The 72089-nt window shown below is 41.1% G+C and overlaps 3 protein-coding genes and 3 long non-coding RNA genes across 6 annotated transcripts; 4 read left to right on the forward strand and 2 right to left on the reverse strand.

Annotated features, from left to right (window-relative positions):
- Positions 1-2365: 2365 nt before the first annotated feature.
- pelp1 (proline, glutamate and leucine rich protein 1) lies at positions 2366-15339 on the reverse strand. Its single transcript, XM_062517287.1, has 17 exons — positions 15198-15339; positions 14700-14764; positions 14343-14448; positions 12829-12978; positions 12331-12402; positions 12147-12206; positions 11636-11792; positions 11094-11226; positions 10526-10613; positions 10324-10412; positions 9200-9313; positions 8162-8312; positions 7647-7806; positions 7483-7538; positions 6239-6457; positions 3392-5347; positions 2366-2709 (listed from the first exon to the last, which is right to left on the reverse strand). Exons 1-17 carry the CDS (start codon positions 15336-15338, stop codon positions 2617-2619), a joined length of 3810 nt encoding a protein of 1269 aa, XP_062373271.1. The 5' UTR covers position 15339; the 3' UTR covers positions 2366-2616.
- Positions 15340-18497: 3158 nt separating this feature from the next.
- Positions 18498-23102, forward strand: LOC134060557 (Fc receptor-like protein 3). The gene is made up of 11 exons (XM_062517288.1): positions 18498-18545; positions 19443-19478; positions 19770-20024; positions 20338-20589; positions 20685-20951; positions 21152-21418; positions 21632-21904; positions 22116-22229; positions 22350-22374; positions 22467-22519; positions 22797-23102. The coding sequence occupies exons 1-11, from the start codon at positions 18512-18514 to the stop codon at positions 22859-22861; spliced, it is 1641 nt and encodes a 546-aa protein (XP_062373272.1). The 5' UTR covers positions 18498-18511; the 3' UTR covers positions 22862-23102.
- Positions 23103-32602: 9500 nt separating this feature from the next.
- On the forward strand, positions 32603-41153 carry LOC134060525 (basement membrane-specific heparan sulfate proteoglycan core protein-like). Its single transcript, XM_062517255.1, has 12 exons — positions 32603-32657; positions 34953-34988; positions 35266-35514; positions 35619-35891; positions 35996-36262; positions 36474-36740; positions 37451-37717; positions 37855-38121; positions 38326-38436; positions 38564-38588; positions 38677-38729; positions 40867-41153. Exons 1-12 carry the CDS (start codon positions 32624-32626, stop codon positions 40929-40931), a joined length of 1914 nt encoding a protein of 637 aa, XP_062373239.1. The 5' UTR covers positions 32603-32623; the 3' UTR covers positions 40932-41153.
- A 7772-nt stretch (positions 41154-48925) lies between these two features.
- Positions 48926-49977, reverse strand: LOC134060559 (uncharacterized). The gene is made up of 2 exons (XR_009935193.1): positions 49739-49977; positions 48926-49225 (listed from the first exon to the last, which is right to left on the reverse strand). It is a non-coding gene; the product is annotated as an uncharacterized LOC134060559 (long non-coding RNA).
- A 6765-nt stretch (positions 49978-56742) lies between these two features.
- On the forward strand, positions 56743-59243 carry LOC134060561 (uncharacterized). The gene is made up of 3 exons (XR_009935195.1): positions 56743-56805; positions 58858-58893; positions 59159-59243. It is a non-coding gene; the product is annotated as an uncharacterized LOC134060561 (long non-coding RNA).
- Positions 59244-65087: 5844 nt separating this feature from the next.
- Positions 65088-65814, forward strand: LOC134060560 (uncharacterized). The gene is made up of 3 exons (XR_009935194.1): positions 65088-65151; positions 65297-65365; positions 65702-65814. It is a non-coding gene; the product is annotated as an uncharacterized LOC134060560 (long non-coding RNA).
- Positions 65815-72089: the final 6275 nt, after the last annotated feature.

Consider the following 72089-nt stretch of genomic DNA (forward strand, 5'->3'; position numbering starts at 1 on the left):
GAGTTGGCAAGTTATGGTAGGCCAATTTGGTGTGAATACACACAGGGGAAATTCTCCATCGTTGTGGAGTAGCCTTATGGTGCATACAGTGTGTATGGTCGTACACCTGCAGGCGTGCCTAGGCACAGGTGGCAGAGCTTGTAGCTTGGACAGATGCATTGAGCATTGCTCTACAGACCACCCCACACACACTTGGGGTCTATTTCAGTAAAGTTGTAGTCTTAGTACAATAGCAGTGAAATTATCAAGTGATTCTTTGACACTGAATTCCTCACAGGACACCATGTTTACACATGGCAAAGGGAATAATGAGTCGGATCACAAGTAGTCAGAAGACACTGACAATGGCCCCAGCCCCAGTCGACTCTCTCTCTCCCATTCACTTCCTGTCTCTCTCTATACTGTCCTATCTGATTAAAGGCAAAAAAAGCCCAAAAATATACTTATGCCGACTTTACTTGACTTGACTTGAGCAAAAACTACAGAAATTCGGTTCATATATTTTCATTTGCACTCCCACTGCAGTTGTTGTATTTGTGTGTTTTTATCATCATTATAATGACGCTGTGCAGTAGGGGATGGAGTAGGAGATGGAAACAAATTGACAAGTGTGATTTATTTTTGCCGAGATAATGTGCAGGACTGTCTGGCCTGTCATATTTTGTACCGCTTTGCGGTACATCTAGTTATTATACTATTGCCTTTGAGCACATTGTAAAAACCAGCATCGATAAGAAATTATCATGACATAAGAGACCTACTAGACAGTAGCAGTCTAACCATTCACTCCTTAGAAAATAGTCAGGCCACTTTTCTTATCTCAGCTGAACATTTCAAACATTCCAACCCATTTTCCCTGCAGTCGAGGCTGGAATATTTTTGGTCTGCCTGACAGTGTGCTGGGTATGAACCAAGTCAATTCTACACTTCCAACTCCACTCCAAAAAATGTACAGATATATCAATGAACCGCGATCAATATCGATCAAAATAGTGTGCACATCATCATCATGATCTAAAAAATCTCCAGAGTTGTTTGAATGACCTTCATCAAACATGGCACACTTACTCACTGTAAGGGTCAGGTGAACTGATTAGGTACTCAAGGTTGTGGGGTCAAAGTTGAATAGGGTCATGCACAGAAATGAACATACTTCCCTTACATTTTGAGGAATGTTCATTAAACCTAGCATTGTGAATCACCAAAATTGCTCCTTTGCCTCAAGGCCAAAATGTATTAGCGGTCAGCTTCCGATCCTGATGGAAGCATTACTTGGTTCACCCACCGTACAGGACTATGTGTTCTATTATGGTCTTTTCCACTCATGTTAACTAACGACTAGAGGGTGTAAGCTTTTAGAAAATATGTAATTAGGCTGCTAATTTCTCCTGAATGTTACATGCCAAAATATATCAGGCATATACTCGGCTCACCCTATAGGGCTATGTGTTATTCATGGTATGGATATGCGTGTCTGCTGCGGTGTGACAGATCAGGTGTTAATAGTTCACCTAGAGCATTTGAATTTCCTTCCTTGTTGAATTCCCCTCTACATTCCAGTAGGTAGAAATTCTATTTCCTCATTACCAGCATGCAGGTGATGGTGATATTCAGGCACATCAAGTGTGCATTACATGCAAATTGTAGGCCCATCATAGTCTGGCTATTACCATACTAAGGACTATCCAAATGCATACAGTAATTTGAACTATGCCCACTGATCACGCCTCTTGTGCAGTAGAAAATACAGAGCAGACTCCCCAGACTAATGCTCTATCTTAAAAGATGGAGCTTGGTCTGGTGTTACCCAGGCTATCTTGCCCCCGATGTGGTACAGTGAAGACAGACAGACAACAAACCAGTTGTTTCAGTGTTACGGAGTTGAGTATGAAAACAAAACCGTGGATGAACAGACTGAAGAGATTGTTTTTCAAGAACAGAAGCAAGAAAAAAAAAAAAAAAAAAAAAAACTACTGAAGCATGAGTCTACAATGTTTATTTTGCGTAACAAAATAAGAATAAAAACGGACAAAACAGAATATTGAAAGCTGGAGGAAAACATTACACATAGGCTCCATCAGAGCATGCATGACATCGCCTGTTAAAGCAAAAATCTGTTTTGCCTTTCAACTATCCATGTAAGATAAATCAGAGACCCTCTCCATATGCCTTCCTGTCCCACTGTCCAATGATGGCTGTAATATCCCTTTGTTGTTTTTTTTTAATCTTTTACCAGTATCTCAATATCTCTTTAGATGGTCAGGGTTTGTTAGGTGTAACTTTTCACATTGTGCTTTGTCTGATTCAGCCTGATTTTGGGAAAGCATTACGTTATCACTGCAATAGAATCCCCCCCCCCCCCCCCCCCCCCGCCGCCCCCTTCCTCCCCATCATCAATGTACATGATAGTGTCATCATCTCCATAACAGACAGTAGATGTAACAAGCGCTTCTCATAAATATCACTGATTCATCCGGCACTTTCACTTTGGATGGGTGAAGAGGAAGGACGTTTTTTTTATTCCACTGACACTGGAACAGACAAACGACAGTAGACGAGACACCTTTTTTCCGATCCTGATTCTGGCGTCCTGCTGAGATCCTGGTTCGGCCGAGCCTAAGAGTTGGCTGGAGAGGAACGGTGCTCCTCGTCGTCGGGAGGGCAGTCCACAAAATCCGCCAGCATGGACGCCATGGCCTCGTCATCCAGCTGCGGAGAGATCACAGAGACGAGACATTGTAACGACCCTAGAGAGAGAAATGTGCTCAGTCTATGAACTGAACTGCACCAAATTATATTTACATGGTACTTAATACGTGAAAAGTACATACACAGGATATGTGATGTAATGTGCAAAAAACCTATCACATAGTACACTCAAATATCCTTGATTTTTGCTCTTTTTCAACTCTCTCTGGTGAATTTTTTTTTTTGGCCATTTTATGTCTTTATTGACAGTGACAGTGGAGAAAGACAGTAAGTGAATGGGAGAGAGAGCAGTGGTGGGATCCGGAAAGGACCACGGGGCGGGAATCGAACCCGGACGCTGGCGTGCGCTCCAGGTGCCCCAGCCAGTTGCGCCACGGCTGGGGCCTCCCTGGGGAAATTTGACCAACTTGAGATTCTGATACCATCCTAGCAACATTCTTGACACTGTCCCCAAGTAAAATCCTGGATACTATCCTCCCAAAATCTTCAAATGTTGCTAGGATGGTATCGGAATCATAAGTTGGTAAAATTGCACCATGTGATGAGTTTCCCAGATCGCATCACATGCAATGACTAGATGGACCTCATGACCAGTTAGCCTATAGCTTCCTACTAGCTTGTGCGTTGTGTGTGCGTGTGGATTTGAAATGTGCTATGAACGTGATGTGACTTGGCACTCTACCTTTTTCTTCTCTCCGCTCTGCTCCACGACCTCTTCCTCCAGATCGTCCAACTTCCGCTTGGTTCCTCTCGACGACTCCTCCCCCTCCTCCTCCTCTCCCTCCTTTCCCTCGCCCTCTGCACCCTCCTTTTTGGGCGCTTCTTCCAGGTCTTGCAATCTCAGTTCCTGTCCAGGGGCTGCGACATCACTACAACTGGCCAGCTCTTCCTGTTCTGGTCTAGACGACTGCTGCTGCTGTTGCTGCTGCTGCTGCTGCTGCTGTTGTTGCTGCTGTAGCCCTTCCAGGTCTCTGACCTCTGACACGACCCCCGGGATCTGCTCTATGGCGCCTGCTTCCAGGGACGAAACCGCCTCCTGTAGGGCTTCTTTCTGATCCCACACCCCAATCTCCGGAGTGTCCAGCTCCAGTCTGCTGATCCCGTCACCCTGGACCGGCCCCTCCATCTCAGGCCCCATCATCGGGCCCCCATCCCGCTCGCTCTGTGGTGCTCTCTCCGAGGACAGGACGCCTTCCACCCTCTCTGGCGCTCCTCTCTTCTCCTTCTCCTCCAAGCTTCCTCCTTCCTTGACGTTGCCTCCGTCCTCCTCCTCCTCCTCCTCCTCCTCGCAGACGACCGTCTTCTCCTCTCCTACGCGGTCCGCTCCTTCACCTTGGAGTCCGTCTCTGTCCAAGCTAAACAACTCCATCCCCCGCTCTTCCTCGGGTCTGATCACCTCTCCTTCCTCCCTGTCCATCATGCCCTGCTCGCTCTCGCCCTCCAGTGGCGGGATGTCATCCATCCCCTCTTCCTCCTCCTCCTCCTCAATCTCTTCTCCTTCCTCCTCCTCCTCTTCGTCGTACTCTCCATACTCGTCGCCGTCAAAGTACTCGTCCTCCTCCTCCTCCTCCGGGAAATCGCTGCCTTCTAGTCCCTCCTCTTCCTCCTCTCCCAGCTCATCTTCGTCCTCGATCTCCTCGTCCTCGTCCTCCTCGTCTTCCTCGTCTGTGCTGTTAATGTTGATGACCGTCTGCTCTTCCTCGCTGGCCAGGTTCTGCTGTTGCTGCCTGACGGCCAGCGGGTTCATGTGGTTGTGCATGTGAACCCCCAGCGACACGCCCAGCTGGGACGGCGACGGCGACGGCTGCATCAGCATCTGCTGTAGCTGAGCTCCGGGCAGCGACTCGCCCAGACTGACAGGGGGCGCTGGCACGAGGGGGGTGGACGAGCCCAGGGGAGGCACCAGAGGCACCAGCGGGTTGGCCTGGCCACCAGGGAAGGAGCTGCTCGTGCTGGGGGTGGCAGGCAAGACCTGGTGGGGGAGAGATGCAGGGGTGGGGAGCTCACTGGCTAGCGGGGTATCTCCAGAGCTGACAGCCTCCGTCCCGGACACGGTTGGGACTGTGGGGGGACACGGCCCAGCCGTGGGGGCCTGGGCAGGCGGGCCAGAGTTGGTGGGCATGGTCGGGGCGTTCGACGCGGTGCCGTCTTGCCTCATCTGCTCGAGCATGCCCGGGGGCACGATCACGACGCTGTCGTCCGAGTCGCTCTCCAGAGAGATCTCCACGTCCTCGGGCTCCTCCTTGTCGTAGCGGATGAAGATGTGGCGCTGGGCTTCGGGGGCTCCCAGGCCTGCCAGGTCGGCCGGCTGCGAGGGTGACAACAGCAGATCGCCCGGGATGCTGGGGATGGTCGGCGGAGGCAGCACCGGAGCGGCGAGGGACAGGTGGTTCTCCAGGGAGCCCAGCAGGGTAGCCGGGCCCAGGGAGAGAGGGTGGCGCGCCGGGAACGGGGGCCCGGGAGCGGAGCCGGCCAGGAGGTTGGGGAGGGACAAGACGGGGTTCTGGGAGGACGGGAGGACCGGCGCGGCCGAGGTAGGCTTGAGGGCGAGGGGGGGCAGCGGGAGGGAGATGGAGGGGGCGCGTGGGTGGAGCAAGCAGTTGCATATGGTCAAAGCCTCCGCACAGAACGAGGACACCTGCAGAGACAGAGACAGAGACAGAGAGAGAGAGAGAGAGAGAGAGAGAGAGAGAGCGAGAGAGCGAGAGATCGAAATGAGAAAGCGAAACCGAACAACCTCTGCACAGGACAACAACCCACAAGTTACTAGAAGTCAGCTCTGTATATGAAATATCTTTAACCCAAAGTTGCCTTTTCTGAAAAAACGGATGTGTCTCTATCAACATTGACGCCCATCTTCACACAAACAGAACAAACTATTTTGCCACATGAAGGGGACTAGGAATTTGGGAAAGACACAGTATACTATTTCAGTTATTTGTTATGTGCAACATAACCACAACACAACATTATTTGTGTCATTGCCAAAAGACTCCAGGAAACTAGTTCAGTTTTATCAGAACCAACTATTGTTATTGTAAGTAAGTAAATCAATGTTCAAGGCAAATCTATTACAGTCTGTAAGACAACTAGATAGCTACTTTGATACAAAAAGTATAAAATGCCTCTGGTAACATGTATTCACTTCAAACGACCAAGCAAGTCTTGTGGTCATCAGTGTAGGTGCATGCAAACTACGGATGTCTAAAAATAACCAGTCTGATCATTATCAATCTAACTTCCAGATGCAGTGGGTTGATCTTTTGAGTAACAAATTAAGCTACATGCTGCTAAATGTAAGATCTCACCTCTAGTTCACCAGCAAACTATGTAGGCTGTCAAACCCAGCTCTTACACCACCAAAAGTAATTGAACTTCAAAATTCAAATTTTCAAAATTCAAAGTTTCATCATAGAGAGGCAAAACATGATGATCATAAACATCTACAGGTTACACAGGTAGACACAGGTTACAAGAATACAAAGGCCAAAGGCCAACGAACTGGCACGAGACGAATCTCGAATCTGACCTTCAAGCTGCGGTCGCGGCGTCCGTGGCTGAATAAGGACACGGCGCAGGCGAGCGGCGGCGGCCAGCGCGGACACGGCACCAGCAGCAGGGCCAGCAGGAGGCGGTAGAGCTCACGGCGCGGCGCAGGGCTGCCATACTGGCCACTCAACTCCACATCACAGAGCTGCTGCTGCTGCTGCAGCCGCACACACAGGGGGACCACTATGTCCTGCAGCCTCTGCGTCAAGTGACAAAGAAGAGGGGAAAAGATCAACACATATAGCACATATGATAATCAGTTTTTAGGGTGCATATAAACACTCTCGGTGAGATGAAGAGGAAGCTTCAAATGTTAACTGATTAAGTGGTTAATTAATTCGGTTTTTAAGTGATGATGTAATAATGGGATAATAAATAGTTTTCCGGGTCCAACGGCTTTCAAACTCACATGTTATTCTCCATAGACAGTAAAATAAACTATTATTTTCCGCTATTCTGACTAGCCTTTAAGAAAATTGTCATCTTATACGGACTTGTTGCCTCAACCTAATCAAATCTATATTTTTCGCGGAAGCCTCGACGTTACCCATTCATATATCATCTGGCTGCATAGCTACAGTGATTACTTTGTTAAAGTTTAGCGATTTTGTTTTAAAACCGCTAAAACGAAGGTGGTGATGACAAAGTTTACAAGTAGCAAAACCCGTCTGGCTGCGCTAATAAACGTCTTTTCACAAAATAGCTGCTGGGTCCGTGACGTCGGACTTAACAACCGAATAGTCAACTAACTAATTAACCAACTTCCATTGTCCAGAGTGACTATAGGAAAACTACTGCACAGAACAAGGTGCTAGACAAAACTCCTTAGTTACTATGTTTTAAATGAAAGGGCCCATTTTCACTGAAGGAACATAATCAGCTTCAGAAAATATCTTCATTGCCACTGTAGAAACCCTTTCTGTGGTTCCTTGATGGCATAATGAATCTCAAAACATCTATTACAGAAAGAAGAAGTACTGGTTGGGTGTGTAGCAGAGATGTTTATCAGTTACTGGCTGGATGCAATGTGAGCGGAAGCAACCACTTCGCCTCCACTTTAAACAATGGTACGCGATCGGTCAGAAAAATGCATAATGACTCAGGAGTTCGCTGTTCTTTGCAGCATTTCAACAATTCCAGTAGGCAGTGGGTTAGGTCTGCACATATACTTTCAGCAAATTTATTTTAGCCCCACACCCATGGACAAATATTCACATTACAAACCTTATGCAGCTCATCTTTCAAAAGAGTCCCACTGTTGAGAATAATGTGCCTCAGAACTGCAAGGAAGACATTTATAAATATTAGTTATTAAATAATAGTTATATTAGTAATTAGTTAGAATTCTTCTGAGGTAATTTGTCCTCCGATATAGCAAGGTGCCAAACCTCTGAGTGCAGACAGGCAGGTGTCTTGATTGGCCAATGAATCTCCCTTCCGCTGTGTGGTCATTGTCCCAGTGTCTCCCAGGCCTAAACCCTTCGTCCGCCTAGGCCCAGCCTTTGCAGGGGCGACCATGTCAGCTCCTACTGACGGCCCGACCTTGAGCTGGTGTTGGCATCAGGACAAAAACATGAAGCGTCACTGAAGATTGAACTTTTGAAAAAGAGAGTTTCAACATAAATGTTTACGTTTAAACATAAACATTTAAAGACTCATCTGTTTACCTTGCAACAGAGTCTGTACAGAGCAATGTTGTGTATATGTTTGGTTACTGTTATCATGAAGACTTGATATTATTCTGGTCATTATCATCATCATTACATTTACTGCAGTCTTTTGACTTTACTTCCAATTATTCATTCATTAATGCTAACGAAATGATTATTGATATTGCTGCAAATTGTTTTGGACAAGCACGTCTTCCAAGTAACAATCATAAACATAAATTATTTAGGCTCACCTTGATGGCCTCTGCCCCGGGTGTGAGGTCACCCATCAGATGGGTGAAAATGAGCTCTGAGTGGGTGGGACTTCCTTGTAGAACACACGCCGAGGCCCCTCCCACTTGTACCCACAGCTCTAATGTGCGGTAGAGGCGCACACGCACAGCACTGTGTGCAAGAACAAGAACAGCAGTGTTTTGAGCGCAACCACACAATAACCCCTAAGGCTATGTTCAGACTGGGCTTCTGTTGGCCAAGAAAAAATGCTGGCAGCCAAGTTGAGGGAGTTTTTTGCTGCCATAACAATGTGTGCTAATCAAGAGTTAATGGTAGCTTAGATGCTAGTTTTTTATACGAATGCAATAAAAATGCAATCGGCTTACCAGAACATTTGGGACACGTCCAGTTTAACTCCATGAATGAATATAGTGATGCAGTTTAAATCTCATCATATAGCTCACAGTTTAAATCTCATCATATAGCTCACTGTGCTCAAAGTAGATTATAAGAAGTTTCTCCACCGCTAGTCTCCATTTCTGCTCGTTAGGAATGCTTGTCATTGGTCAACTGTAAAAAAAAAACCTGCTTGATGACGTACGCTTTTCTTCCTGAGAAGCTTAACTATTTTCAACTTGAAAAAGATACTCCGAGCTGCAGAGAAACACCGGCAACAGCCTTTAAACAAAATATCTGGGGACTTTTTACTCCATATGATTATAATGTAAAACGGAAGCTGGTAGCTTAAAAAAAAAGAGGTCTAGTCTGAGTGTAGCCTTGCAAAACAAGTACAGTTAAATGACTTGAGTCCAGTTTTTCCTGGATTTATTTTGGACTGAGTGCAGAATCACCGTTCTGTAATATCTCAGTACATATCGAGCACATACTGTATGTCCTAATAAACATACTTTTATTACCAGTTCCTATCAGACACGAGATCCTTGATAGATAGAACACTAATTTAATACATTCAGTGCAAAATGACAAGACAAGAACAATCAAACTTCTGTGAACTGGCCAAATGGTTATTTAAACATGTTCATTTTATGGTCTCTTACCTGTATGCCCTCTGTTGGCCAATACTGGCCTCTGGTGGTGGAGTCCATGACGACAACGACTGAGAGAACAGTCTGGTCAACACGCTGCTGTACTGTGCCAGGCCCCCTCCAACACTGCCATTACCACACACACACACACACACACACACACACACACACACACACACACACACACACACACACACACACACACACACACACACACACACACACACACACACACACACACACACACACACACACACACACACACACACACACACACACACACACACACACACACACACACACACACACACACACACACACACACACACACACACAATTAGTACTACATTCATTGGCAATTATTTAGTAATCTAAATCACAAAATGTCTTCTAAGCAACTCATGCATTCAGCAGACATTTTGGTAATGTGTGCTGCTGGCAGTTATTTCACTCATTAAATATCCCATTCCTGCGTGAGCTGTGGCACAAGTGGCAACAGTGTCCATACCCTCTGCTTGCTACCAATCACTCTTCAGTGTCCTATCTGAATTGAAAGCAAAAGCCCCAAAAACTCCTTAAAACAATCTTTCTTTTCTAAATGAATGGATAGAGTCCAAATAAGATGGTCATACTGACAGTGAAATTGCGGAATATGTAAAAATGGCAGAAGAAATGTTTCCTCCTTTAAAGGGACGGTGGTAGTGTGATGATTAAGGGCGGTGGTAGTCTAGTGGTTAAGGAACTGGGCTAGCGGGGCGGTGGTAGTGTCATGTAGTGGTTAAGGAACTGGGCTGGCGTGCAGTAGCCTGAAAGTTGTCAGTTCAATTCCTGGCTTCCACCGTTGAACACTTAACCCTCCGGGGACAATATAATGACAATGTAATCCCTTGTAAACATAGTTGAAATTTGTAAGTCACTTTAGATGGAAAAAAGTGTCTGCTAAATGTAATGTACTGTAAAGGGGCCAAATATATATATTTTTCTTACTGTTTTGCAACCTGAATGTGTACCAGATTTTAGTCCATGGTAAATAAGGTGTAACAGACCCCATTTTTCATGGACTACTACTAGTTTGTCTATTATAAGAGTCGACTTCTCTAATTTGAAAGGATATTTCAAGTCATTATGTTACTCACACTTTGATAAGCGTAGACAGGACATCCACAGTGTCACTATGTACAGAAGGCAAGACCAGCAGTTTCAGGCAGCCATCGCCTGTGAGGTTCTGGTAAAGAAAACAAACATTAGAAATCCTTTATCCATATTAAACAGCAACCTGTAAGCAAAATTGCCACCATTGAGAGTAGAGAGTGTATATTGAATGAGAAAGACACTCACAATGCTCTTGCTGCTCACGCCCAGTGCCCGACACACAAAGTTAAGGATATGCTGAACAGGTAGTCGGACGGGAGAGCCAGAGTCCACACTAGCAGACACAAACAAACAAACAAACAAACAAACAAACAAACAAGTTAACACCACATTTTACAGTACGTCTTCTTATTCCTTGTATGTCTTCTTCAGTATGACCAGCAGAGTATAACTGTACAATAGTGTATGTTTTGAGAGCCAAACACACTGCTCTGTATTAGTACCGGAGTGTTACTGTAGGTGCCTGGATGTGAATTTAAGAGCCAGACACACATCCCTGTATTAGTACCTGAGAGTAATTGTATGTACCTGGATGTGCGTTTAAAGAGCCAGGAACACTGTCCCATATAAGAACCCAAGTGTGCGATTGCAAGCCAGGCACACAGCCCTGTATCAGTACCTGAGTGTGCGATTGAGAGCCAGACACACAGCCCTGTATCAGTACCTGAGTGTGCGATTGAGAGCCAGACACACAGCCCTGTATCAGTACCTGAGTGTGCGATTGAGAGCCAGACACACAGCCCTGTATCAGTACCTGAGTGTGCGATTGAGAGCCAGGCACACAGCCCTGTATCGGTGGCTGAGCTGGAGCATCAGGAGGGGGTCGATTTCATCGAGTGGAGGAAAGGGCAACTCCAGGCCTGGGCCTTCGTACTGCACTACTCCCTCTATGGGGAAACATTACATGAGCTTCTGTCAGAGACACACTCAGCATCAGGATAGGCAAACAGTTTAGTAAAGGATTAGACTTGATTCAGGTAATTTCAGGAAGCCATTGTATTTAATCGCATAAACAAATAATTATGTTTCTAGTTGTTGTTCCAGAGAGACCGTAAATTCCAGTGATTTAGAACAGCTGGGGGGGGGGGGGGGGGGGGAGTGGAATGCACCTTAGCTGTTGTGAAAATCACTACAATTTACGGCCTTACTATTTAGGACTTACTCAAATATATGCCAGAATAGGACAGTTACAATCTTTCTACATTTCTTAAACCTGTTATAAGGAATCTAAAAAGAAATCCTGAAAAACCGTCTTTGTATCCATATATTCATAAATAAACCATAAAGCATGCTTACCAGTCTCTGCTCCTTGGTAGAGCTGCGCAAGAATGCTATTCGCTGTAGCTAGGAGACAGTGAGTCTGATTGGTCCAGCTCTCGGCTCTGCGCCCGCCTCCCCCTCTCTCCAGGACGCCACCCAGGCAAGGCAAGCGACCATAACATTCACACGCCACCTTCGGATTAAGACAAAGTTTAATATTTCAGAAAAAAACAGATCAGCTGAGTGAATATTCAGACATTTTTTAGGTCAAGTAGGTGCATGCACATCCCACCTCAATGGGGCCAGGTTCAGGACACATGAAATGTAACAGTGATAAAGGAAGTAGATGTCCACACACTGGAGACTCCAAACCGACAAGGTTTATTTGAAAACACACAACGTTTCGACCCACCAGGGTCTTCTTCAGGTGTGTTTTTAAATAAACCTTGTCGGTTTGGAGTCTCCAGTGTGCGGAAATCTACTGTACTTTCTTCATGAATATTCAGACATGTCATACTGCTGAATGAAACTAAGGTGACCAACAAACCTCTTGCGCTTTAGGATTGTCAGAATCCATTTTAGACATGAAATAGGCTCCCAGTTTTTCCTGTTACAGTAAAATACATGCACAGTTACAAATTACATCCATAGACCATCCATAACACCACATGGATATTTTTCTTTTATCAGAAAAGATTATCTGAAGTGACACCAAGTTTCCAATCACTCACCCTCAAAGACCCACAGGCACGAGGGTAGTAGGTCATACACGCCATCATACCCTCCATAGCTACCAGGTGGGACTATCAGACACAGATAGAAAAAGAAAGTAAAATTGGATGACAGAAGCAAACACTTCATACTGTGGCAGTTGAGCCATACAGGTAATCCACAACATTTCTTAGCTTGCTTCACAGTGTAATATTTCGGAAACACAAAATAGCAAATTTTGGATATAATACTAAGATTGAGGTAATTTTGAAGGATTTTCACAGCACTCACAATAACAAACGTGCCTGACAAACAAAAACTGATAATCTTCAAAAATAAACTGTCTGCACACTTATGCCAGGGAGCCTAGCTTTCGGTCAAGATGAAGTGTGCAGACGGTTTATTTTGAGGATATAATACAAAGAGAAACTTTCTCACAATGGATTTGTATTGGGTGTCATTGTTATACCTGGGGAAATTTCAGATCATATTACATCTTCTTTATATTCCAGACATACCTCTGCCTTGAGACTGAGCAAAGAGGTCAGGATTCCCAGGATGCAGTTCAGCCCGATCTCCCTGGACAGCTCTGGGATCTGGGAGGAGTACTGCAGTAGATCCTGCAGCACCATGACGGCCAGCTGAACCGAGGGCAGTGGGGCCTGTGACTAAAGTGAGGACACGGAAGATTATCTGACTACACACTTTCCAATTCATTAGCCTGGGTGTTCCCATCCTGCCTTGCGCGGTGATTTCATTCACGCTGCTAAAGCAGTCTGGAAACTAACACCCAAATTTTCGCCTGATGTTGGCGACCAATAACAGAACAGGGGAGAAAGCAAGACCATGATGAGCTATGCACAGACGCATTTGATAGACATCCGTGGCGCCCAATGAACGGATCTGGGCATTTTTTTCAAATACAAGAAAATGAACGTCTGGTCGCCAGACCGCGTCTTATTTGAGAAGTGGTAGGCGCTAGCCAGGCTACCAATTCATATGAATAACAATCAAACATGTCTTCATTAAATTCTTAAGGTGGATTCACATACGTCGCTACTCGCCCATCGCTCCTCGCCCATCACTCCTCGCTTCTCGCCGAAATTCTACTCGCTGCCAGAAAAAAATATCTGCTGCAGGCTTCGGTACAGTCTATGTCCGTTAACTGTCAATCATCTCTATTCTACATTCTGATTTGGTACTCGCTTAACTCGCATCGCTGAAAGTTAAAATTATTTTATCTCCGTACCCGCCCACATCGCATCGCTAGTCCTCGCATCGCCTGTCCTGGCCAGTGGCCACATTCCGCTAGAACACATTCACATTCCATTGACAGTTCTCGCTCAGAGATGGGCGAGTAGCGACGTATGTGAATGCGGCTTTATGTATCTACCCGTAATTTCCCCAACTTTTAGCCGCGGCTTATTCATGGGTTTCATCAGGTCCCTTCCACAGGTGTATTAAATCAAGCACCATGATTATGAATGCAGACTGCATGGTGCTTGATTAACCCACCTGTGGAAAGGGACCTGATGAAACCCATGAATAGATTGATTTAGCAAATGTTCTTCAGCTAGGTTAACACACAGGGGCAGTTAATATGGTAAACATATGGTTTTGTTCCTTTTAACTTGCATAAAACACTGTCCTGCATCTTATACACAATGTGGCTGATACACAGGAAATGACTGCATAAAGATAACTTTAGGGCTGCCTGCCACACACAATTAGCCCTTTTCACGTGATGTCAGACGAAGCGTTGCTGGGTACAGTATCCTCCGGCATGTCCAGCCGCCAAATACTACAGAAGAAGAAGAAGTCTTCTTCTTCTTCTGTAGTATTTGGCGGCTGGACATGCCGGAGGATACCCAGCAACGCTTCGTCTGACATCACGTGAAAAGGGCTAATTGAATTGTATTGAGGACATAAACATCCCTAACATGTCAACATGAAAAGGAACGTTTGGCAACACTGGATGGCCAGGCACTCCTGTATCTGTGTAACACCTGATCATCACAGTGTGGTTGCTCACCTGAATAACCTGCTGTACAGAGCGTAACCATGACAGGCAATGCTGCTGGAACAGCTCGCTGGAGCCATCCTTCACCAACACCGAGAGGAGGCAGAGACCCTCAAACCTATCATACATGCATTCACACACACACACACACACACACACACACACACACACACACACACACACACACACACACACACACACACACACACACACACACACACACACTTTTAATATGCCGCTATCAAGTAAAAATAAATAGTATGATAATTACAAGCCGCATACTATGTCAGACCACCAGGACATAAGAGTGCAGTGATCGTCTTACTTCCACACCATATACTGCTGAGTTCACCTTTCGGAGGAGCTCACCTGGTTTTGCTTGAGCCAAGGCGTGCGTTGCTGAGCCCCACGAGACCACCAACCGCTGCACTATTCTGAAAGCATACACGCACCGTTTACCACAATAACATTAATCACCGGGAAAGAGACAGCTGACTGACGACTGACTGTATCGACCATCGCAACCTGATGTTGTTCTAATTAACAACATCAGTTGTTTTGCTGACTTGTTTAACTAGCCACGACAATGCACGGCTAACATTAACTGCGTCCATCCTTGTAAGTATGATCATGACAGATTAAACAGCGGTGGACCAAGGACATCAATCAATTATGCAAAACGTCTTCACAAGGCTACTCCAGGCTCATAGTAACTTAACAAAAGATCCAGGCTGGGAACAGTAGGGTCTACCTTCCCGCAAGCAAGGATAGCTAACGTTTTGTATACAGTTTGCTATCATAGCTAACGTTAGCTGACGTTATGGTAACAGTGGGGTCACCAACAGCATACCCGTGAAGCTGTTTTACCTGCGTCGGGATCACGCCATGCTCCCGATAATTTGCCAAAAGTGAGGGTAAATATTCGGGTCGCTCTTCTTTCAAAACTGACACTAACCCCTCGGTCAGCCGCATACTGGCGGAGCCATGCAGCCAACCCGCCGTGGCCATCTTTGCGCTTCTGAACACAACTACGTCATTAACACGCGACGAAACAAAGTCCTCCTCATATGAAACAGACAGTAAAAGATATGAAACCATTCATGATCATGTGGCTTATGGATTTGGTTAGTCTATGGAATTTAGCTGAAGCCTTTGTTCAAAGTGATTTATTGAACACTAGCAGTTAACAGTTTTTTCTTTAAAGTTGTTAAACCTGTAGGCTATTTTAGGAGCCTTATAGTAACAATAATATCAATGCAATATCAAATGAATTATCCTATGTGTAGCCTAGGCCTAACTGAATAGTCTTTAGACCCCTCTTGACAAGATCCTTAAGAACCAGTCTCTGGCTAGGCTCATTCCTCCTTTAGGAATTGTATTTGTTTTGTGAATTCACAAAGGAAACAAGGAAGGGATGTAAAGAGGATGGAGGAATGAAGGAGAGACAAAAATGAGATGCCCTTATTAAGTAGCCTACTGCACATTTTGTCTGAGGCAGTAGCCTAATACAGGCCATTTAATGAGCCAGAGTCACATGCCTTCAAGAGCTTTCCACAACAAAACTTTACAGCATCTTACCATGAGGCTAAAATATAAAGCTAGCCTATAAATTGTCTCCTTGCCTAGGCCCAAAGTGAGGTGTTGCAGATTAAAGAGGAACTATGCAGGATTGGCGATTTCATCTCAGGTTTCGGTTTCGTTGTTCGTTTTCGCTCGTTTTATGCTTGCATTTTCTCTGCAGAGCTTCCCCAACAGCTTTAGCGTGTATTTAAATATATAAATTGCAAGCGTGGTTCTACGTCTCAGACTTCCAGATGTAAACAAAGAGCGATCGTCTTCTGCAGAAAGTTGCATAGGGTCTCTTTAAATGTGGTAATGTGTAACATAGTTAGAAATGTAGTTTAGTGTTTATGTGATTTTTGCCGTAGGCCTAATTAATATGCAGGTTTGGCGATTTCTTTGCTTTTTTCTCGTTTTAGCCTACTCTTAGGCCTATGTTTCTCTGCAGAGCTTCCCCTACAGCTAGCGTGTATATTTTAATCGGTCAATCAGGGTCAGTCAGCCTTTTTCTGAGCATGATTGCAAGGCTGCAAGGCTGCAAAGCCTTGCATGCCACCGACCTTGTGGCACAAACTTGCAAGCATGGGTTTTCCGCTCACAGGCGCTAGGGGGAAGCAATACCGCTATCATCTAAACCAAAATAAGTGAAATAACCATTCCAATTACTCTGAAACTGATCAGTTAAGGTAAATTAAGCTGAAAAACGTGTATAGTTCACCTTTAAGCAGCTTTATTGAGATTGTAATTTTGAAGCCCCCTTTGGAGAAACAGTGTACTGCAGCTCCGCTAAATTTTGTCCTTGTGTTTTTGCCATAGGCCTACCCGATCAGAAGCGTATTCTTTGCATTGGGTATTGACTGGGTAAACCCAGCCTGATCTGCCAGCAGCTCAGACTGTAAACCTTCACATCAATCCCTCCTGCTTCCTGTCCGCTTTTGCTGGGTGCAATCACAAACTGGCTTATCCAACAGGCGTGGGTCTGATTCGTTGAAGGACTATCCAAGCGTAGTCATTTGAACTATGCCCATTGATAACACCTTTTGTAGAAATAAAACGCAGACTCCCCAGATTAATGTTCAATCTTAAAAGATTGAGTTTAGTATGGTGATAGCCAGACTATAGTTGTCATGTTGAAAACGTCAACATCTCATCTGTTACATTACTTGTTAGGATTTGAGTACAATTCCAGTAACGTAGAGAACATTCTTAAATGTTTTCATTATGACCACGAGTTCATACACTGAGTCTTATGTGACAGGCTGTAAACTCAGCAACTGTCCATGCATGTAGTTTAGTTTGATGTGCGTGCAAAGTGCAATTCAGTCTGCAACAAAGGTACACTTAGTATGTACAAAGGCACAACCACACACACTCACCCGCACACACATGCACATACATTCACACAGGTACACACACGCGCGCGCACACACACACACACATACACCCCCCCCCCCCCCCCACACACACACACACACCTACACACATACAGTAGTAGACATGCAGGTATGCACAAACACACACATGCGCAGAGACACATAAAACACACTCACAAATGCAGGCAAGTACACACACGCACACACACACACACACCATCACCCCCCCACACACATTTACAAGCGAAAACTCACACACACAGAGAAGCATACATATACAAGCAAGCGCACACATGCACACGCTAATTTACATACACAAAAGTTGCAAGAGTAGGGAATTCAACAGAAGATGGAAACACATTGACAAGCGTGAATTATTTTTGCGGAAAGAATGTGCAGGAATGTGCAGTCATATTTGGTACCGCTTTGCGACATGTAGTTTGTTTTGCCTTTATCTTACAGTAACATTTTTGAAAGTTAGCCGAGTCACAAAGACAAGACACTTGTGAAGTAGAAGATACCCGTGAAGTAGAAGTTTATACACGTCACCAAGAGCTATTTTAAAAACGTTGTGGTCTTTTGGCTAAATGCGGCATCCATAAGGTCGCTTATTTCTGCTTCCTCATTTACAGAAGCCGACTTACAGCTTATCACACATGACATTACACTGAAAAACTATCAGCACCACACCAGAATACAAATGTTCCTTTTTTCTTTCCTTCTTATTATACCAAAGATCTGAAAATAATCATTAAGATTAAAGATACCTCTTGACGCTTGTGAAATCATCACTAATAACTCTCAGATACTTCTTATTCACATTTGCAGCTGTTTTTTGTTTGTTCTTTTATTGTCAGTATTTTCCTTGTTCTGATTAGCTAATGCAGAAGAAACAGATGGGCCTTTAGACAGTCAGGACAACAAGGTGGTCCAATATGTCTTGCTGGCTGCTCATATACTATCTAACCAATCGATCTGTCAGAAAAGAAAACAATAAAAACTAAATGAATGGATGAACAAATAAATTTATTTAACTCTCTCTCTCTGTTTACCCTCACCCCCAATAGACAACCACACACTCTCTCATGCTTCCTGACACACAAAACCTCTCTCACCCTTTCTTTACCACCTCCCCTCCTATGTTCTCTAGAGGAAGGAGGTGGTTTGTCTTTTGCGTCTCTTTTGAGTCTCTTCCTCTCTCATCACACTCCACCATCTCAGTCGATCAGAAACTGGACGGCACACAGCATGGAGCTCTCTCCTCTGGGCCTGCTGCTGCTTGGTGAGTTTTGCCTGTGTGTGTGTGTGTGTGTGTGTGTGTGTGTGTGTGTGTGTGTGTGTGTGTGTGTGCGTGTGTGTGTTTTTTTTTTGGAATTTCCCCATCTGTGCTTTTCTTTGCATTTGTGTATATTGTGGTATACATAATTTGTGTTTTCAGAAGAGAACTGTTTGGTGCATTCAAGTCGTTAGGCTACTATAACTTGCCTTCCGGTCCACCATCTTGACAACTTGTCATTTTGCTCATTTGATTGCAGGTAGCTATCTGGCTGAACGTGATGTTGCACATTGCAAACATGCATTACATTCAGCCAGATCTGTGACGCAGACCTACTGATTTATGCAATTATAGATGAGTTAGTGATGCACTGAGTTAAAAAATGAATCAAGTCCTTTCAGTATGTACACTTCCAAAGTTTTGATTTTTCTGTATAGGAGCCTCTCTACATGACCACTGAATTGAAAACAACTCTGTCTATACTACAACTATTTATTAACATTTCTATATGAATGTTTAGGCAACGTGATGATACACTTTAGTGAAAATGGCTGTGGTGGTGGTCATATGAGTGGAGATAGGATAAGGATAAGGATAAGGATAACTTTAATAATCCCCTAAAGGGGAAACTCAGTGCCACCATACAGACAACAACATAAAGCAAAGCACAACATGACACACAACAACATAAAGCAAGACACAGCAACATAGGCCTAGTGATGAAGAATGTTTACCCTACTTTCACTTGCCCATGTGTGTAAGTGTACTCTTTGAGTGTGATAGCAGATAAACCATCATTTGTCATAAACAATCTCAAATAACAAATCATTGTTGAGTGTCAGAGTAATGAAAACTCTGTGAGGAACTCTGAGAAACTTGGGGTTTTATGTCTTTGTGTTCCAGTGCTGATCTTGTGTTCCTACTCTGGACATGCTGCAGGTGAGATTCAGATCAGCTTATGTGCCCCGCAATTATTTCGCCTTTGTTTAGACTAATTGGTTGAGAATTACACACAATAAAATGACTGTGCCATCATATAGTAGATTAGGGCAACAGGTGCTGCAAAATCACGATAGATACTTTTATGAGATTTGCGCTTTTGCACTTTCATTTAGGAAAGGACATATTGGTGATAGTTTTGATGACAATGTGCACTCAATTACATGTGTCTCATATGACACTTTTTTTGTCATGTCACAATTTGAAATGTCATTTAATCTGCCTCCACAGATCCCCCTATAGTAACTGTGTCTTCTCATCCTCCTCTCTATCCTGGAGAGAGGGTCACTCTAAGGTGTGATATGTCAGGGTACACAGACTGGGTTCAGTACGTCTGGTACAAAGACAATAATCAGTTTAATCACAACAGACAGACTCTCACTATAACTCTCCCTGGTTATGCTGGCCAGTACACATGCAAAGGGCGGAGAAGTGGTTGGCAACAGTATACTCAGAGGAGTGCTCCGGTCTCTATCAGTGTCACAGGTAAATACAGCCTGATGAAAAGTGCTGATGAACAGAATTCAGGCTTTTATCTTTTGTGTGTATACATGTGTCTGGGCTGTTACCTTTTTGGGCTAATCACATGTGAAGGGCATAGAGCAACTAGGCCAAAGACTTCCCAGCATGGTACTCTTGCCTCTATCAGTGAATATAGCATACATTTTTAGTAATGATGATATAGTTTTTCAGTGAAAGTGTGCAATATATGTTTTTGTTAAGCATTTGTGAGTCACAACACAACTTTTCCTTCATCTGACTCTTTCTGTCATAATGCAATTGTCATTTACCTCCTCAGATCTCCCTGTAGCTACAGTGGCTGTAGAGTCTCCTCAACCTCCCTTCTATCCTGGAGACAAAGTCACTCTGAGGTGTGATATAGCAGAGCACACATACTATTACTGGTATAAAGACAATCTATTTAAGGAGAACAAAAAGACCCTCACCATTCCTCTCCCTGATCATGCTGGCCAGTACACATGTGAAGGATATAGAAGTGATAGGAAACTGTATTCTCAGAGGAGTGCTCCTGTCTCTATCAGTGTCACAGGTAAATACAGGCTGATGAACAGAGTAAAACATAAATCAACATGCCCTTTCATTATGTGATTTTGCCCTTAATCAGTGTTGTGTTCATTCTCAAAGCCCTGCCCACAGCTAAACTTACTGTAGAGCCCCAGAGTCCTGTGTTCACTGGAGAGACGGTCACTCTGGAGTGTGTGATAGAGTCTCTCGGTGGCTGGACATATAAGTGGTATAAGGAGTCCAGCAGAACCCCAGTGTCTGAGGAAAACACCTTCACCATCAGAGGAGCTGCTGAGTCTCATAAGGGCCAGTACTGGTGTCAGGGGGAGAGGAGACACAGACCCACAGCATCACACCCAAGCAGGAGAATTACTCTTGATGTCAAAGGTAACTACTGTGTGCAGGTGTGTCTGTTTATGTGTGTGAGAGTGTGTGTGTTGTGTGTGTGTGTGTGTGTGTGTGCGTGCATGCGCATGCTTGCACAAATGTCTATGATCCATCTGAATGCTGTAGGAGTAAAACATAAATCAACATGCCCTTTCATTGTGTGATTTTGCCCTTAATCAGTGTTGTGTTCATTCCCAAAGCCCTGCCCACAGCTACACTGACTGTAGAGCCCCAGAGTCCTGTGTTCACTGGAGAGACGGTCACTCTGACCTGTGTGATAGAGTCTCTCGGTGGCTGGACATATAAGTGGTATAAGGAGTCCAGCAGAACCCCAGTGTCTGAGGAAAACACCTTCACCATCAGAGGAGCTGCTGAGTCTCATAAGGGCCAGTACTGGTGTCAGGGGGAGAGGAGACACAGACCCACATCATCACAACCAAGCTGGAGAACAACTCTTGATGTCAAAGGTAATTACTGTGTGCATGTGTGTGTGTGTGTGTGTGTGTGTGTGTGTGTGTGTGTGTGTGTGTGTGTGTGTGTGTGTGTGTGTGTGTGTGTGTGTGTGTGTGTGTGTGCTGTGCACCCGCATGCTTGCACAAATGTCTATGATCCATCTGAATGCTGTAGGAGTTCCCACTGTGTTGAGGTGCAGATAACAGTGACAGTCTCTTCCTCTTCAGCATCAAAGCCCAAACTCACATTAAGTCCAGACCGCCAGCTCCTCACAGGAGACTCAGTGACTCTGAGATGTGAGTTGGGTGTTTCCTCTGGTTTGGTGTTCTACTGGTACAGAGACACACAGACCTCTGATCCTGTGAACCAGACTGATGGAGACTCCTACAGCATCAGCTCTGTTAACATCTCTGATGGAGGACAGTACTGGTGCAGAGCTGGGAGAGGAGACCCAGACTTCTATACTCAATATAGTGATGCAGCTGAGATAACAGTTACAGGTTAGTAGTTTCATTAGAATACCTTTTTAAAAAAAAAAAAAAAAAAACTTGCTCTAGTCTGAAATAATTGGATTCACTGTACTTTATGATTTTCAAACAAATGTTGGATGGCCCGTTCAATTCAGTGGAATTTCCCTAAGGACCGGCTCAATGTCAGTAACAGTCATGTCCTTGTGGCTTCACTGAGTGTTCACTGAGTTCAATATTTCAGATGCTGGGTCCTCTAAGTCCATGGTAACAGTAGGTGTGGTGATTAGACTGCTTCTTGCCTTTGCTCTGATGATTTTAATGGTAGTCCTGATGCATTGCTCCCAGAAAGCAAAGGGTAAGAAAACAAGTTTCCATCAGCTTATGGGCACAATTTCCTCATGACTTGTAAATATGCAGATTTCAATTTAATTATGTTACTTAATGTTTATTCTAAAGTTCTCTGTCTTATATTCAGGTTCAGTGTTAGTGACGCCAAACCCGTAAGTAATTATGTCGCACTGAATCGTTGATTAATCACGCGTGTGTATGTGTGTGTCTGTCATTCTTGATGAGAGGATCTCTGTCTCTCTAGTGGTCTGCAGCAGAGCGACAGTCACAGTCCAACCTCACAGAACAGAGTTTTAGGTAGGATATTCCATTCATATAATGTTTTCCTGAGTTTTATTTTTTGTTGATTCATTTTAAGCTATTAATCTCTTCCTGAATCAGGAAACTGAGTCAGATCAAAGTTGAGTATACATGGACAGTTTGTATAATGTTTTCATTGTACACTGAAGATGGTAGTATTTTCTCATGGCTCCCACGGTAACCACTGCCAGTAGCAAATATACTGTATAACTTAATGTATTCCTGAACTAAAATATGGACAGAGCTATATTTTGTGCTCTGTATCTTCCACTAGGTGGTGCTGTGGCTGGAACCAGTGATGTGGTCTATGACGAGATTGAGCTGAAGGATACACTCTAAGAAGTCTGATGTGTGTGCTCAGAGACAACACATTTTGCATCAATTTCAACTCAACACATTAGATATGTCATACAGTATATTGACACATTTGTGTTATTCTGACACACTGTGTGTCAGTAACGTGTAGTTTTAAACATACGTTATGCATATTAGAGGGGTACTTTATTTCAATATTAACCCACTGGTGTCCACAAATAAATTAAGAATAATGAACCTGGCCAATAAAGCTGATTGATTCTGATCATTAGTTTATTATGATCTCCTTCAACACCAACATACATTGTTGCATACAACATACAGCAGTGCAATTATACATACACCAGTACAACATGCAGTACAATTATACAACATACAGTACATCAGTACAACATACAACAGTGCAATTATATATACGTCTATTTAAAAATACAGTTCATTTGAATAAAACATCTTTGAATCATATCTGGAGGCATAAAGAGACAAATCAAGGTTACTCCATCTTGAATCTAAGGTTAATATACAGTTTATTTGAGAAGTCTTTGACAATATTAAAGGTGGGGTAGGAGATGTTTGGAGCATGCTCTTTGGAGCATTTTTTAAGATATTGCTCTGAATACTCTTCACACCCCCATTGCAACCAATAGGGCTCGGGAACAAGCCTTGCATTCTAGGAATAACCGCCATATTGGTAGCGCACCGAGCGTAATATCCATTCATTCAGATGCAGAAGACAAGAAGCAGAAATGTAGTATTAGCGATGCTTTTCCTCTTGCGATCATGGGTGGTGCTGTTACACCCCACTACACAGCAACACACGACCAAGAAGGCAAAAACTAAGTAACAGGAACACATTAATATAGGCGGGAGTAAATCCATAGTAATCCATAGTAAACTTAGGAGTGAAGCTGGCAATATGGCTGCGCCCGCAAAGTTTTTTACGTCATGATCCCGAGCCCTATTAAAAGTTTTGACACAAAATTTTTTAGTGGCCTCGAACGAACAGTCCAGGAAAAACACTATCCAATCATACTGAACGGACTATTAACGATGATTGGATTCTGATGCATCTATCAAACTGCAATCTGCTCCTCCCTCCCGCTCGTGAACAAGCATTGCACCAGAGAATGGCCCTTTCCGAAACCAGCCCCTAAATCCTAACACTAGACACTTCCACTTCGTTTGCGCGTTCACGCGAGGGTCCGCCACATTAAGTATCATCCGAAACGAATTTTGAGTCGAGTGAAGTGCTACCACGCCTCCAGGAGCAAGTCAGCATCGATGCTGACTTGAAACGCAGGTGCAACCGTTTTCAAGTGTTCGTGCAGCTCGTGAATCTCCCTGCCAGTTGTTTTTTGGTCCGTATGACGGCATTTACAGACAAAAGCGTGATTTAAGCTACATTGTAACAACTCATGTTCAGTTCGATACTCAGTAAAATGTGCAAGATCGTACAGAAGTAGGCTGTAATATTTGAACACATGTGCAGGTCGCATTTACAGCACTTTTATAATTTGATGTTAAATAAAGCATAAAATGCAACTCCTCACTCATAGTAATGAAAGGAGAGAAGAGGGATCTATATCCTAATACATAGGGGTGTCCAGAACATCTTAATTGGCGATTTAATATATTGGCTTCATAATTTCTATGAAAACGAATATGACGTCAACTTCCTTCTCCCTTCAAGCGCATCCGAAATGTAGCGCTGTTTTAACCCCCTAACCCTTCAAATGCGAGTGTTCTCCGCACCCACGAGTGGACTTGAAAAGGAAGTTCACTCGCTAACCGAGTCGAAGTGAGTAGGGATCCGTTTCGGAAAGGGCCAATGTCTAATAAGGGGAGAAGGACCACTTGCTAAATACTTCCGCATGGTACTGCAACTAGAGGGCGATCGCGAGCAAGTGATGAATGAATGGGTAGCAATGGAGCTGAACCCCCCAATACCACATTTGTCTTTATATAATTTTTTCTCCTGAAATTGCATTAATGCATGCGATGCAGGATAACTTGACTTGACAATTAGCTGACCAATGCAATTTTCAATATTTGTTGTTATTCCTAAAAACCCTTTCAAAGTTTTCATGTCACGTGACACAAAAGCGAACCACTTAACGGCCATAGACCTAAAAGAAGGTTCAGCTTCACGACGGTCGTAATCGGTCACGATTGTTGCGCGCATCCATGAGCTAAATGCTAGCATGTTGCGCGGAAAGCAACCCATCCTATGAAAAGCAGAAAGGACATGAGTGACTTTTTATTTCATTTCCAGTGGAAAACCTATACTCAGGTAGCTACTACGACAATGTACATTAAGAAATTAAGTTGTCAACTGTGAAAAAAACGAGTTTTAGCCGCTTAGCTCCATAGACCACAATTCATTTATCACTTGCTCGGCAGCGCCCCTAGCGGAATTTCAACAGATTGCAGGAACAATCCGGTACAATGGAGTTACAGTTTTTTCCAATTGCTTACACACAATTTTTCAAACCGAGTTCTTTTTAACAAAATTTAAGCACAGGTATCCAAACGCCACACTCATTTTGCATAATTCCTAGATTCTTTGCAAAATGAAGCACTTCAGTCAAAACAAACACACTTCAGTCAAAACATACACACTTCAGTCAAAACATACACACTTCAGTCAAAACATATACACATATTTGTAAAAATGCTATTAGTTGTCATTTAACAAACACAGTCCTCAATGATCAGACACTATTGCAGCCAGTTTCACACTGCAGTGATAAATGCAAAACGCATTTGTAAAAAGAAAAATTAGGAAATAGCATGTGCTAGATTTTTGCCCAGACATTGTTATGTATGGGATCATTTAGATGTCCAAAAAATAGTGACAAACCCACAACATTCTTCATGATTAGTTCGACATAGGGAAAGTGTACATAGGTCTATAAACTTGCACTTGCACTGTACAACACTGAAGACTGCTGTAGACTGAATATTTCAAGTATTTCTTTCAATACTTACAGTATTTCTAACCATAATCAGTTATAGTGATCAACCAACAATGAAATCAATTGAACAAATAAAATCTGTAGACAAACAAAAACTACTGCATAAAGTACATACACTTTGACTCTGAAGAGCAACTACTGCAAAAGCAACAAGACTGTATAGCACACCTGAGTGCTGCGTTTTCAATTTTGCACATGTGTGCTTACACTCTCAGAAATAAAGGTACAGGAAAGTAAAAAAAAAGGTACAAATGCTCGTCGCTGGGGCAGTACCCCCAAGGGGAACAACCTTGTACCATATTAATGGGTACAAAGAAGTACCCCTACAGTCTGTGCCTTTTTGGTACATATAGGTCCCTTCAAGGGTACAAATGGCTCGTCGCTGGGGTGGTACCCCAGGGTACAGCAATTGTACCCTTACCATAGGTACAGAGTTGTACCCTTGTACACTGTACCTTGTGAGAGACAATTTTGTACCTTTGCAATATATTTGTACCTTAATCCACTGGTACAAAGGGGTACCCCATTAGATGGTACCAACTTGTTCTCGTTAGGGGTACCACCACAGCGACGATGCCATTGTACCTATAAAGTGGCAAAAATGTCCTAGCTAAATAGAGAGGAATGAGGAAAAGAAAGACCACAATCTTCATTTTCAATCAACTTTATTGAATGCAGTTTTTCACTTTTAAATCCCTATGAAAAGTGTAGGAAGGTCAAAGTGTTCTTGTTTTTCGGCTGATACTCGAGGTTGAAAACAAAATAAGAATAGAATGATGACATTATCGCTTCCTCTACCTTCATGGCCTCACACACCCTGACCCGGTCTACAATAAGTGAGCAGAGGCTTTGTCCCTCAAACGCAGACTTCCAGTCTTCTTGGGTCACCTGGACAACTGGATACGGTGTGTTGGGTTCATCCTGAAGAATACAACAAAACAGACAGGGATGCACGTTTTGATTGGTCAAAAAAGAGAGAGATAGTTGATGGACCCCCCGCCCCCAAACAAACAAACAAATAATCATACCTATGGCCTACCTACATTACCACTCAGTGACTCATGACATAAAAAAAAAAAGATAAATCAATCAATCAATCAATCAATAAATAAATAACTAAATAAATCAACTACTAACTAGGGTAGACTGCGACCAGTAGCACCAGTCAGCAGCCAGAGAGCTAGCCAGAGAGCTAGGCAGAAGCTAGAGATGCATACCTCTCCCATTATGATGTGATGATTCACAATCTCTTTAAAAATGATTGGCAGGAGGATGAGTGCCGCTCTGAAGTCCATTCCTAGAAGAGAAGAGAGAGATACTTTATTCATGTTAGGCATCCAGTAGCTTACACATACACACACACACACACACACAATCAAAATCTGATTATCATCTCAGAATGCACTGAATTGTCTACAGATTTTTCCACGCACGCGCTTATCAAAGTGTAATAACATACCATTAGTCTTCAACAAAACCACTCTTTGGATGAATAAAGCTAGTTTCATGCTTCGTGTTAGGTATCAGTAGTGACAATGGTAGCGTCCATACATCAATCAACTGATTCAGTTTATAAATGCAATATGACCACTCACGTGCAGCAAGTCACGGAATGAAAGCATAAATTCCTGTCCTATACTATTGAATTAAGTGACCAGTGCAGCAGACCTGATTTATCCATAGTAAAATTGACTGGATATTAACACATCCCACCCCATCGGTGGAGGGCTGGAGGAAGCTTTGAGAAACACATTTGTGCTTTCATTCAGTGGCCTGCTGCAGGTGAGTGATCACATTGGTCCTATGAACTGTGGAATAGTAAATTGACGTACAGACGCTTCCATGGTCACTTCTGAAACTTAACACACACACACACACACACACACACACACACAAACACACACACATACCTATTAGGATGAAGCGTGGTACTGCAACAAAGCTAATTGGACAATAACTATCAGGAGGGCAGCAGTCCTCACACCACCTGCAAACAGAGGGAATAGAAGAAGGCGAACATTTATACATTGCAAAACTCACAGAACATGAAAATACAATCACTGATGCACTACTGCACTCACATGCATCTTAAATAAACATATGCCTAGGTGTAAGTCATCAAACATGGCACAAATAAAGGCTATAAAATGAAGAACATGAAGCCTAACACTTCCATAAACAAACTAAAAATCCCTTTACTTTGCTTGATATTTCTGCTAATTGAAATTCCCCAAATGCCCCCCATTCACATCCACTATAAGACAGATCTATCAATTAGCATACAACACTACTGTTCCTAAATCAGGGGGTGAAATAACTTAATATTAACCTACTTCATTTGTTTTACTGGTCCTTTTTCCAGTTATAGCAACACTACATATTATGCATCAACACTATCGATACATGTATTATGATTAAGTAACGACCCATGCCCCATGGAAGGTCGAAAGGTAAGGTTAACTTTCGTTGTGTGTCTGTTAACGTTAACAACAACTTTCGTTGTGTCTGTAAACAACTTTCGTTGTGTCTGCTAGCTGCTAACTTTAGCCTGCATTGTAACAGCCACTTTAAATGTAGGTAGCTGCTAGGCTAGGCTATTGCGCCTGATGTGTGAAAACTCACACTCTACATTCATAACGACATCTCAGACTGAATTATTGCTAGATATGGTATTAACTCCAAAAATTCCACATAAAGGTGAAATTAGTAACTGGAAAAGTTAACATTAACAGCTAACATCGCTAACGTTAGCGAAGTTAGCTCGCTAGCACTATTTGATAGCTATTATTTGCTAACTAATTATGATTTCTATGATGGCTAACGACTGTGGTTAATATTTCATTGTGAAAACAGTACATTTCTAATAAATTCCCGTTTTCAATTGGCATACAAAAGTACTGTAATTCTTACCTTGAATACGATGATGGCAGAGTAGGCCTACAGCACACAGCTTGCAGTCAGATTCATGATAGAAAAGTGACGGTTGATGATGTGTAGACGAGCAGGCTCTGTGCCTCCCTTCTCCTCCTGCAACGCGCCTTTTTTGTGTACCCTTGCAAAAAGGCACTTAATAGCACCCCAGCCTATGTACCCTGTCACGAAAGGTACTTCTCAGTAGGCCTACCGCACAGGAAGTGTACCCTTTCATCAGAATAAAGTACTTATTTTGTACCCTACAGGATGTGTACCCAAAAGGTACTTCTTAGTACCCCTTGGGAACACAATAGGACCTTTAATGGTACATTTCTGAATGTTGTACCTTAAAGAACTAGATTGTACCTTCACTCTTACTTTATGTATGATAATGTACCTTTTCAAAGGGTACCTATATGTACTTGTCAGCATTCATAATTCATTGTGTGCCTTTTTTTTTGGAAAGGTACTTATTTGTACTCAGCAAGAGACATGTTAGTAACTTGGATGGTACAGTTCTGAAATTTGTACCTTTAAGTACTTGATTGTACCCTCACTGTACCTTTATTTCTGAGAGTGTACACACCTGGTGGATGTGATTATCCAATTCGTTCATTAGTGTAGTCATTGGCAATCCGGGGCTTTGTAATGACAAGGAAGTAACCTCACAATCCTTATCTGTGTCTAAGGTGTGGAAATATGTGTAGAGTTTTACAAATCACTGTGTGTAATGTTTTGCAAAAAGGGTGAAGCAGACATTGTGTGTAATGTTGTGCAAATCTGTGGAGGTGTTTTGCTCCTTGGAGTAAAATTTGGCTAATTGTGTGAAAAAAAATATTTTAGTGTGTAAACAATCGTAAAAAACTGTAATAGAAAGTGGACCGGCTCTCCCTAAAGGGGCTCTGATTGCACGTTCCTGTACTCTGGAGGCGTGACTTCGGGGGAAGTCTGAAGAAAGGGGTTGGGACTTTTGACCTGTGTATTTTCAAAATGCAGCTTTGCTGGAATTGTTTTCCAGGATCTTCTACCCTACCTTTATGTGGCTTAAAATCAAGTAATTATTTTAAGAGAACAATTTTGTATTCTTTTGTCACTTTAATTACATGATATGCATATAAATGCTCATCAAAATACACAACTTAAAGTAAATTAATAAATCAATAAAAGGGTCTGCTCGTTTGCTATGAGGTGAACAATTTCACAAAAGAAACTCTCCCCACAATGCTTTGCTTTCAAAGGGAGCACGGACCCTGTTCTGTATTCTTGCCCAATTGAGCTCATCATAAGGTAAATAGTGCTGGTGACGGTCATAGACAACTCTTATTCAAAGGCTGCCATAAGGCCCTCAAGGATACTTTCTACTTCTAAGGAGCCAATGAGTACAGGAAGTACATTGTTTACATCAGGAAGGTTGCAAAATGGGTCATTCATCCCATATGGAAAAGGAATAGACAAATCATACACAATTTTACCATGTTTTATCTGATAGAATCCTGATAGATTTTTATATGACAGTGAAAGCAGTTATAAGATCCTTGGTAAATCTGTGTAGCCTGAAACAAATAATACTTTGTAACCTGTAAGGGCTATAGGCCTATATGACACCAATTCCACAGTATCCTTACAAATGTGGCAGAAAGTTCATTTTTAACACATAATCATAGAAAAACAAGTGCAATGATTGTTTGCTTAAACTTGATTGCGTTTATGCGACTGAGAGAGAAAGGTAGCCTATCTGTGTGTGTAATTGAGAGTAGCCTAGAGAGGAGTGAGCTTGCTTGAGTTAGTCAACCATGGTGAAAACACTATGCAATTGTACTGTAACGATCTTACAAAACATAACATATAACATAGCACTGTCAACATCCATTATACTGATATAGCACTATGAACATCTAATAACCTGTGTGAAGCTGGCCCCCCATGTTATTAAAATATGTTTACTGTAAAAACACTGCTATTCGTTTGTGCTACGTTTGTGCCATAAAAATGATCGTTTGTGCTATTAAGGGTTTTTCAGTCCTGACATCTCTGGTCAACTTACAGTAAGAGCGCAGTAATACTTTTTGTGAGAACAGCAATTAAACACGCTGAGGCTTTAGTGTCCCACATTACCCGGATTCACCCTTATATTCAATTTGCCCATGGCCTATGGGCAACAAGGACTCGAAAGTAAAATGTTAAGCGAATTTGCCATATAAAAGTACAGGTAGAGGCATCCATGGAATCCATCTAACGGCTATCTACAGTACGTTGATTTATTCATTTTCAATATCATCAGAAACTGGACATGGCAATATGCCAGACACACACAGACACACACAAACACACACACACAAACACACACACACACACACACACACACACACACACACACACACACACACACACACACACTTTTTGGACATGGCAATATGCCAGTTTTGAATTTCTAGGTACACGTCAGATGTGCACTAATACACTATACAAACATTCAAGCTGGGTGTCACTGATTACCAACACTTTCGAATCTTCTCATAAGAATCATAGAGAGACAAGAACAGATAGAAGACTACTTCCAGTAAGGGATGTGGTTCCAAGTCAGATTTATTTATAAGTACAGCAGTGGTTTATTGGCACACATGAGTATAGTTGGTTATTACTGAATGCATGGCAACAAGGCAGTACAAATGGTAACAATGAAGCTGGAACTTAAGGACATAAATGTGATATTAGACTTCATTGATGTAAAAAAAAAGACCCTGAAAGCTTGGGAAGGCAGTGTACCTATGTTCTCCACTTTGTATGGGCCTTGTTCCCCTTGTTCCCCGGTCCCATACAAAGTGGGGAACAAAGGACCCTTTTTACAAATATAGGTCCCTTGTTCCCCGGTCCCATACAAAAAGATGGATCAAAGCGACTACCCTGCTACCCTTGCCGGGCTACATGCCCAACAAGTTTCGTGCACCCCGTTCTTTCAGTGTCCCAGGAATCCTCGATGGAAATTTGTGCATGCGAAAAAAACTAAACTGACTAAACCTACTATGTTATGTATAACACACACATAAACAAACACACACACACACACACACACACACACACACACACGAACACACACACACACACACACACACACACACACACACACACACACACACACGGTTCTGTTGCCCATCGTGTTCGATGATGATTCTATGATGACTTTTTGAAAGTTAGCTGAGCCACAAAGACACTTGTGAAGTAGAAGATACCCGTGAAGTAGAAGTTTATACCCACAAGTGCTATTTTAAAAACCTTGTGGCTTTTTGGCTGAGCGCCGCAGGGCTTATAAGTTCGCTTGTTTCTGCTTCCTCATTCACAGAAGCCGACTTGTACAGCTTATGACACGTGACATTACACTGAAAATCCACAGCACCACACCAGAATACAAATGTTTCTTATTTCTTTCCTTCATAATATACCAAAGATCTGGAAATAATCATAAGAAAGATACCTCTTGTGACCCTTGTGAATTCATCACTAATAGCTCTCAGGTACTTTTTGTGTTCTTTTGTTGTCAGTATTTTCCTTGCTCTGATTGGCTAAGAAGAAATAGATGGGCCTTCAGACAGTCAGGACAACAAGGTGGTCCAATATGTTTTGCTCATCTAATCGATCTGTCAGAAAAACAATAAATTAACAACAATTTAACTCTCTCTCTCTCTGTTTACCCTCACCACCATAGGCAACCACACACTCTCTCATGCTTCCTGACACTCAAAACCTCTTTGCTACTTTCTCTCTCTCTCGCCCTCTTTACCAACACCCTCCCCTGTTCTCTGTCGGAGAGGAAGGGGGTGGTTTGTATTTTGCGTCTCTTTTGAGTCTCTTCCTCTCTCATCACACCATACCATCGATCAGAAACTGGACAGCACACAGCATGGAGCCCTGTCCTCTGGGCCTGCTGCTGCTCGGTGAGTTTTGCCTGTGTGTGTGTGTGTGTGTGTGTGTGTGGAATTTTCCCATCTCTGCACTTTTCTTTGAATAAGTACTTATATTGTGATATACTAACTACGTAATTTGTGTTTTCTGAAGAGTTTGGTGCATTGCCTTCCGGTCCCTACTATCTTCTTGACAACCTGTAATTTTGCTCATTCGATTGCAGGTAGCTATCTGGCTGAACGTGATGCTGCACATTGCAAACATGCATCACAGTCAGATCTGGCTGAATGTGATGTTTGCAATGTGCAATTGTAGATGAGTTATAGTGGTGCACTGCATTCAAAAATTCATCAAGTCCTTATTGTAATATTTCAGTACTTCCAGTACTACTTCGAAAGTTTAGATTTTTTCTGTAGGGACTAGGGAGCCTCTCACATGACCACTGAATTGTAATGCAATTTTGAGCCTTGTGAATAGTCTGTGAATTTTGTTATTAATGCAAAAGTGGTTAAGCTGCAAACTACTAAACTATTATGTCTGTGCTGATGTTATGAATAATATGCATGTTTAAAGGCAATGGGATGATTAAACACTTTAGTGAAAGTGACTGTGGGTGGTGGCCATAGTGAGTGGAGACAGGCCTAATAGAATGTTTATCATGCAGTATATTTAATTACTTTCACTTCCCCACGTGCATAAAGTCTGGCGCCCACTGGACACGGCGTCTGCGGTGTGGGCTTGGCGTGCAGGACTTTAGAACAGTTTTTTTATGGCACGCATTATGATCTGAGGGGGCAAGATTTTTGTAACGTTTTTCCTGCTTATAGTCACTTTAACAAAATTAGTGAAGATTTTTAAGATATATATATATATATTTTTATTTTTATAAAAACGTTGCCTAGGCAACATTGTACCATAATGGAAAACGTTAAACTGTATATTTTCTTAAAAAAGAATAAGGCATATTTGTTTAGAACATATTTTTATATAGCCAGAGACATAGAAAGCAGAATTATGTAGTTTTTACACCATAATATTATCTAGTTTTTGCAAAAAAGTATCATATAATTTTCACCCATTGCCCACAGGCAACATTGTACCATGTGGAACCTATCATAATCTTATTATTTATTTATTTATTTATTTGTTGATTTAAAAGGGACAATGCACATCAATTGACATTCTTCATTTACACTCAAAATGTAAATGTGCCAGAGTTAGCAAAATAGCTCATTTTCATCTGTAGTCCCTTGGCAGGTCAACACATCATCACAATACATTAATACAAAGAATACAAGAAAGATAGAGAGCAAATTAGGAGACAAAAAAAGAAAGATAGAAGAGATACAAAAAATTGCATAGTGCTTGGAGTGAGATAAGCCAGCTATTAATGAGCACAGTTTTGGTTGTTTTTAATCCATCTCTTTAGTCTAGTTTTAAATGATAAATAGCTGGTACTGTCTCTTATCTCAATCTGGAAGGCAATTCCAATAATTTGACGCCCATACTGAGAAGACTGTTTGGCTAAACGTACTATGTCTAAACTGAACAACACAGTCTCCCCTGGTGGCTGCCCTAGTTACCAGCATGTAAAACAGTATGATATGTGAGAAAAGATCATGGCATGCATAAAAAGTTTAGCTGCCTCGGTTGTTAAATATGGCCTTATGTATCTAAAGTTAGCCAGATTATATCTGATGGTATTAGATACCTTTTTGACATGCTTTTTAAAAGCTAAATTAGAATCTAAAATGATGCCAAGGCATTTAAAATCAAACCATAGTATGTTCAAATCATCATGTATGTTATTTTAAATGACTATTTATTGAAGTACAAGTCGTAAAAAGCATTGCAATGAGTAAGAAACACCCTCCAACCCCTCAATTATATCAAGTATGGCCTGTGATTCCATTACGATACAATGTTGCCTGAGGGACGCACCTGCACCCACAAGCACACACATGCAGGCTGAATCGTGTTCGATGCCATCGATAAACGCCCTTAGCTGTTCGATTATACAGTATAACGCACGACCACTCGGGGCTTATTGCTTAAATCGGCTGCTACAAGGCAATGTGATGATTAAACACTTAAGTGAAAGTGGCTGTGGTGATGGTCATGGTGAGTGGAGACAGGCCTGATGATGAAGAATGTTTACCCTACAGTATAATTACTTTCACTTGTGGCTAAGTGTACTCTTGAGTGTGATAGCAGATCGTCATTTGTCATAAACAATCTCAAATAACAAATTATTGTTGAGTGTCAGAATAATCATGAAAACTGCAGGAACTCTGAGAAACTTGGATCTTTGTATCTTTGTGTTCCAGTGCTGATCTTGTGTTCCTACTCTGGACATGCTGCAGGTGAGATTCAGATCAGCTTAAGTGCCCCCCAATTATTTCACCTTTGTTTAGACTAATTGGTTGAGAATTACACACAATAGAATGACTGTGCCATCATATAGTAGATTAGGGCAACAAGTGCACCAAAATGAGGATGTATACTTTTATGAGATTTGTGCATTTAGGAAAGGACACATTGGTTATAGTTTTGATGACAATGTGCATTCAGCTACTTGTGTTTCATCTGACACTTTTTGTCATGCCACAATTTGAAATGTTGTGTCCTTTGCCTCCACAGATCCCCCTATAGCTACAGTGGCTGTAGTGTCTCCTCAACCTCCCTACTATGCTGGAGACAAAGTCACCCTGAGGTGTGATATAGCAAAGCACACATACTATTACTGGTATAAAGGCAATAATCAAATTAACAACCAGAAGACCCTCATCATCCATCTCCCTGATCATGGCCAGTACACATGTCAAGGATATAGAAGTGATAGGAATCTGTATTCTCAGAGGAGTGCTCCTGTCTCTATCAGTGTCACAGGTAATAGAGGCTGCCGTTTCTGATCTGACCCTTTATACATTCAATGTTTCTTAACTCACACAATAGAAGTCAACCAGTAAATGAATCTGTATTTCCCTGCACAGCTCTGCCCACAGCTACAGTAACTGTAGAGTCTCCTGAGGGTCCATACTACCCTGGAGATGAGGTCACTCTGAGGTGTGATGTAGTAAAGTACAGTGACTGGTACTGGTATTCCTGGTACCAAGATGGATATTACGTTAAGACTGAGGGACGTCAAGCCATCACCTTTTCCCTCTCTGATGAAGCTGGCCAGTACCTGTACACATGCAGAGGGACAAGAGAAAAAAGACCAAAGACTTCCCAGCATAGTACTGCTGCCTCTATCAGTGCAAGATGTAAAAACAGCATACATTTATAGTAATGATTATATAGTTTTCTTTGAGAGTGTGCATTCACATATATATATGTTTTTGTTATGCATTTGTTTGTCAAAACACAGCTTTTCCAGTACCTACATTGACTGTACATCCCAGTCCTGCGTTTACTGGAGAAACAGTCACTCTGACATGTGTAATACAGCCCTCAACTGGCTGGACATATGCATGGGATAACCCCCCATCATCCAAAGCCTCTAAACCAAACAGCAACATCTACACCATCAGCAGAGCTACTGTATCTGATCAGGGGAAGTATAAGTGCTATGGAGTGAGAGAGAGAAGCAGGAAATCATCACCTTACAGCAACACTGTTCAGCTCACAGTGGAAGGTGCTTTTTTTTTAATAGTATTGTTTTTGCTTTTTATATGGAAATAGTATAAAAAGGCATCATGTCTGAATAGTGATATACATTAACATATTACCTGGGCATGTCTACAATATTGTTACCAAGGTCATGCATAATCCAAACAGAACAGTTCACTTTCATTCCCCTTTGCTCCTTGTTGTCTTCATCTATTCCTCTGTTTCTGCATCTATAGCGCTGCCTGTGGCTACACTGACTGTAGAGCCCCAGAGTCCTGTGTTCACTGGAGAGACGGTTACTATGAAGTGTGTGATAGAGTCTCTCAGTGGCTGGACATATAAGTGGTATAAGGACTCCAGTACAACCCCAGTGTCTGAGGGAAACACCTTCACCATCAGAGGAGCTACTGAGTCTCATAAGGGCCAGTACTGGTGTCAGGGGGAGAGGGGATACAGACCCACAACATCACAACCAAGCAGGAGAATTACTCTTGATGTTAAAGGTATTTTTTTTTTTGTGTGTGTGTGTGTGTGTGTGTGTGTGTGTGTGTGTGTGTGTGTGTGTGTGTGTACATCAATGTTCCAGTATCTGTTATGAATGTGTGTGGGTTTTTTTCACTGTGTTGAGGTGCAGATAACAGTGATGGTCTCTTCCTCTTCAGCATCAAAGCCCAAACTCACATTAAGTCCAGACCACCAGCTCCTCACAGGAGACTCAGTGACTCTGAGATGTGAGTTGGGTGTTTCCTCTGGTTTGGTGTTCTACTGGTACAGAGACAAACAGATCTCTGATCCTGTGAACCAGACTGATGGAGACTCCTACAGCATCAGCTCTGTTAAAGTCGTAACTTGCTCTAGTCTGAATTAATTGGATTCACTGTACTTTATGATAATCAGAGAAATGTGTGACAGCCCATTCAATTAAGTGTAATTTTCTGAGGACCATCTCAATGTCAGTAACAGCCATGTCCTTGTGCCTTCACTGAGTGATCACTGAGATCAATATGTCAGATGCTGAGTCCTCTAAGTTGGTGGTAGGTGTGGTGATTGGACTGCTTTTAGAATAAAAAAGCATCATGTCTGAATGGTATAGTGATATGATAAATTAAATAATATATCACCTAAGGCATGTCTAAGATTGTTACCAAGGTCTTAATCTAAACAGACCAGTTCACTTTCATTCCCCTTTGCTCCTCTGTTTCTGCATCTATAGCGCCACCTTTGGCTACACTGACTGTAGAGCCCCAGAGTCCTGTGTTCACTGGAGAGACGGTCACTCTGACGTGTGTGATAGAGTCTCTCAGTGGCTGGACATATAAGTGGTATAAGGAGTCCAGCACAACCCCAGTGTCTGAGGGAAACACCTTCACCATCAGAGGAGCTGATGAGTTTCATATGGGCCAGTACTGGTGTCAGGGGGAGAGGATTGACAGACCCACATTATCACAACCAAGCAGGAGAATTACTCTTGATGTCAAAGGTAATCATTTGTGTGAGTGAGTGTACAGTATGTCTGTGTGTATGTTCCAGTATCTGTTTATCCACATGTACGTATGTGTGTTTGAGTTTCTCACTGTGTTGAGGTGCAGATAACAGTGATAGTCTCTTCCTCTTCAGCATCAAAGCCCAAACTCACATTAAGTCCAGCCCACCAGCTCCTCACAGGAGACTCAGTGACTCTGAGATGTGAGTTGGGTGTTTCCTCTGGTTTGGTGTTCAACTGGTATAGACACACACAGAACTCTGATCCTGTGAACCAGACTGATGGAGACTCTTACAGCATCAGCTCTGTTAACATCTCTGATGAAGGACAGTACTGGTGCAGAGCTGGGAGAGGAGTCTTCTACATTCAATATAGTGATGCAGCTGAGATAAAGGTTACAGGTTAGTAGTTTCATTAGAATATACCTTTTTTTCTAAACTTATTGCTCTAGTCTGAAATAATTGGATTCACTGTACTTTATGATTTTCAAACAAATGTTGGACGGCCCATTCAATTCAGTGGAATTTTCCTGAGGACCGGCTCAATATCAGTAACAGTCATGTCCTTGTGGCTTCACTGAGTGATCACTGAGTTCAATATTTCAGATGCTGGGTCCTCTAAGTCCATGGTAACAGTAGGTGGGGTGATTAGACTGCTTCTTGCCTTTGCTCTGATCATTTTAATGGTCCTGATGTATTGCTCCCAGAAAGCAAAGGGTAAGAAAACAAGTTTCCATCAGCTTATGGCCATAATTTCAGTGTTCCTCATGACTTGTAAATATGCAGATTTCAATTTAATTATGTTACTTAATGTTTATTCTAAAGTTCTCTGTCGTATATTCAGGTTCAGTGTCAGTGATGCCAAACCCGTAAGTAATTATGTCGCACTGAATCGTTGATTAATCACGCGTGCGTGTCTGTCATTCTTGATGAGAGGATCTCCTTCTCTCTCTCTAGTGGTCTGCAGCAGAGCGACAGTCACAGTCCAACCTCACAGAACAGAGTTTTAGGTAGGCCATTCCATTCATATAATGTTTTCCTGAGTTTTATTTTTTGTTGATTCATTTTAAGCTATTAATCTCTTCCTGAATCAGGAAACTGAGTTAGATCAAAGTTGAGTATACATGGACAATTTGTATATGTCATTGTACACTGAAGATGGTAGTATTTTCTCATGGCTCCCACGGTAACCACTGCCAGTAGCTATTTTAGAAAATATACTGTATAACTTACAGTTTTTCTCAAATGCTAAAACACAAAAGCCAATCCTCTAAACCAAATGACCAGTTGTCTAAACACATTTACTAAATCTAGCCACAATTTTCCAATACCATAAACACATTTCACATGAAGACACAATTCACAAAACACAATCCTCCGTTCTCATAAATCTAAGCACATTTTTCCTTGCTAAAACACATGTTGCAAAACATATTCTCAAATGAAAGCTCATGTGATGCAAAATGCTTGTCATAGTCAGCAATAACTGAACACAATGAAGACACCTGGCGTCATTTATTACACGCAACGACTCAAAATTGAAGACACTTGTTGCTAATGCGCACTGTGACTGTGGTGTGTGTGTGGGTGTGGTGTGAATGAAGAAAATAAAAGAACTTCACACCCTGATCATGTTTTCAAGTGTACTGTTGTGTGCAATAGATAGATTTTTGAAAACATTACTGTTCTGTAACAAATCATGTTACTGTATTTACAGTAATTATGTGTTTCAGGTAATATCAATAAAAATGCAGTTGTTTTGTTTTTATTGAGTAAAGATAAATTACTGTAACTAAACATAACCCAATACAGTTTCACTGAGATTACTTGGAAAAACAACATTTAAAAAATATATTTATGAAAATTCATTAGTAAAATGGTGGATATAGCATTTTGGAAAAGAACTCTTCAAATGCCTAATCCTCTGCAGAGATCTAAGAAGATCCGTTACTCTAAAGTGAGAGAAAAACTGTAATGCATTCCTGAACTACAGTTTTTATCAAATGCTAAAACACATTTCACAAACGTTTCCTCCATGTTCCCCAATGTCTAAACACAATACCCTTTTCTAAAGCTACATAAGCACAACCACACCTTCTCACTTCAAAACTCAAACTTTCACACCAAAAGAGCAGCTCGAAGCTTTCAAAAATGTAAACACTATACACATCATTACACACTACAGCAAAACAATTGAAAACACAATGCTCAATTTGTGAGAAGGTTCTTTGTTTCATAACTGCCAATGCATATTTTTAAAAAACTTTAGAGTAACGGATCTTCTTAGATCTCTGCAGAGGATTAGGCATTTGAAGAGTTATTTTCCAAAACGCTATATCCACCATTTTACTTATGAATTTTCATAAATATATTTTTTACATTTTGTTTTTCAAGTAATCTCAGTGAAACTGTATTGGGCTATGTTTAGTTACAGTAATTTATCTTTACTCAATAAAAACAAAACAACTGCATTTTTATTGATATTACTGTACCTGAAACACACAATTACTGTAAATACAGTAACATGATTAGTTACAGTACAGTAATGTTTTCAAAAATGGATTTATAGCGTTTTGGAAAAGAGCTCTTCATTTAGAGTTGTGAGTTTCATATGAAGAGTACAGAACATTCTGCAAGTACACTACTGTAACACACCTCAATGCAAAAAATAGAATCTATTGCACACAACAGTACTCTTGAAAACATGATCAGGGTGTGAAGTTCTTGTATTTTCTTCATTCACACCACACACACCCACACCACAGTCAATGTGCGCATTAGCAACAAGTGTCTTCAAATTTGAGTCGTTGCGTGTAATAAATGACGCCAGGTGTGTTTGTGTTCAGTTATTGCTGACTGTGGCAAGCATTTTGCATCACATGAGCTTTCATTTGAGAATATGTTTTGCAACATGTGTTTTAGCAAGGAAAAATGTGCTTAGATTTATGAGAACGGAGGATTGTGTGTTGTGAATTGTGTCTTCATGTGAAATGTGTTTATGGTATTGAAAAAATATGGCTAGATTTAGTAAATGTGTTTAGACAACTGGTCATTTGGTTTATTAGGATTGGCTTTTGTGTTTTAGCATTTGAGAAAAACTGTAAAATATGGACAGAGCTATATTTTGTGCTCTGTATCTTCCACTAGGTGGTGCTGTGGCTGGAACCAGTGATGTGGTCTATGACGAGATTGAGCTGCAGGATACACTCTAGAAGTCTGATGTGTGTGCTCAGAGACAACACATTTTGCATCAATTTCAACTCAACACATTAGATATGTCATACAGTATATTGACACATTTGTGCCATTCTGACACACTGTGTGTCAGTAACGTGTAGTTTTAAACATACGTTATGCATATTAGAAGGGTACTTTATTTCAATATTAACCCACTGATGTCCACAAATAAATAAAAAATAAAAGATAAAAAACAAGAATAATGAACCTGGGGGGTATTCCATGAACTTTGCTATACAAGGCGGCGCTCAGAAGAAATAGCCTGGCTTGAACTAGCGTGTACTTTCACTTCAGGCTGAACCAGTTCCATTAACTCAAGTTAAGCCTACCTTACATTGCCAGACTTTGCAAAGATTTGGAAAAGATTTTTGAAAGACTACAGTCTCAGACCCTCTCACATCTAAAGACAATTCATTGAGTTTTTAGTCACAGACTAGTCACAGGCCAGTCTCAGATTAGGATTTTGCAAAGACTGTGGTCACTATTTACAAGACTGCTGCTAGATTCCTTCAAATTATTTCCATCGTGCACTAGGCTATACGTCATCATCAACAGGAACTCACATGATAGGCTACTCATATCAAAGTAATTTTTTCGCGTTTCTGCAGCATTGTTTGATAGTGTGACATCACTAACAGATATAGAGTTGTTCTGTCACGTAGAATAGCCGACTAATAAATTATAAGAAATGAAATAACAAGTAATCATACAGGCTACAGCTGTCGCCTATTTTTCCCCTTCCGTTTTCGTGTTCGTCGACCGAGGTCACTATTGGTTTTTAATGTTCACGTCACTATTTGCATGAGCCACGACTGAAAAGACTTACGATAATATCAAACATGTTTGATATTGTCGTAACGGCAAAACTAGAAAAAGACTGACTCCGACGGACTTAAAACCGCTAAGATTGGCACCTTACACTAAACGATTTAAGCCTACCTTACATTGCCAGACTTTGCAAAGATTTGGAAAAGATTTTTGAAAAACTACAGTCTCAGACCCTCTCACATCTAAAAACAATTCATTGAGTTTTTAGTCACAGTCTAGTCTCAGACTAGGATTTTGCAAAGACTGTGGGTCACTATTTACAAGACTGCTGCTAGATTCCTTCAAATTATTTCCATCGTGCAATAGGCTACACGTCATCATTCACAGGAAATCACATGATAGCCTACTCATATCAAAGTAATTTTTCGCGTTTCTGCAGCATTGTTTGATGTGTGACATCACTAACAGATATAGAGTTGTTCTGTCACGTAGAACAGCCGACTAATAAATTATAAGAAATGAAATAACAAATAATCATAAAGGCTACAGCTGTCGCCTATTTTGCCCCTTCCTGTTTCATGTTCGCGCAAGGTTACTATTGGTTTTTAATGTTCACGTCACTATTTGCATGAGCCACGACTGAAAAGACTTCCGATAATATCAAACATGTTTGATATTGTCGTAACGGCAAAACTAGAAAAAGACTGCCTCCGACTGACTTAAAACCGCTAAGATTGGCACCTTACACTAAACGATTTAGATGACGGGAGCGCGCTGCGATTTCAGTACAACTCCCAAGATTTCCGCCCGATTTTGGAAATGTAGTCGCCGACTGTTAAAACAGACCAAAATCGTGCAATGTAAGCCAGCCTTTAGATGACGGGAGCGCGCCGAGATTCTAGTACAACTGGCAAGATTTCCGCCCGATTTTGGAAAAGTAGTCGCCGACTGTTAAAACAGACCAAAATCGTGCAATGTAAGCCAGCCTTTAGCTGCATCTTGCCCTCGTTTATTCAAACGAGGCTAAAATCAGCTTCATGTGTGCTCGTGCACGAGGTAGAAAAGTAGACCAAAACCATAGATTGACGAAAAGAGGATACATGTCGTAAAATTAAGGCAAACTAGAAGATTTCAGTTCGATTTACAAGCGCCATCTACAGGATTTTCATCGGAAGTAATCAAATTGAACACGAGAGAAAAAAATAGATATAGTTGCCTAGAAAGGAGAATAACGAAATCGTACTGTAGCCTAAATCGCTACAGTAATTATGATGGTTTGAATTGGGACTTTGATTGTCTTCACTCTGAACAAAACGAGTGAATAAGTAGCCTAGGCTATTTAAACTCAAAACAACTTTGGCAGCTATTCAACATTAAAGATAACCTATGTTAGATTAAAAAGGTTCACTCTAAAATATTTTTTCAGTGGTCATAAAATAAATTAGTAGGCCTATTGTCCTGGGAGTAGCCTATTGGGAGAAAACCTATTGTCTCCCATAAGGATATAGTTCTGCCAAAGTGTTTGTGAAATATAATGATCTGAAATGCAATATTGGCTTTCAGTATGTAATTTCAAATTAAATTTGTGTAATACAGTTGGTTTGATATCTGAACTATAGGCCTAATCAATAGACTATATGAAGCGGTTTTAATTATTATAGCCTTTACAGAATTAGGCTGTAGGCTGGCTTGCCTCGTCGTATAGCCCACTGACAGCCTGCCTACTGTCACTGAACAAGCTACTGTACATTACCCTTATCAATAGTGATGCCTTTCATTAAAGAGTATAACTAAACATGGCAATATTAAAGGGATAATCCGGAGTGAAATGCACTTCAGATCAATTTTTCGGACTATTGGGAGTACATACGTTGAGTTGACACCAAAATCATGTCATTCGGATGTATTTTGAGAAAGTTCGAGTTCACCGTTTTTAGCCAAAACTCGTTAGCCTGGAAGTGACCGGGGCAGGTCCTTTCGCCACTACAAAACGCTATTTTTATACCTCTTCTACTGTTCCAAACAACGCTACACTTACGTGGTAGTGAGTAAAGGGTCCCTAAAGCCAAACCGAAGTATCCTCACGTCTTTATGTGGTCGGATAGAGAGTCCAGAATGAATTTAATCGAGTCAGTACCTTTCCGGAAATGTTAGTAAAGTGTTGTTGAAGCGTTGCGCAGCTGCCACAGCGACATTTCCGGAAGGTACTGACTCGATTAAATTCATTCTGGACTCTCTATCCGACCACATAAAGACGTGGGGATACTTCTGTTTGGCTTTAGGGACCCTCTACTCACTACCACGTAAGTGTAGCGTTGTTTGGAACAGTAGAAGAGGTATAAAAATAGCGTTTTGTAGGCTAGTGGCGAAAGGACCTGCCCCGGTCACTTCCAGGCTAACGAGTTTTGGCTAAAAACGGTGAACTCGATCTTTCTCAAAATACATCCGAATGACATGATTTTGGTGTCAACTCAACGTATGTACTCCCAATAGACCGGTTTCAGCCCCCTAACAACCGTCGTCAAGAACGAACTCAGAGGACAAGCGAACTCAGAGCCGCACGGACACGCACGGACAGCACAAAGCAAGCGTGCTGAACTTAGTTGATGAAACTTATCATCGACCGATCATACGGGTCTAGTGACCACTTTTTATCAGGTAGGCTAAAGTAAACACTATTCTAGGCTATAACTAATGGCTAATAGTGTTCTCATTTTAATCTAAACCAGTCCGATATGCTCTACTGGTACGGGGAGCACTGTGCACACCGGACCCCACCCCCCTTCTAATTTTTTTTTTCAAAAAACAGACTTGCATGCACGACCATCATAGCACCCACACTCATAAAGCGGTCAACCAAACAGCTGAGTGTGTAGGCCAGCAGACACGACCAATTCAAAATAATGTGACACGACATAAACAAGCAATCATGCCACAGCGGGCTATTGTAAAGTCCTCCTTATCTTACCTTAAACCTGAAGCGTCTGTGTTAGCACTTGTGGTGGATGCGCTAGCATCATTGCTATCAGCCTCAGTATCTGCCCGAACATTAATCCAGAAATCGTAGGCTTATTTGCGATTTTTTGTATTATCTACCTTACGTTTCGTTTGTGTTCTTTGTTTGTGTGTGGCCACCAGATTTGTATTTGGTATTGTATTATTTGACGAGGATTCATTAATAGACCACTGAGGCCAATTTCTCATGACCAACACTTTTCTAGATGTCATCACGAACTCATGTTTACACTCTAATATACAAGACTCAGGTCCGAACTAATGAGGACGCCACCAACAGGCAAGGAGTGTTTATTACAACTAACTACAATTTAGGCCCACATCTCTTCTTACAGTAAGATAGAGTTCTATCCTATCACTTAGGTTAGGTCCTATGTTCACTGACTTTGCAAAACGTATCATTTCTTGTAGCCTACTAAATAAAACATTCTTACTTCCTTGTTTTAACCTTACAGATACAGTACATGTGACTTTGCAATATTTATTTTTTTTCTATCACCTCAAATTCTCAACTTGAACAATTAATGCTTTACAGTCACAGAAGTTACATAAACTTTTTTTTTTTTCACAATAAACTCAAGTTCATAACGTGCACTTACAGCAGAATCAGTACAAATTGGGGACGTATAACATTTGAATACCTCAAAGGGCACCTGATTGATGTTTGTATGATGAGTTTGGGCCCTGGCTAGTGGATGTGTGGCTCGTTCCAAGAAAATTTTAAAGCAGTCAATGATCACACCACACAGTTTGGAGAGTGTTTTCGAAAGTCCATTGGCATTGTTTTCATGAAATCATCTCTCTCTGCCCACATGATCAAGGGTTTGAGGCAAGCACATGACATGTAAAACATGATTAAAAGTTCTTGATACAGTTGCTTTACTGATCCCTCTCAAATCTATAGGCCAAGTCTTTTCCATAAAGATGAAGTTTAATTTGCATGATAGTGAGAATACGTTTTTGGAATGCATGCAAAGCTGATGAAGACGGAACTCTTGTTTCAAGGTGCCCTTTGAGGTATTCATACAGGGAAAACGGTAACTGCCAGTTGGGAAGGCCAGTGAAGTGAAGAGTTTTCTCATAATTTCCAATAAATCCAGCTATGTTCAGTTTTTACTCAGTTCCTCATGCAACCCATTCACTTCGTTTTGTATCTGTTCACAATGTTTCATTGTCATTTCAGTCTGACAAGAAACCCCTGTAACAGCAACATCTCCCGTACAGACATTCACACGAGTGTGCATCTCCAATAGCAAAGCACTTTCACTCCTGACCCGTTTGTCGACTCTTTGCTGCAGTCTACGGTGTCTTTCTATGCTATCTTTCTGTACACAACAAATGTTATACGTCCCAATTTGTGCTGATTCTGCTGTAAGTGCACGTTATGAACTTGAGTTTATTGTGGAAAAAAACGTTGCAACTTCTGTGACAGTAAAGCATTGTTTAAGTTGTGAATTTGAGGTGATAGAAAAAAAAGAAATATTGCAAAGTCACATGTATTTGTAAGGTTAAAACAAGGAAGTAAGAATGTTTTATTTAGTAGGCTACAAGAAATTATACGTTTTGCAAAGTCAGTGAACATAGGACCTAACCTAAGTGATAGGATAGAACTCTATCTTACTGTAAGAAGAGATGTAGGCCTAAATTGTAGTTAGTTGTAATAAACACTCCTTGCCTGTTGGTGGCGTCCTCATTAGTTCGGACCTGAGTCTTGTATATTAGAGAGTAAACATGAGTTCGTGATGACATCTAGAAAAGTGTTGGTCATGAGAAATTGGCCTCAGTGGTCTATTAATGAATCCTCATCAAATAATACAATACCAAATACAAATCTGGTGGCCACACACAAACAAAGAACACAAACGAAACGTAAGGTAGATAATACAAAAAATCGCAAATAAGCCTACGATTTCTGGATTAATGTTCGGGCAGATACTGAGGCTGATAGCAATGATGCTAGCGCATCCACCACAAGTGCTAACACAGACGCTTCAGGTTTAAGGTAAGATAAGGAGGACTTTACAATAGCCCGCTGTGGCATGATTGCTTGTTTATGTCGTGTCACATTATTTTGAATTGGTCGTTTCTGCTGGCCTACACACTCAGCTGTTTGGTTGACCGCTTTATGAGTGTGGGTGCTATGATGGTCGTGCATGCAAGTCTGGGTTTTTTTTTTTTTTTTTTTTAGAAGGGGGGTGGGGTCCGGTGTGCAGTGCTCCCCGTCCCAGTAGAGCATATGATCGGACTGGTTTAGATTAAAATGAGAACACTATTAGCCATTAGTTATAGCCTAGAATAGTGTTTACTTTAGCCTACCTGATAAAAAGTGGTCACTAGACCCGTATGATCAGTCGATGAGTTTCATCAACTAAGTTCAGCACGCTTGCTTTGTGCTGTCCGTGCCGCACGGACCGTGCGTGACCGTGCGGCTCTGAGTTCGCTTGTCCTCTGAGTTCGTTCTTGACGACGGTTGGTAGGGGGCTGAAACCGGTCTATAGTCCGAAAAATTGATCTAAAGTGCATTTCACTCCGGATTATCCCTTTAATGTGTTAACATAGCCCATGTAAATTCATCGCATGGGAACCGAACCCGAGAACACGCAAAACATATCTAAATTGATATCCTGTCACGCTGCGCATGACACCACGAAAGACATACGTTGTGCAGAGCCGCAAGATTCCTTGTACCACACACAGATCAAGTTCAAACAATGTAAGTTGCATAATTTTCAGAAATTCTTTGAAACTAGCGAATAGGTAGCCTTAATCAATGCTCGGAAAAAAGTTTCTCCTTCTATTTTTTAAGTTGTAGGCTACAGGTGACGAAAGCACAGGTTGACGGAACCAACGGTTTGGGACTCGTTTTCCGACTGGTGTTTTTTTTGCAACACAGATTAATTTAGCTCGGCAGTTAGCCTGCCACCGACCAGGTTAGTTCAGAAGCATATGTTACCCCAGCAATTCAGCAGAGATTCCTGTTAGCGGGAGTAATGGAACCGAAATCTCTCTAAAATTAGCGAGGCTTATAGAAATGAGCCAGGTTTAGCCTTAAGCTAGGTTGATGTAGTGCCCTATATGTGGAGAGTATCGCCAACTCAAATCATGGGCGCCATCTTTACTACCGGAAGTGACGTTCGTCTCAATGATGGTCAATAGGGCGAATATGACATGTTGAAACAAATAGCTTAACATCGTCATAAACAAGCCTATAAATGTTATAATGTGCATCACTATCCATTAAGATGTTAATGCTGTTGCAAATATGCTGCATTATACATTTTGAAAAAAATAGCAAAGACCAGATAAATAGTAATAAACGTTGCCTAGTCGGAGCCAGCTAGCTCTGAAAACGCCTACGAGGCGAACTTTGTTTATCCAATTTCTTACAGTTAGATATTAGTCTGAGGAAACACCTTGAAATAAGGCAGTAAGAGAAAGCTGAAAGCTTCATTTTGGTGAAATAAGCCTATTTAGGGCACAATGAATAACATCTTACCTTACTTAAGCCAGCGATCCCTACATGTTGCAGCAACTCTTTGAATCACTGTTAGATTTGACGTCTGACCTCCAGATTCGGACATAATGTATTTCGACCGTGCATGAGGCAAGACTAAAATATGCTATTTATTTTCTTTTTTTATCAATAAGTATGTTGTTTCAATAGACTCTGGGACAGTAAAAGAAAATAGTTTTAATTGAACATTTTTTTAAAAATGTTATTTTAAAAAAATATATATTATTATCATAAAGTTAGGCTATTATTATATAAAGTTATTATTATTACAAAACTACATGGAGGTCACCATTAGTTTGACCTCAAACTTTTCCGTTAAATAATAACTTACCCCTATGCACAAAACCTGCCAGACAATAATCACATTTTTCCCACTGCCATCACTCTCCTGAACTGTTTTTGTAATTGGACACCACCACCTTGGCCATAAGTTCAACTTTTACAGACTAAATCACATGCTTCTTGCACTTCTCTTGCAATACATTTTGGACTCAATCTATTGGTAGGTGCCTTATGTATATTGTGGTGCTCTAGTATGCATCTTCTGACTGCATACTACTGTATGTCTAATTGTTCCAACAGCTAATGCCAGTCAAATTCCTTGTAGATATACTTGGCCAATACAAGCTCATTCTGATACTAAAACACACAAACTTGCTAGGTTTTCAAAAATATTTTTCAATAAAATATATTTCCATTTATTATAATCAAATTAAATAATCAAAGACAACAATTTCTGACTTGTGTAACAAACATTTACAAGACCATCAGAATCTAGGCCTATATGAAATGCAATATAAGCATGAGGGATGAGGATGAGAGATCTCCATGTGCTCTTTTCAGGTGTCACATTGTTGTCCTCCACCAAGTCCATCCCTTCATGGTCCTTTACATGGCCTGATTAGATGACATGGAGTTGATCAGCTGTCTGCGGTGTCCTCCCCTCAGACCAATTGTACCTTTGTTCTCGTCCTGCATGTAAAATAATGAAACTCTTGTCATTAAATGGGTAGATGTACATAAAAAATACCACTATTTCTACCACTGTAGTAAGGACTGCTCTTCTAAAAAATCTGAAATGTGCACAGGTTGTCATTAAATGTGTATGCTTCTACACCACACTCATTTATCTGTCGCACACTCTCTCACACACACCCACAAAACATGGGACACAAAGGGAGCAGACCGTGAATCTCCTCTCTCAGCCTCAGACTTGGATAATACAAGGCAGTACCATTTAACACCACACACGCTACATCCTCCTAATAATTTTACTAATGACATCATAGCAAAGTGTACCTGAGAAACTGCAACTAAGTGCCTTAATTAACCAAAAATATAAACATAATAATGTTAATGGTAGAACACGATGAAGAAAGGAAGCTGTTGTTTATCTTGACTTAAATTGATCCAGCTGAGGAAAGCACTTGTTCTTTGGAAGGAATTTCAATTTGTCTGCATGCAATATTGACACCGATCACATACCCTGTCTGTGTATAGTGTATTGTGCACACTGTGGTGGAGACTTGGGTCCATGTTGGGTCCATGTTGACTGGGCTGATTTGGTGATGAGGGGTGTCAGGCATCAGGGGAAAGGTGCTGAAGCAAGGAGCAGCAGCAGTAGCCTACAGGATCTTGAGGATGTTGAGGCGACGGGGCAGGGACCTTGAATCAGCAGACAGCTGTATCCCTCTTACTTCACCAGCCACTGACTCTTCTCTACCTTCATCTAAAATAACGAAAAAGACAAAGAGGGAGCATATTATTTACTATGATATAATACAGACATAATTCATCACCTTAAACCATGATTCAATAAAGCATGGCACACTCACTAGAGGGCTGACAGATTGAAGATTGGTTCATTTCAGAATAGAGTATAAGATCTCACTCCTCACCCACCAGTGCATATATGGACATGCTCCCCTCTACCTACAGGAACTCCTCACCCCCCAGACCTCCTCACGCCCCCTGCGGTCAACGAACATTAACACCCTCCAAATCCCCAGAACCAAGCTCCACAGGATGGGTGATAGAGCTTTCTCTGCTGCTGCTCCCAGGCTGTGGAACGCCCTCCCTGACCACCTGAGGGCCCCACAGACATTGAAAACTTTAAAAAAAAAACTTTGAAAACCCATCTTTTTAAAAAAGCTTTCTGTTAAATGTATTTTGTTGATGTGTGTGTGTGTGTGTGTGTGTGTGTTGTACTATATGTGTGCGTTTGTGTGTGTGTATATTTATATACACGTATGTGTGTGTGTGTGTGTGTGTGTGTGTGTGTGTGCGTGTATGTGTATGTATTTATTTAATCTATTTTAAATTGCATTATTTTTTTAATTTTTTTTAATCTGTCTTTATCTGTTATCCATTTGCATTATAATTTTGTAGCACTTTGAGATTGTCCAAAATGTAAAGTGCAATACAAATAAAATTTATTATTATTATTATTATTAAGTATAGCCTACACAACCAGTGTAGAGCTGAAGTCTGTATTGACACCACTTAATAATTCGTGATTAGCACACCACCTACCAAGTTTGACAGATAGCTAGCAAACCATATCTTCAAACTATGCTGTGTATTTCAACAGATTTATTTGGACAATACTGTAAAGTTTCTAACAACGTTGATAGAAAGACTAGCTAACTTGCAAACTGCAATTATCCGACCAGCTATTTCAGTCAAGCAGGAGGACATTCTTAAAATAGGCAAACAAGACGTTGTCTTATTTTGCTCGACAAGAAAGAAAATGCAAAACTAACAAGTTTATCAATGATTACAGATCGCTATGTTACCTGCTAAGCAGCTGTAGCACTATTAGTAAACACACACGACACAACACTACGTAGCCTACTGGCTGCTTGTCTTAATAGCCACTTTAGTGCTTCAAAAACGCAAAAATGCAAGGAAATTAAGACCATAAATGATAACAGTATGAGATCAAAAACCTTATTTACCAGAGTTGTTCCAACCGTTTTCCTTTTAGACAAGGTTAAGACGAACGATGTATGATGTATTCGCTGCTCCTCCAGAAGTGGCATCTCTCCGGGTAGTTAGAAACAAAATCCGTGCTTCAAATGTCTTAACAAGTCTTATCACTAAAAATGCTTATGACGTAAACGTTATAATGTTAACGTTATCAGAAAAGTTTCCAGTGAGAAAATGGGTCGCTTTATGGTGAAGATAAATTAAGACTTAATGCCAACGATACTCAAACACTGCCATCTGAAAGCATTAGAAAGCATTCTAGTCAAAAGTACTTTTGGTAGTAAAAATGGCGTCCATAAAACACGTGACCACCTCTGAACCAATCCTTGGCAGAACTGCTCTGAACATTCCAAACACAGTTGGCGGTACTCTCCACATATAGGGCACTAGGTTGATGGAATACCCCCCTGGCCAATAAAGCTGATTGATTCTGATCATTAGTTTGTTATGATCTCCTTCAACACCAACATACATTGTTGCATACAACATGCAGCAGTGCAATTATACTACATACATCAGTACAACATACAACAGTGCAATTATATATACTTGTATTTAAAAATACAATTAATTTGAATAAAACATCTTTGAATCATATCTGGAGACATAAAGAGACAAATTATCTTGAATCTAAGGTTAATATACAGTTTATTTGAGAAGTCTTTGACAATATCAAAGGTGGGGTAGGAGATGTTTGGAGCATGCTCTCTGGAGCATTTTTTTTAACATATTGATGGAAATACTCCTCACATCCCCATTGCAAGCAATGAAAAGTTTTGACACAAAAATGAAAAGTTTTAGTGGCCTCTAGAACGAACAGTCCAGGAAAAACACTATCCAATCATACTGAACCGACTGTTAACGATGATTGGATTCTGATGCATCTATCAAACTGCAATCTGCTCCTCCCTCCCGCTCGTGAACAAGCATTGCACGTTCCTGAACTCTGGAGGCGTGGCTTCGGGGGGAAGTCTGAAGAAAGGGGTTGGGACTTTTGACCTGTGTATTTTCAAAATGCAGCTTTGCTGGAATCGTTTTCCAGGATCTTCTACCCTACCTTTATGTGGCTTAAAAGCAAGTAATTATTTTAAGTGAGCAATTTTGCATTCTTTTGTCACTTTAATTGCATATGCATATAAATGGTCATCAAAATGCACAACTTCAAGTAAATTAATAAATCAATAAAAGGGTCTGCTCGTTTGCTATGAGGTGAACAATTCAAACACAAAAGAAACTCTCCCCACAATGCTTTGCTTTCAAAGAGAGCACGGACCCGGTTCTGTACTCTTACCCATTTGAGCTCATCAGGTAAATAGTGCTGGTGACGGTCATAGTCAACTCTTATTCAAAGGCTGCCTTAAATAATACAACATCCTTACAAATGTGGGAGAAAGTTCATTTTTAACAGATAATCATAGAAAAACAAGTGATGATTGTTTGCTTAAACTTGATTGCTATATCGTTTATGCGACTGAGAGAGAAAAGTAGCCTATGTGTGTGTGTGTAATTGAGAGCCTAGAGAGGAGTGAGCTTGCTTGAGTTGATCAACCATGGTGAAAACACTATGCAATTGTACTGTAACAACCTTACAAAACATAACATATAGCATAGCACTGTCAACATCCATTATACTGATATAGCACTGTGAACATCTAACAACCTGTGTGAAGCTGGCCCCCCATGTTATTAAATATGTTTAAAAACACGGTAACACTTTACAATAAGGGTACATGAATTCTCATGAACTAATGCATGACTTAATGCATGAATTACGCATTAGTTAATCCATTAATATATCATGAATCATTATGACTTAACATGAATTCACTGATTGTCATTAATAACTCATCATCTTAAGCATTAAGTACGGTTTGCACATCATCATGAATCATGATTAATTAAGTATGATCATGATGACTTTTTGTCAGACAAAATTTTGGACATCACAGTCATGGAGAAAAAAAGAAAAGTAATTACACATGAATTCATGTTAACTAAATGTCATGAATTGTTAATTCATTAACTCATGCATTAAAGGGTCACTGCACCCTAAAATAGTTTTTTTGAGCTGTTGATTGATTGAAAATACTCATAAGTGGTGAACTGCACTATTACCAGGGTTAATATTGACAAAAATCGTGTTTCTCGACAAAAGTAACATTTCGTCTGATTTTGTATGGGAGATATTGCTCTCTCGCGCATACTACCGTTTGAAAACATGCCATGGCATGTTGGTCCAAAGTACTATTGGAATGCTGACGTTGTCCTGCACTTCTAGTCCGACACTACGTCACCGGGTCGTTACAAATTAGGACTGAAACGCCCCAACACCTGCTGCCCTGATTAGCCTACCTGTGATAAGCCATGTCTGCAGCACTCATTCCCAGATTGACACGAAATCACCATGGTTGATTGGTTGCAGCAGTGCTGCACTCTCTCTCCAAATTTCAGAACGTCTCGCCCATTTTGAAAGCCGTTTTCAGAAATGTGAAGTGGGTGGAGTTATGGGGTGAAGTGACTCTTTAATTATACATGAAAATCTCATTAATAAACATGAATTAATAGTATGTCATTAATGACATAAGGTATGGACAACAAATTCATCTTGAGCATTAGGTACAGTGGGTAAATCATTATGAATAATGATCAATTACACATGATCATGGTGATTTCTAGGTTTTTGAAATGTGCTCCAAGGGGTAAGTAAACTATACATTAACTCATCATGAACTAGTTAAGACCATTTTCAGAGAATATCGAAGAATCCACTTCTTTCGTCAGTGATAAAGAAGGGTCCATTTACCACTTTAGGTGAGGGGCCACAAACATGATGAACTCATGAGTAATTCATCATTAATTAATGTAAATTGACCATTTTTGCATGACTTCAAACTTCATGCATTTAAAGCACCACCTGTTCATCACTTTATCTGAGGGGCCACAGACATGATTAACTAATGAAAAGATAATGCTTAGCTAATGAGGACATGCCTATATTTGAACAATGTGGATTCTTCGATATTCTCTGAAAATGGTCTTAATTAGTTCATGATGAGTTAATGTAGGCTATAGTTTACTTACTCCTTGGAGCACATTTCAAAAACCTAGAAATCACCATGATCATGTGTAATTGATCATTATTCATAATGATTTACCCACTGTACCTAATGCTCAAGATGAATTTGTTGTCCATACCTGATGTCATTAATGACATACTATTAATTCATGTTTATTAATGAGATTTTCATGTATAATTAATGCATGAGTTAATGAATTAATAATTCATGACATTTAGTTAACATGAATTCATGTATAATTACTTTTCTTTTTTCTCCATGACTGTGATGTCCAAAATTTTGTCTGACAAAGTCATCATGATCATACTTAATTAATCATGATTCATGATGATGTGCCAACCATACTTAATGCTTAAGATGATGAGTTATTTATGTATTAATTCATTAATGACAATCACTGAATTCATGTCATAATGATTCATGATATATTAATGGATTAACTAATGCGTAATTCATGCATTAATTCATGCATTAGTTCATGAGAATTCATGTACCCTTATTGTAAAGTGTTACCAAAAACACTGCTATTCGTTTGTGCTACGTTTGTGCCGTAAAAATTAGCGTTTGTGCTGTTAAGGGTTCTAATTTCAGTCCCGACATCTTTGGTCAACTTACAGTAAGAGCGCAGAAATACATTTTGTGAGAACAGAAATTAAACATGCTGAGGCATAAGTGTCCCACATTACACGGATTCACCCCTATTCAATTTACCCATGACCTGGCAACAAGGACTCGAAAGTAAAACGTTATGTAAATTTGTCATATAAAAGTACAGGTATAGAGGCATCCATGGCATCCATATAATAACACACACACACACACACACACACACACACATACACACTGTGGACATGGCAATATGCCAGTTTTTATTTCTAGGTACACGTCAGATGTGCATTACAATACTGTACACTATACAATCACTCAAGCTGGGTGTCACTGATAAAAAAACACTTTCGAATCTTAGTCAGTTATAGAGAGACGAACGGATAGGAGACTACCTCCAGTAAGGGATGTGGTTCCAAGTCAGATTTATAAGTACAGCAGTGGTTTTATTGGCACACATGAGTATAGTTGGTTATTACTGGATACATGGCAACAAGGCAGTACAAATGGCAGTAACAATAACAATGAAGCTGGAACTTTATAAGGACATAAGTGTGATATTAGACTTCATTGATGTAAAAAGAAAAAAAAACCCTGAAAGGGTTGGGAAGGGAGTGTACCTATGTTCTCCGCTTTGTATGGGCCCACGGAACATAGGGCGATGGATCAAAATGAAAAACAATGGTTCCATGCTACCCTTTTGGGGCTACATGCCCAACAAGTTTCGTGCACCCCGTTCTTTCAGTGTCCCGGGAATCTTTGATGGGAATTTGTGCATGCGAAAAAACCTAAACTGACTAAACTTATATGATATAATGACTAACACACACACACACACACACACACACACACACACTCACACACACACACACACACGGTTCAGTTGCCAATCGAGTTTGATGATGACTCTTGCTCCAGGCATGTAGGGGATTCAATAGAAGATGGAAACACATTGACAAGCGGGATTTATTTTTGCGGAGAGAATGTGCAGGAATGTGCGGTCATATTTGGTACCGCTTTGCAATACATGTAGTTTGTTATGCCTTTATCTTAAACTTTTTGAAAGTTAGCTGAGTCACAAAGACAAGAAACTTGTGAAGTAGAAGATACCCATGAAGTAGAAGTTTATACCCAATTCAGGACCCAAGAGCTATTTTAAAAACCTTGTGGCTTTGGGCTGAACGCGGCAGGTCTCATAAGGTCGGTTGTTTCTGCTTCCTCATTCACAGAAGACGACTTGTACAGCTTATGACACGTGACATTACACTGAAAAACTATCAGCACCACACCAGAATACACATTTTCCTTATCTCTTTCCTTCTTAATATACCAAAAGATCTGAAAATAATCATTAAGAAAGATACCTCTTGACGCTTGTGAAATCATCCCTAATAACTCTCAGATACATCTTATTCACATTTGCAGCTGTTTTTTTGTTCTGATTGGCTAATGCAGAAGAAATAGATGGGCCTTTAGACAGTCAGGACAACAAGGTGGTCCAATATGTTTTGCTGCTCATATACTATCTAACCAATCGATCTGTCTAAATAGAAAACAATAAAAACTAAATGAATGAGCAAACGAATGGATGAATGATCAAATAAATGAATTTTACTATCTCTCTCTGTTTACCCTCACCACCATAGGCAACCACACACTCTCTCATGCTTCCTGACACACAAAACCTCTTTGCTACTTTCTCTCTCTCTCGTCTGCTTTACCACCACCCTCCCCTGTTCTCTGTCGGAGAGGAAGGAGGTGGTTTGTCTTTTGCGTCTCTTTTGAGTCTCTTCCTCTCTTATCACACTCTACCATCTCAGTTGATCAGAAACTGGACAGCACACAGCATGGAGCCCTGTCCTCTGGGCCTGCTGCTGCTCGGTGAGTTTTGCCTGTGTGTGTGTGTTTGTGTGTGAGTGTGTGTGTGTGTGTGTGTGTGTGTGTGTTTTGGAATTTCCCATCTCTCATGTGCTGATTCTGCTGTAAGTGCACGTTATGAACTTGAGTTTATTGTGGAAAAAAAAAGTTTATGTAACTTCTGTGACTGTAAAGCATTGTTCAAGTTGTGAATTTGAGGTGATAGAAAAAAAAGAAATATTGCAAAGTCACATGTATCTAAGGTTAAAACAAAGAAGTAAGAATGTTTTATTTAGTAGGCTACAATAAATGATACGTTTTGCAAAGTCAGTGAACATAGGACCTAACCTAAGTGATAGGATAGAACTCTATCTTACTGTAAGAAGAGATGTAGGCCTAAATTGTAGTTAGTTGTAATAAACACTCCTTGCCTGTTGGTGGCGTCCTCATTAGTTCGGACCTGAGTCTTGTAGAGTGTAAACATGAGTTCGTGATGACATCTAGAAAAGTGTTGGTCATGAGAAATTGGCCTCAGTGGTCTATTAATGAATCCTCATCAAATAATACAATACCAAATACAAATCTGGTGGCCACACACAAACAAAGAACACACACGAAACGTAAGGTAGATAATACAAAAAATCGCAAATAAGCCTACGATTTCTGGATTAATGTTCGGGCACAATACTGAGGCTGATAGCAATGATGCTAGCGCATCCACCACAAGTGCTAACACAGACGCTTCAGGTTTAAGGTAAGATAAGGAGGACTTTACAATAGCCCGCTGTGGCATGATTGCTTGTTTATGTCGTGTCACATTATTTTGAATTGGTCGTGTCTGCTGGCCTACACACTCAGCTGTTTGGTTGACCGCCTTATGAGTGTGGGTGCTATGATGGTCGTGCATGCAAGTCTGTTTTTTTATTATTTTTTTTTTTAGAAGGGGGGTGTGAGGTCCGGTGTGCACAGTGCTCCCCGTCCCAGTAGAGCATAGTATCGGACTGGTTTAGATTAAAATGAGAACACTATTAGCCATTAGTTATAGCCTAGAATAGTGTTTACTTTAGCCTACCTGATAAAAAGTGGTCACTAGACCCGTATGATCAGTTGGTTTCATCAACTAAGTTCAGCACGCTTGCTTTGTGCTGTCCGTGCGTGTCCGTGCGGCTCTGAGTTCGCTTGTCCTCTGAGTTCGTTCTTGACGACGGTTGTTAGGGGGCTGAAACCGGTCTATAACTTGCCTTCCGGTCTCTGCCATCTTGACCTCTTGTCATCAGGCTCATTCGGTTAGCTATGTGCAGATCTGGCTGGATGTGATGCTGCACATTGCAAACATGCATCACATTCAGCCAGATCTGTGAAGCATTGCAAGGGAAAGAACCTACCTAATTGCAATTGTAGATGAGTTAGGGTAATGTACTCATACATTCAAGTCCTTAATCACATTTTTCAGTACACTGCAAAGTTTAGATTTTGTAGGGAGCCTCTCCATATCACCACTGAATTGTAATGCTATTTTGAGTCTTGTGAATAGTCTGTGAATGTTATTATTATTGCAAAAGTGGTTAAATTGAAAACTACTCAACTATTATGTCTGTGCAGAGAGAATGAATGTGTCTGTATGCATGTTTAAAGGCAATGATGGTTAAACACTTTAGTGAAAGTGGCCGTGGTGGCGGTCATAGTGAGTGGAGATAGGCCTAATGAAGAATGTTTATCCTGCACTATATTTACTTTCACTTCCCCATGTGCGCCCACTGGATACAGCGTTCAGTGGTGTGGACTTGACGCGCAGGACAGTAAGTTTAACCCTGAGCGGCTGCTGCACAGCAGACTTTTTTAGTGGGCTTTGCTCTGTTAAAAACAACGTTCTATATATATTTTTTTTCTTGTCGCGTTGCACCACATATGTGTACGGTGGGCGCGGGCCTTGAGTGTACTCTTGAGTGTGATACCAGACAAACCATGATTTCTCATAAACAATCTCAAATAACATCATCGTTGAGTGTCAGAATCTTAATGAAAACTGTGTCAAGAACTCTGAGGAACTTGGATCTTTGTGTCTTTGTGTTCTAGTGTTGATCTTGTGTTCCTACTCTGGATATGCTGCAGGTAAGATTCAGATCAGTTTATGTGCCCCCCAATTATTTCACCTTTGTTTAGACTAATTGGTTGAGAATTACACACAATAAAATGATTGTCCCATAGTAGATCAACAGGTGCTGTAAAATTACGATGTATACTTTCATGAGATTTGCGCTTTTGCACATTCATTTAAAGGACATATTGGTGATAGTTGTGCATTCAATTCCATGTGTCTCATCTGACACTTTTTGCCGTGACACAATTTGAAATGTCATGTCATTTGCCTCCACAGATGCCCCTATAGCTACAGTAACTATAGTGTCTCCCCAGCGTCCTCTCTATCCTGGAGAGACAGTCACTCTAAGGTGTGATATTTTAGACACAGTCTGGGATCAGTATGTCTGGTACAAAGACGATTATCCTATGGAAGAGCAGGACAGAAAGACCCTCATCATTCATCTCCCTAATGATACTGGCCAGTATAGATGTCAAGGATATGAAAGTTGGCAAAGGTATACTCAGTGGAGTGCTCCTGTCTCTATCAGTGTCACAGGTAAATACAGCCTGATGGAAAGTGCTCAGGAACAGAGATCAGGCTTTTACTGAATCTTTTGTGTGTATCTGTGTGTCTGGGCTTTCACCTTTTTGAACTGATCTGTCGTTTGTAATTTTTGAATAGTCGGTGTTTGAGTAGAGAAACATCATTCATTGAAAGTCATGAGGCATCAGTTATGATGATATTCTGATATGGCCCTTTACATTCAGTGTTTCTTAGCTCACACAGTATAAGTCAACCCGTAAATTAATTTGTGTACATTTCCCTCCACAGCTCTGCCCACAGCTAGAGTAACTGTAGAGTCTCCTGAGGGTCCACACTACCCTGGAGATGAGGTCACTCTGAGGTGTGATATAGCAGAGCACACAGACTGGTATCAGTATTTTTGGTACAGAGATGGATATTCCATTCAAAATAAGAGACGTCGAGCCATCACCATCTACCTCCCTGATGAAGCTGGCCAGTACCTGTACACATGTGAAGGGAGCAGAAGAAATAGACCAAAGACTTCCCAGCGTAGTACTGCTGCCTCTATCAGTGCAAGATGTGAATATAGCGTACATTTTTAGTAATGATTATATAGTTTTTCTTTGAAAGTGCATTTATTTATGTTTTTGTTATGCATTTGTTTGTCACAACACAGCTTTTCCAGTACCTACATTGACTGTACAACGCAGTCCTGTGTTTACTGGAGAAACAGTCACTTTGACATGTGGAATACAGCCTTCAACTGGCTGGTCATATAGGTGGAATAGGCACCAGTCATCCAAGGTCAACACCTACACCATCAGTGAAGCCACTTTGTCTCATCAGGGGGAGTATAAGTGCTATGGAGTGAGGGACAGAAGCTGGAAATCATCACATTACAGCAACACTGTTCAGCTTACAGTGAAAGGTGACATTTTTATAGGATTTCTATAGGAATTTGCTAACTTATAAAAAGGCATCATGGTATAGTGATATGGTACATTAAATAATTTATTACCTGGGCATGTCTACAATATTGTTACCAAGTTAAGTCCAGTGTGTGTGTGTCTGTCTGTGTGTGTGTGTGTGTGTGTGTGTGTGCGCGCGTGCGTGTGTCCGTGTGTATATGTGTGTACATCAATGTTCCAGTATCTATTTATCTACATGAATGTGTGTGGGTTTTTTTTCACTATGTTGAAGTGCAGATAACAGTGATAGTCTCTTCCTCTTCAGCATCAAAGCCCAAACTCACATTAAGTCCAGACCACCAGCTCCTCAAGAGCTCTTGCATAATCTAAACAGAACAGTTCACTTTCATTCCCCTTTGCTCCTTGTTCTCTTAATCTATTCCTCTGTTTCTGCATCTAGCGCCACCTTTGGCTACACTGACTGTAGAGCCCCAGGGTCCTGTGTTCACTGGAGAGATGGTCACTCTGAAGTGTGTGATAGAGTCTCTCAGTGGCTGGACATATAAGTGGTATAAGGAGTCTAGCACAACCCCAGTGTCTGTGGAAAACACCTTCACCATCACTGCAGCAGCTGAGTCTCATAAGGGCCAGTACTGGTGTCAGGGGGAGAGGAGAGACAGACCCACATCATCACAACCAAGCAGGAGAATTACTATTGATGTTAAAGGTATTTGTGTGTGTGTGTGTGTGTGTGTGTGTGTGTGTGTGTGTGTGCGTGTGTGTGTGTGTGTGTGTGTGTGTACATCAATGTTCCAGTATCTGTTATGAATGTGTGTGGGTTTTTTTCACTGTGTTGAGGTGCAGATAACAGTGATAGTCTCTTCCTCTTCAGCATCAAAGCCCAAACTCACATTAAGTCCAGACCACCAGCTCCTCAAGAGCTCTTGCATAATCTAAACAGAACAGTTCACTTTCATTCCCCTTTGCTCCTTGTTCTCTTAATCTATTCCTCTGTTTCTGCATCTAGCGCCACCTTTGGCTACACTGACTGTAGAGCCCCAGGGTCCTGTGTTCACTGGAGAGATGGTCACTCTGAAGTGTGTGATAGAGTCTCTCAGTGGCTGGACATATAAGTGGTATAAGGAGTCTAGCACAACCCCAGTGTCTGTGGAAAACACCTTCACCATCACTGCAGCAGCTGAGTCTCATAAGGGCCAGTACTGGTGTCAGGGGGAGAGGAGAGACAGACCCACATCATCACAACCAAGCAGGAGAATTACTATTGATGTTACAGGTATTTGTGTGTGTGTGTGTGTGTGTGTGTGTGTGTGTGTGTGTGTGTGTGTGTGTGTGTGTGTGTGTGTACATCAATGTTCCAGTATCTGTTATGAATGTGTGTGGGTTTTTTTCACTGTGTTGAGGTGCAGATAACAGTGATGGTCTCTTCCTCTTCAGCATCAAAGCCCAAACTCACATTAAGTCCAGACCACCAGCTCCTCACAGGAGACTCAGTGACTCTGAGATGTGAGTTGGGTGTTTCCTCTGGTTTGGTGTTCTACTGGTACAGAGACAAACAGATCTCTGATCCTGTGAACCAGACTGATGGAGACTCTTACAGCATCAGCTCTGTTAAAGTCTCTGATGGAGGACGGTACTGGTGCAGAGCTGGGAGAGGAGACCCAGTCTTCTACACTCAATATAGTGATGCAGCTGAAATAAAGGTTACAGGTTAGTAGTTTCATTAGAATGTACAATTATTATTATTTTTTAACTTGCTCTAGTCTGAATTACAGTTTTTTTCAATCGCTAACAAGCGATTGTCCATTCATTTGACACATTTTCAAAACTCTAAACACAGACTCTCACCTACAAAACACAATTGGCCAAATGGATCATTTTCCTCTCAAAAGCACATCCCATGTTCTTACACCACATTTTGTTACATATACACTAACTCATCATTTCTCTGCACACACTAACTTTACCAAAACACTGGAAACCTGACTCAAAATGAAGTTATTTTGTCAAAGAATAAAACTTGTTTTCACTTCACAAGATACATGCAGTCAATTAGAATACACTAGGTTTCAAAATACTGGCTACTGTTCACATTACAAAAACTGCATAGACTTTCATGTTTCAGTTTTACAGGTATTTGCATGCAAAACATGCAATCCAGCATTTTTAAACTAAATTTCTTGGTTGGGAACTGTATGTGCAGATGTAATGTTCACATTCAAATGCATTCCAGTAAAAAGCAAATCTTTTTTTTTTTTTTTTTTTTACTGTTCACTAGGCCTACAGGAGGTGCAGTATAAATACTGTTTACAGTAGACTATGATAGAACAGAAAAAGTTTTACAGCATTGCAGTGAACAAAATATCCATGATACACAAGAGCATTCTGAACAAAAAACAACAGCAAAAAGCCCAGATAAAGGGGGCGAACAAAAAAAAAGTACAATATTACTGTGTCTAATCTCTGCACCTGCTCCTCTCAGTGCTCCTGCACCTCTCACTGCATCTCTCACTGGGCCTGCTCTTCTCCCTGGGCCCCTTAGTCTTACTCTTCCTCGTCCAGACATTACAGTATTTGTCTTTTTCTGTTTCTGCTTCCAAAAACATCACCTCCTCTTTTTACTGTGTAAGTGTCAATGTAATAGAGACCCCTGCCACTGAGTCTAAGACAGACTGAAATCAGCTGTGGTTGGCCCAATTTACCCAACATAAATCATCTGTGTGTCAATTATTCGACTGTTGTTTATTATCAGCTGAGATATATTGCTTTTGAATTGATAACATTGCAGAAGCAGAGGTTTTTATACTGTATCTAAGGTTTGGAATATTGTTTTAACTATTGTGGGATGTTGTGTGTTAACATTCGAAAATAATACAAAAACGATCCATTATTTTGTTGGGAGGTATAGTTTGTCTGTTAAGAAAATGTAAGCATTGTGAAAATGTATTCACTGACTGCATACTGTGTGAAAACAACATGAAATGTGTGAATGGTATGGCCACGAAAAACCGATGCTGTGCTAACTGTGTTTAGAGTTTTGAAAATGTGTCAACTGAATGGACAAACGCTTGTTAGCGATTGAAAAAAACTGTAAGTGGATTCACTGTACTTTATGATATTCAAAGAAATGTGGGAGGGCCCATTCAATTCAGTTCAATTTTCTGAGGACCATTTCAATGTCAGTAACAATCATGTCCTTATGCCTTCACTGAGTGATCACTGAGTTCAATATTTCAGATGCTGGGTCCTCTAAGTTGGTGGTAGCAGTGGGTGTGGTGATTGGACTGCTTTTTGTCTTTGCTCTGGTCATTTTAATGGTCCTGATGTATCGCTCCCAAAAAGCAAAGGGTAAGAAAACAAGTTTCCATCAGCTTAAATGGACATCATGTCAGAGTTTCTCATGACATGTAAATATGCTTCAATTTAAAAAGAGAAAGGATTATGTAATGCTTATTCTAAAGTTCTCTTTCTTATGTTCAGGTTCAGTTTCAGTGACGGCAAACCTGTAAGTAATTACTGTATGTCGCACTGAATCGTAGATTGCGCAAGCGTGCGCACGTGTGTGTGTGTGTGTGTGTGTGTGTGTGTGTGTGTGTGTGTGTGTGTGTGTGTGTGTGTGTGTGTGTCGTTCTTGATTAGATGATCTCTGTCTCCCTCTAGTGTTCAGCAGCAGAGTGACAGTCACAGTTCAACCTCACAGAACAGAGTTTTAGGTACAGTAGGTCATTCCATTCAAATAATGTTTACCTGTGTTTTCTATTTTATCGATTCATTTTAAGCTATTATCTTCCTGAATCAGGAAACTGAGTCAGATCAAAGTTGAGTACAGGGAGAGTTTTGATATGTTACACTGAAAGTGGTAGTATTTTCTCATGGCTCCCACGGCAACCAGTAGAAATTATAGAAAATATACTGTATATAAACCAATGTATTATATGGACAGAATTGTGTGCTGTTGCTGGGGCCAGTGATGTGCTCTATGCTGAGATTGAGCTGAAGGATACAGACAAGGAAGACAAGAAAAAGAAAGAAGGTCTGTAATGTATGGAACATAAGCTTTATGCTTCATCAAGACATCTTAACATGTTGAATTGCCACAGTAGTGTGGATAAGTCTTCCATTGTGTGACCTGTTTGTTTTTAAACGTGTTCCAGCCAAGAGAAGTGCAACCCTGCCCCACACTCTGTACTCAATCCTGAGGCCAGTGAAGAGTCCAGGTGAGAGTATCTGAGCCATCACTGTCTACACCAATAGCTCACAGGTTGTCATCTCTGTGTCCATTAATAGCTCACATGTTTTGAATTCCATAACAACTTTTAGTAAGCAAGTCATTTATTTATTCAGAAAGCAGATTCAGACACAGCTTTCAATGAGTGCTGTACAAACTAAAATGACTCATAGTCTGTAACAACTCTGATGGGTCTTTACTTATGAAGTTAAAAAGCTAAAATAAACGTATTTAGCAGATTATTTTATCCAAAGTGACACAGACTCACAACGGGGGATTCAGGAATCAAATCCAGGCCAATTGTATGTGAGGTGATGGTGACATTACCACTACTCCAACAAACCAGAGCTAACAGGGCTATTTACTTATTACATTCACTGATGGAAAACAAAACAAAAAACATTCCAATGGCCATTTTCCTGTATCATGGATTAAGCTTAGTTAATACAACTCTCCATGGATAAGACCTAAGACAAGGACTAGGTTGTTAGTGTAGGACTAGGACTAACTCTCTCTGGTCATGATGTCTGCAGTAGTCTCAGATGGTGGGGACGGGTCCAGTGATGTGACATATGCCAACGTTAAATCAAAGAAACGCAAGAAACAAGGTATGGTGGACGCCCTGAGCGCCCTCTGACTATAATTCAATAGAACAAAATTGAAGCATTTTCATAAAAATTCTCCATAAAAGAATCAAAATTGACTTGGCTGACTACTCTAAGTAAGCATGCATGTTTATTTTCTAACGTGAAGATTCAGCTGGCCCCAGTGATGTCACATATGCTGATGTGCAGATTAAGATGAAACCACTGGGCAGCAGAGGTGAGTCAGGTCTCTGTCCACTAAAGCAACAGTATGCAGTGATGTATGAGTCTGTGTTTTTACTGGTACCTGGTCTTGGCATCTTCTTCATTATAATGGTATTGAGTGATATGAAGGCTTCCCACAAGCGACCCAGTCTATGCACCACAATGCCTGGTGATTTGATTCATAAAGCCTGTGAAAATGGAAGAAAAACCTTTAACAGCAAGCCTTGGCTTACTGATTTACTCTAAGTAAGGATTAGATAAGAGGTTGTTATATTGAGCTGGCTTGTTTTAAAGCAAATGTCCTAACAGTTGTGCTAACTTGAAGCTGCTATGTCTTTTTGTTTTATAGCCAAACCAACAAACCAGCCAGAGGAACATCTGTATTCTGCTGTGAAACCTGGTTGTTCATCAAATAATGAATAACACATTTTAAGAAATCATTTACATCCTTAGCATTAATCTAGTCAAAATTTTTAAGTCACTGACCTTGTCATGCAATACAGGGGGGAGCGTCTGAAAGACATTTGCCCTGCGCATTTCTGTGACCTCACTATCATGAAGTCATGCAATTTCCACCACAACGTCTTTGGTCAAATCACAGTAAGAGTGCTAAAACAGGAATGAAACACGCTGAGGATTCACCCCTATTCAATTTGGGCAACAAGGACTCGAAAGTAAAATGTTAAGCTAATTTACCAAAAAAGGGCAGGCAGAGGCATCCATGGAATCCATCTAATGGCTACCTAGGTTGACTTATTCATTTTCAATATAATCAGGACCTGGACATGGGACCCTTTTTTTAATGATTTATTTATTTATTTTTTTTTAAAAAGGTCCTATTACAGCTGATATTCACCAAAAACTGTGTCCGTCCTACCTTCCTTTCGGGGGGTACAGCGACGTTGCCGCTGATGCCACTTCAAGTGGGCATCGAGTCCAATCCTTGAGCTGCACACTTGTCCACAGATGGAGCAGGGGAGACCAGATGCCAATATATTTTGCTGCTCATACTAACTAATCAATCTGTCAGAAAAGAAAACAATAAAAACATTAAATGAATGATCAAATGAATGGATGAATGAACAAATTAATGAATGTAACTCTCTCTCTGTTTAATCTTGAATTTCAATAAAGTATCTATCTATCTGTCTATCTATCTATCTATATCTTATATCTACCTCAAACACCCACACTCTCAAGCTTCCACACGTGCAACCTTTCTTCGCTTTTTTCTCTCTCTCTCTGCTTCTTTACCACAGCCCCCCGCCATATTGTCTTTGGGGGAGGAAGGACGTGGTCTGTCTTTTGCGTCTCTTTTGAGTCTCTTCCTCTCTCATCACACTCCACCATCTCAGTTGATCAGAAACTGGACAGCACACAGCATGGAGCTCTCTCCTCTGGGCCTGCTGCTCGGTGAGTTTGGCCTGTGTGTGTGTGTGTGTGTGTGTGTTTTGGAATTTTCCCATCTCTGCGCTTTTCTTTGAATAAGTGTGTAGGCCTATATTGTGGTATTGGTTAACTATATAATTTGTGTTTTCAGAAGAGAACTGTTTGGTGCATTCAAGCCGTTACTATAACTTGCCTTCCGGTCTCTGCCATCTTGACCTCTTGTCATCAGGCTCATTCGGTTAGCTATGTGCAGATCTGGCTGGATGTGATGCTGCACATTGCAAACATGCATCACATTCAGCCAGATCTGTGAAGCATTGCAAGGGAAAGAACCTACTTAATTGTACAATTGTAGATGAGTTAGGGTAATGTACTCATAAATTCAAGTCCTTATTGTCATTTTTCAGTACACTTCCAAAGTTTAGATTTTGTAGGGAGCCTCTCCACATCACCACTGAATTGTAATGCTATTTTGAGTCTTGTGAATAGTCTGTGAATTTTGTTATTAATGCAAAAGTGGTTAAGTTGAAAACTACTCAACTATTATGTCTGTGCAGAGAGAATGAATGTGTCTGTATGCATGTTTAAAGGCAATGATGGTTAAACACTTCAGTGAAAGTTGCCGTGGTGGCGGTCATAGTGAGTGGAGATAGGCCTAATGAAGAATGTTTATCCTGCACTATATTTACTTTCACTTCCCCATGTGCGCCCACTGGACACAACGTCCAGTTGTGTGGACTTGACGCGCAGGACAGTAAGTTTAACCCTGAGCGGCTGCTGCACAGCAGACTTTTTTAGTGGGTTTTGCGCTGTTAAAAACAACGTTCTAATTATTATTTTTATTTTTTCTTGTCGCGTTGCACCACATATGTGTACGGTGGGCGCCGGATAAACCATGATTTGTCATAAACAATCTCAAATAACATCATCGTTGAGTGTCAGAATCTTAATGAAAACTGTGTGAAGAACTCTGAGGAACTTGGATCTTTGTGTCTTTGTGTTCTAGTGTTGATCTTGGGTTCCTACTCTGGATATGCTGCAGGTAAGATTCAGATCAGTTTATGTGCCTCCCAATTATTTCACCTTTGTTTAGACTAATTGGTTGAGAATTACACACAATAAAATGATTGTCCCATGGTAGATCAACAGGTGCTGTAAAATTACGATGTATACTTTCATGAGATTTGCGCTTTTGCACTTTCATTTAAAGGACATATTGGTGATCGTTGTGCATTCAATTCCATGTGTCTCATCTGACACTTTTTGCCATGTCACAATTTGAAATGTCATGTCATTTGCCTCCAGATGCCCCTATAGCTACAATAACTATAGTGTCTCCCCAGCGTCCTCTCTATCCTGGAGAGACAGTCACTCTAAGGTGTGATATTTTAGATTTAGACTACACAGTCTGGGATCAGTATTACTGGAACAAAGACAATTATCCTATTGTTAAGCAGAACAGAAAGACCCTCATCATTCATCTCCCTGATTATGCTGGCCAGTATAGATGTCAAGGATATGAAAGTAGGCAGTGGTATTCTCAGTGGAGTGCTCCTGTCTCTATCAGTGTCACAGGTAAATACAGCCTGATGGAAAGTGCTCATGAACAGAGATCAGGCTTTTACTGTATCTTTTGTGTGTATGTGTGTGTGTCTGGGCTTTCACCTTTTTGAACTAATCTGTCGTTTGAAATTTTTGAATAGTCGGTGTTTGAGTAGAGAAACATCATTCATTGAAAGTCATGAGGCATCAGTTATGATGATTTTCTGATATGGCCCTTTACATTCAGTGTTTCTTAGCTCACACAGTAGAAGTCAACCCGTAAATTAATTTTTGTACATTTCCCTCCACAGCTCTGCCCACAGCTACAGTAACTGTAGAGTCTCCTGAGGGTCCACACTACCCTGGAGATGAGGTCACTCTAAGGTGTGATATAGCAGAGTACACAGACTGGTATCAGTATTATTGGTACAGAGATGGAAATTCCATTCAAAATGAGGGACGTCGAGCCATCACCTACCTTCCTGATCAAGCTGGCCAGTACCTGTACACATGTGAAGGGAGCAGAAGAAATAGACCACAGACGTCCCAGCGTAGTACTGCTGCCTCTATCAGTGCAAGATGTGAATATAGCGTACATTTTTAGTAATGATTATATAGTTTTTCTTTGAAAGTGCATTTATTTATGTTTTTGTTATGCATTATGCACAGCTTTTCCAGTACCTATATTGACTGTACAACCCAGCCCTGTGTTTACTGGAGAAACAGCACTTTGACATGTGGAATACAGCCTTCAACTGGCTGGTCATATAAGTTGAATAGGCAGCGGTCATCCAAGGTCAACACCTACACCATCAGTGAAGCCACTTTGTCTCATCAGGGGAAGTATAAGTGCTGTGGAGTGAGGGACAGAAGCTGGAAATCATCACATTACAGCAACACTGTTCAGCTTACAGTGAAAGGTGACATTTTTATAGGATTTTTATAGGAATTTGCTAACTTATAAAAAGGCATCATGGTATAGTGATATGGTACATTAAATAATATATTACCTGGGCATGTCTACAATATTGTTACCAAGTTACTGTAAGTCCAGACCACCAGCTCCTCACAAGAGAGCTCTTGCATAATCTTACAGTAACAGAACAGTTCACTTCCATGTGTGTGTGTGTGTGTGTGTGTGTGTGTGTGTGTTTGTGTGTGTGTGTGTGTGCGTGCATGTGTATGTGTGTGTACATCAATGTTCCAGTATCTATTTATCTACATGAATGTGTGTGGGTTTTTTTCACTGTGTTCAAGTGCAGATAACAGTGAAAGTCTCTTCCTCTTCAGCATCAAAGCCCAAACTCACATGAAGTCCAGACCACCAGCTCCTCAAGAGCTCTTGCATAATCTAAACGGAACCTTTACTCCTTGTTCTCTTCCTCTATTCCTCTGTTTCTGCATCTAGCGCTGCCTTTGGCTACACTGACTGTAGAGCCCCAGAGTCCTGTGTTCACTGGAGAGACGGTCACTCTGGAGTGTGTGATAGAGTCTCTCAGCGGCTGGATATATAAGTGGTATAAGGAGTCCAGCAGAACCCCAGTGTCTGAGGGAAACATCTTCACCATCAGAGGAGCTGCTGAGTCTCATAAGGGCCAGTACTGGTGTCAGGGGGAGAGGAGACACAGACCCACATCATCACAACCAAGCAGGAGAATTACTCTTGATGTCAAAGGTAATCATTTGTGTGAGTGAGTGTATGTCTGTGTGTGTATATGTTCCAGTATCTGTTTATCTACATGTGTGTTTGAATTTCTCACTGTGTTGAGGTGCAGATAACAGTGATGGTCTCTTCCTCTTCAGCATCAAAGCCCAAACTCACATTAAGTCCAGCCCACCAGCTCCTCACAGGAGACTCAGTGACTCTGAGATGTGAGTTGGGTGTTTCCTCTGGTTTGGTGTTCTACTGGTACAGAGACACACAGACCTCTGATCCTGTGAACCAGACTGATGGAGACTCCTACAGCATCAGCTCTGTTAACATTTCTGATGGAGGACGGTACTGGTGCAGAGCTGGGAGAGGAGACCCAGTCTTCTACACTCAATATAGTGATGCAGCTGAGATAAATGTTACAGGTTTGTAGTTTCATTAGAATATACCTTTTTTTCTAAACTTGCTCTAGTCTGAAATAATTGGATTCACTGTACTTTATGATTTTCAAACAAATGTTGGACGGCCCATTCCATTCAGTGGAATTTTCCTGAGGACCGGCTCAATATCAGTAATAGTCATGTCCTTGTGGCTTCACTGAGTGATCACTGAGTTCAATCATGGTAACAGTAGGTGGGGTGATTAGACTGCTTCTTGCCTTTGCTCTGATCATTTTAATGGTCCTGATGTATTGTTTCCAGAAAGCAAAGGGTAAGAAAACAAGTTTCCATCAGCTTATGGCCATAATTTCAGTGTTCCTCATGACTTGTAAATATGCAGATTTCAATTTAATTATGTTACTTAATGTTTATTCTAAAGATCTCTGTCTTATATTCAGGTTCAGTGTCAGTGACGCCAAACCCGTAAGTAATTATGTCGCACTGAATCGTTGATTAATCACATGCGTGTATGTGCGTGTCTGTCATTCTTGATGAGAGGATCTCTGTCTCTCTCTAGTGGTCTGCAGCAGAGCGACAGTCACAGTCCAACCTCACAGAACAGAGTTTTAGGTACATCATTCCATTCATATAATGTTTTTCTGAGTTTTATTTTTTATTGATTCATTTTAAGCTATTAATCTCTTCCTGAATCAGGAAACTGAGTCAGATCAAAGTTGAGTATACATGGACAGTTTGTATATGTTTTCATTGTACACTGAAGATGGTAGTATTTTCTCATGGCTCCCACGGTAACCACTGCCAGTAGCTATTTTAGAAAATATACTGTATAAGTTAATGTATTCCTGAACTAAAATATGGACAGAGCTATATTTTGTGCTCTGCATCTTCCACTAGGTGGTGCTGTGGCTGGAACCAGTGATGTGGTCTATGACGAGATTGAGCTGAAGGATACACTCTATGAAGTCTGATGTGTGTGCTCAGAGACAACACATTTTGCATCAATTTCAACTCAACACATTAGATATGTCATACAGTATATTGGCACATTTATGTGTTATTCTGACACTGTGTGTCAGTAACGTGTAGTTTTAAACATACGTTATGCATATTAGAAGGGCACTTTATTTCAATATTACTGTAACCCACTGGTGTCCACAAATAAATTAAGAATAATGAACCTGGCCAATAAAGCTGATTAATTCTGATCATTAGGTTATTATTATTATTAGATGTTTGGAGCATGCTCTGGAGCATTTTATAACATATTGCTTGAAATACTCTTCACACCCCCATTGCAACCAATTAAAAGTTTTGACACAAAAATGAAAAGTTTTAGTGGCCTCGAACGAACAGTCCAGGAAAAACACTATCCAATCATACTGAACGGACTATTAACGATGATTGGAATCTGATGCAACTATCAAACGGAAATCTGCTCCTCCCTCCCGCTTGTGAACAAGCATTGCACGTTCCTGTACTCTGGAGGCGTGGATCATAGACATTTGTGCAAGCATGCGGGTGCACAACACACACACACACACACACACACACACACACACACACACACACACACACACACACACACACACACACACACACACACACACACACACACACACACACACACACACACACACACAAACACACACACACACATACACACACACACACACACACTCTTTGGACATGGCAATATGCCAGTTTTGAATTTCTAGGTACACGTCAGATGTGCACTACAATACACTATACAAACA

The sequence above is a fragment of the Sardina pilchardus genome, chromosome 16, assembly GCF_963854185.1.
Source record: "Sardina pilchardus chromosome 16, fSarPil1.1, whole genome shotgun sequence".
Lineage (NCBI taxonomy): Eukaryota > Metazoa > Chordata > Actinopteri > Clupeiformes > Clupeidae > Sardina > Sardina pilchardus.

Bases quoted from the DNA above. Each gene is read 5' to 3' on its own strand.
- pelp1 (XM_062517287.1), bottom strand. From the start codon at position 15,338: ATGGCCACGGCGGGTTGGCTGCATGGCTCCGCCAGTATGCGGCTGACC. The intron at 14,449-14,699 runs GTGAGCTCCTCC...CATGTATGATAG, and splicing joins CTTGGCTCAAGCAAAACCAG to GTTTGAGGGTCTCTGCCTCC. The intron at 11,793-12,146 runs GTTTGTTGGTCA...CTTAATCCGAAG, and splicing joins ACAATCCTAAAGCGCAAGAG to GTGGCGTGTGAATGTTATGG.
- LOC134060557 (XM_062517288.1), top strand. From the start codon at position 18,512: ATGGAGCTCTCTCCTCTGGGCCTGCTGCTGCTTG. The intron at 18,546-19,442 runs GTGAGTTTTGCC...TTTGTGTTCCAG, and splicing joins TCTGGGCCTGCTGCTGCTTG to TGCTGATCTTGTGTTCCTAC. The intron at 22,520-22,796 runs GTAGGATATTCC...ATCTTCCACTAG, and splicing joins CTCACAGAACAGAGTTTTAG to GTGGTGCTGTGGCTGGAACC.
- LOC134060525 (XM_062517255.1), top strand. From the start codon at position 32,624: ATGGAGCCCTGTCCTCTGGGCCTGCTGCTGCTCG. The intron at 34,989-35,265 runs GTGAGATTCAGA...TTGCCTCCACAG, and splicing joins CTACTCTGGACATGCTGCAG to ATCCCCCTATAGCTACAGTG. The intron at 36,741-37,450 runs GTATTTTTTTTT...CTGCATCTATAG, and splicing joins AATTACTCTTGATGTTAAAG to CGCCACCTTTGGCTACACTG.